The sequence below is a fragment of the Glycine soja genome, chromosome 18 (genome assembly GCF_004193775.1).
Source record: "Glycine soja cultivar W05 chromosome 18, ASM419377v2, whole genome shotgun sequence".
Taxonomy (NCBI): Eukaryota; Viridiplantae; Streptophyta; class Magnoliopsida; order Fabales; family Fabaceae; genus Glycine; species Glycine soja.
This window is the reverse complement of record NC_041019.1, coordinates 274,158-343,314: the sequence shown is the minus strand read 5'-3', so window position 1 is coordinate 343,314 and position 69,157 is coordinate 274,158. Positions and strand designations below refer to the sequence as shown.

The following is a 69,157-nucleotide window of genomic DNA, read 5'->3' as shown; positions in this document are numbered from 1 at the left end:
TTATTTCTTTGTTTTTATCACATTATAAATCCCAGAATACTTATATCACATTATAAATCCCAGAATACTTATATATATACTTTTTTTTAAAAGTATCTTATAGCTATATGAAACATTTTTCAGTATATGATTAGCCACGTCCGTTGGCACTGAGTTTGTGAAGGGTGCCACGTCTAGTTGCTGAAGCAGGCGTAGAGATGCATGCATGCAATGTTGTCAAAGTAGTAGTACTGTTGCCACCGCTTCCTTCAAAACTCATATTGTTGCCACTCTGATGAGGTCAATGTATCTGTATATATAACTTACCTAGCCTGAAAGATCTCCAACTGATCCAATATATCTCTCTCTCTCAGCACAAAAATGGAGAGCCAACAACCGGAACGTTAACCGTGACACTGCTGCATCTGCTATCCAAAACTTCGCTCCCATCAATAAAATCCAACACTTTTGCGCGCACAAGAATGGCTTATCTACGACAGCCCCTACAAGAAAGCTAGGATTATAGGGCTCTAATACATCATCTCCCAAAACCTTTACTTGACACTCCCCGATCAGGTGGCATTCTCACTTGTACGAGGTCAAGAGTGGCCTCCTCGTCATGCCTAACATAACATCCGTCAAGGCCAGGGATCTTAGTTTTAACATAACATGTTTTCATGTCATATATATTATATACTACATGTAATTCCTGTGGCCGTTTCTCGATCGTCTGTACGTGCAGATATTATATTGTACGTGTTTTCTATATAATCAATAATGTATCTGCATGTATTGATTATTATATTCCCCATTTTGCTAAGAATAATATATATATATATATCCGGTGTAGCACAAATGTGTTGGCAATTCTGAATGAATAACTCGAGTAATGTGCATGATTTTACAACTAAGAACTTTTTTTAATCTTGAACATTTGAGGAATAAGAAGATCGGATATATAATAAATACACTCCATATATATATAATGGCATGCATGTAACTGTACAAAATCGATCGCAGTGATTATCGGAAGAAAGGTCTGAGTGAATGAAATTCAGGGGACACGCTCCAATACTCGTTGTAATGCCCTCCTGATACCTTCCTGATCAAGGGATGTAGTGAGATGTATCTCCTGCACCTGCACCACGGGACAAAACATTTGAGACATTTTTTAAATGTGTATATTTAGGTTAAAGTGGCCCATTCCATTGGGTTAATTATTTAAGGAAATTTGTCACCTGTCTTCCAGCCCGGGCAAGTAGAGTAAACCTTTGGTTCGTGGGAGGTGCCTGCGTTGCCAAGTTGAAAGATTCAGAAATTCGGAGAAATCAAAACTGAGACCAAAAAGAAAAATTGTGAAAGCTAGCTGCCTCACATTAGAAAGCCAAAGCTGCAAGTCTTGCGAGACCACTCTTTTTTCAAACCCTTGACGGCTGATTCTTACGTCATATATTCTGTCACAGAATGAATGTATTCATACCTTAGAATTAGAAAAGTCATCATCTATACACTTAACACACACTGTAACTCGTTCAAAAGTCATCTAATTGGTGTTCGCATTCAAAAGCATTAACAAACTGCAGGGTGCGAAACACAAGAATTGAATCATTAATACCATAATTCAGATCATAGTGCTTGTGGGACAAGACGTGCCCATGATTGTTTCTAGATGAATTTCAATTGCTGAGACTCTTAAGAGTTTGCCTTCGTTTGTCCGTATAGAAGGATTTATTATTCTCAGACTCAGCCATATTTTCTTCTTTTGTTAAATGAAATATTAAACCGTGTGGGGCAGGGTATGGATGTACCTCTGAATGCCAATATTTCTTATAGTTAAAATTTTCAAATAGTGATGGAAACATACCCATCTTCCTGTAGTAGCTCTTCAAGGATTGTTTCAAGCCCTGGAAGAGGCTCAATGCTACCGCTATCACCACCACTCATAGAATCAGGATCAGCTGAACCATCCTGAAATATCATAAATCAAAATAATTTCCTCACGCACATGTTTCTGTACCACCATATCATAAATCATAAATATATACATATGTATGTATATTTTATGTCAATACAAACCTGAGGTATTACTTTGTCCAGAGTTTCTAAGAGTGGATCTTCTTCTAGCTGTCTAATTGATAGGTTAATCCTTGATTTTCCCCTGCACTAACTTAGATAAGTCAAAAAAATGATTTCCGTAAACACACGACAAAATGTAGCAAAATAAAAAGAAAGTTTAAAGCATTTTAGATCTAAGAGTTAATTCATGACACGGTATAAAAGGCTCTATAGCCACATGTTCCATTGTTCAATCCTTGTTGCCCTTATTTTTCTAAAGAAAAGTTAAATTTTTACACATTCTTTGCATTTTCCATGCTTCAAGTCCAAAGAGCTCATGCACGAAAAATCATTTGTGCATTCATTCAATAGCTTAGAGCATGTTTAGATGTTAGTTGCAGGAGTTCAAAAGTACTTTTACTCCCAAAGCAACAAATTCTTCCTTCTCCATTTTATGTTTTGGAATTCAGGAATGTGCATTGGAATTTCCAAAAAGTACGTTTCCAACTTCTATCCAAATATAGCCTCGATCTTTTGAAATAGTTGGTTCACAACAAAGCAACACATGCAGCTTCACTACACTTAAACCCAATGATATCAAGGCATGGATTTAGTCAACCAGAAAGAATACAACAGAAAATTTGTTTAAAAATCATAACTATTGTGAATCTCACCAATCAATACCAACAACTTTGGCCCTCACTTCATCACCTACTTTTAAGATATCTCTGACATCCTGAATTAGATCCCATGACACTTCTGAGACGTGTATTAGTCCAGTAAGGTGATAAAGACCTGCATTCATTCTGTGATGTCACTTGTAACTTTTCCATGATAAAGTGAAAAAAAGAAACTGTAGACATATTATGAACTATGCACAGTAGTTACCGTCAGGGAAGCGCAAATGAACAAAAGCACCATAGTCCTCAACATAACCAACTCTTACTTCAAAAATGTCCCCTACATTGACCTGTTTTGAATATTTGGACCAGGCAGCTTCCTTTTCAGAGAAGATCAATTTCTTGTTATCCTCATCTGCTAGAATTACCTAAAATTAGAAGAAACTGCAATTTATTTATAAATTTTAAACAGCCATTCATATAAACATAGGAAGCATATTGAAATTATTATTGCCCAATTCAGAGTAGAGCAAAGGATTATGATACCATACTGATGCAGGAAGCACTAAATAAATACTTCGATATGCAAAACATTTAGGAATTAAGATTGTGTTATTTTTCAAGGTCCAGATAGTGCTTGAAATAGCTCAAATCATATGACTGCTGTGCAGACAAAATTTACATTTGTTTTCTAGATTCTGGGAACGATGGTTCTTTTAACATAGCAGCTTCAGGACTAAACATTGTGTTCGATTCACCAAAAAAATGATAACATATAATATTCATCATTTAAAAAATAGTTACCTTCACCGACATGATTGAACCAATTAAGCCTTGTGCAATTTCTTGGATAGATTTCTCTGGTTCTACACAAGAATCAGTCACAATAAGTGAGCAATTGAAACTCCACATGCTACCATTACTAACGTAGCAACTAAAATATATCCAAACAGGTGATTAAATGGCATGCTTGAGATAAGCAATAAGATTTTTATTTTGTGGGAGGGGGGCTCTTCAACATAGACACAGAGAATGTCCAAGACAAGTTTGAAATCTCCCTTCTCAACCACCAAGTCAACCTTATAACCCCATTCGGATACATTTAGGAAAAAGTAAAACAAGAAGAATATAGGAAACATTGAGGATGAACATATAGATGGATACCTTTAGAAGCATGCACTGGACTCAATTGTGGGAATGGGAGAAAGCCCATAACAGAATAAAACCGAACCAGCAGGCCTCCAGAATTAAAACCTTCAACCCTACCATTATAAATGACTTTACTATCTTGATATGTCTTTGCAGCCTTCCAATCTGACGATCTCTACTTCATTGCAGAAATCAAGTATTAGAACACCACATAAGTGATAGAAACTGGCATTAAAGCAAAACTAATGACTAGATTTCATTTAAGTACTAGTATTGACTGAATCACAACCTGACCATTTAAATAATGCCACAGAAATAATTGATTGGAGTGTGTGTGTGTGTGTATATTCCATAATCATCTACCCAACTAACATGTTGTTGGGTAAAACAATACGATCAAATTCCTATGTTATATTACATGTAAAGAATAATATGATTATTACTTTATATCTATATTATGTACGTGATTATAAATTGGTTATATGATATGAGTAACTGTAAGAATGAGCAAGCATTGCATGAATGAATATGATGACAAGAAAAGAAAAGTAGAGTAGTAAGAATAAGAAAGACAGTACCCGAGCCTGACGAGCGTCATCGAGTGGGTCTGGAGGAGTAGGGCGTTGAAGAAGTCCAGAGTCGGGATTTTGGTCAATTTGGGTATTGCCAGAGGCAGAGACCAAGACTTTAGCAGTGTGATAGTGATGCTGCCATTGGCAAGGTGTCTTCACGAAAGGAGAAAGGTGTGACTGTGAGAGGAAGGAGGAGGAGATGGAAGTGAAGGAGCCCAACGTTGCAGAGAAGATGGGCATTCTTGTTTGTTGTTTGTTATCTTTCAACTTCAACTCAACTAAGTTAAGGTCGCTTCCTCCACAGCATTCGTTCGGATTAGATTGGTCATTGGATGGATATGAGCGATACATAGATAGATTGCAATGGAACATAACATGGATATGTTCCAAGTGTCATTTCTTGCACCACCAATCTTTTATGCTCCCCCTCCTACATGGTAACTTGTAATCGTGGCATAAACCCACACACTTGTATTTTTTTTTTCTTATTAATTGGTAAAACCAAAAAAAAACATTAATCTTATTTATTAATTAAAAATATTCAATACTTTTTCTATTTTCAAGACATTAAATATATACTTATTTTAAAAAAAAATGTAACTTTATGTCGATCCAGAAATAAGATAAATAAAACATTTTTTTCATAACACACATTAATATGCCTCATATCCACTGGCCCAATCCTTTTCGTATAAAAAATTTTATGGATTAGTATCCGGTAATGTATGGGATGGGATAGGCCCATTGTTGAAATTATATATGGTCAGTACTTATTTCGACAGAATTTTTTTTCTTCATCTATGGCGATTTTTCTATTTTGAGCTGTGAATACAGGTTAAACAGGGTGTTGAATAAACATAAGCTTTCATTCAGATTTATCTTGGATCTCATGACACGTAAACAAATAATTGATCCAGTAGAGACTAGAGAACAACAATTTCTCAAAGGAAGACATGCTGGTGTCAAGTTGATTCGCTTAGATATATGCCCTTTGGGAATAACTTGCTACTCAACGAAAGGTTGTGACAAATGTAGAGTACATTGTATATTAAAAAAAAAATCCGATATACAAGTTAAAATAATGATACATGCATTTGTTCCAATACAAACATCCAGTAACTTGGAGGACAACAAAACAAAGCCCTCACTTTTCAGGTGTTGGTCGCACTAAAATATTGACGCATTTCATTTGATCACTATAGCTTAGTGCACATAGTTGACGATGAGCTGAACCTTTCTTTCTTCGTATGAACCGATATAGGTGACGATCTTCTGAGTCCTGACCAGAGATAAAGAAAGCCAAGGTAGAAATGATACTCTCTACCAGGATTCATTTTCAATTCTTGATTTTGTTAAATAACACTCACTTTAGCCATTCTTATCTGGATGGTTTTCACAAGGTTCCGTACACTCTCACATGCTACAGAACAAGATTCAACCATACCTTTGTCATACAGCATCATGCATAATTGATAAATATTCACTCCTAAATTTGAGCATTTTAGCAGAAAATAAGCCATACTGATCTCAGGATATCAGGGACAGCAGTACACACAACTAACTTCTAATGCCCTATAGTCCTATGTGAATTTTTAGCATGGGTATTTCATTTTCATACCAAAACTACATCAAAACATATTGGAAAACATCACTCTCCAGGTTCATTAGATTTCCTCAGCTCATTTTTCACATATACATATATCTCTCTCAGTAAACAGAAAACAAATGTAGTTATGGACAACAATCTTGTTTATGGATAAGAAGAAAAGTACATTTAAAACTAAATGCAATATATAACATTTCATGCACGGCGCTTACTCAAACGCCATGAATTTGGCTCATGGTATCTATCGTAAAGTGGTTCTAAACACTCTTGGCGCTTTCGCTTGCTCATCTTCGTAGGATCTGCCACTTTGAAGAATTTTGGAGCCAATTCAACAAGCCATTTGGGGTCTATGACAGTGACCTCACGCATATATTCCTTACTTGTCATCACAAGCTCGTGGTAGATGACCCAGTCTGGCTGTCTCTGGAACAAAGCTGAACTTGGATGGATATATACAGGCTGGTTCTCAACTAGAGTCCTGTAACCTTCCCGAGGGTCCTTTCTAGCAACATGGAAAAAGAATCCTGCAGTGATAGCCTTCCTGACTTTGGTGAGGTTATTTCCAGCACTTACAACCTCCAATTTGTACCTGAATTATGAATATCCACACAGATAATTTAGAATCAAATTTAATATAATTAAATAATAATGCATGAGACTATGGTGAACATAATAATAACTACAAACCACAGAAAAATATTGGTTAGAATCTTGACAACAGGAAGCCCAAAGTCAATACTCAGGGTATCCCTTTACATAAAGAGAACTCCACCTTTCACTATATATTGAATTTTATACTAAAAAGCAAGAGCATTTGTAAAAACATTGGGAACCTCAATAATTTTGTGCATAATAAATATATCAAACATAAAAACACAAACATAGAACACGGCAAAAAGAAAAGACTGAAACCAAAGCAAATAAAATATTTAGAAGAATGTATAGATATCATACTTATCCATGATGGTGAGAAGCTGTTTCCTGACATCCTGTGCTCTTCTTAACGATCGGGATTGAACAAAGTTCTCAAAACACCACGGCCCAGAAAAATTCTTAGCTTTCCAAGCCTCATAAATAGCAAGTAGTGTAAGATGGTCACCTTCAGGCTGGAAAAACTTTGCCCTCTTCTGATCTGCTTGGGCTTGTTTTTCCCTAGGCCTGTGAAAAATATTGCCAGTTTGGATCATGGAAATTATGGTTAAAATCTCATCACTGCAGCCAAGTTCCACACTGGCAAGCAGCATCTTGGACAATGGCGGATCCAAAGGAAATTCTGCCATTTTCCTCCCCAATTTGGTTAAAAGGCCCTCTTCATCCAATGCTCCAAGACTGTAAAGCTGCCCCATGGCAGAAATAAGTGCTTGGGTTGATGGTGAATCCATAAAATCAAAGGACAGTAGATCGTTTATGCCCATAGCTTTCATATTGAGAGTAGTTGTTGCCATATTTACCCTTTGAATCTCTGGAATTGTAGTGGGAGACATCTCATTCCTATATGCACTCTCAGTATAGAGGCGATAACACTTCCCAGGTCCAGTACGCCCTGCACGTCCCGCTCTTTGTTTGGCTGATGCTTGTGAAATTGGAGTTATCACCAAAGAATCAAGACCTTGCTTTGGGTTATAAACATTTTGCTTAGCAAATCCAGGATCAATTACATAAAATATACCATCGATAGTCAAAGAAGCCTCAGCAATGTTAGTAGCCACAACCACTTTCCTTTTCCCAGGAGGAGCAGGTTCAAATATCCTAGACTGCATTTCACTTGGAAGGGCACTATAAACCGGTAAAATGATCAGCTCCGGAACATTCTTACCTAATCCCTTCATTCTCTCATGGAGTGATTGGCAAGCAAAATCAATCTCTTCTTGACCAGTCAAGAAGAGGAGAATGTCTCCTTCAGGTTCTGTCAAATGTATCTGTAGAACAGTGATTAAGGCTGCATCCAAGTAATCACTTTCAGGCTGTTTAGCATAAAGTATCTCCACAGGAAACATTCTACCAGGAATGGTGAAGATGTTACAGTCAAAGAAATATTCTGAAAATTTTTCAGCATTTAGAGTAGCAGACGTGACAATCAATCTCAGCTCAGGTCTACGCTTCACAAGCTGCTTCAGCAGTCCAAAAAGAAGATCAGTATAAATAGTTCTCTCGTGGGCTTCATCAAGCATTATAACAGAATACTGTGACAGATTCTCATCAACCAATATTTCCCTAAGGAGCATACCATCTGTCATGTACTTGATGACGGTATCCGGTCCAGTGCAATTCTCAAACTGAATGGAATAACCAACTTCCTCTCCCAATCGACAACCAAACTCTTCTGCAACCCTCTTTGCAACCGACGTCGCAGCCACCCTGCGGGGTTGAGTACATCCAATTTTGCCCTTTGTGGTGTACCCCGCTTCAGCGAGATATTGGGTAACCTGAGTAGTCTTCCCAGAACCGGTTTCTCCAATCACTACCAACACCTGATTATCATGCACAGCCTGAATCAATTCCTTCTTTAACTTGTAAATCGGCAAACTCTGCCTCTGCTCCTGAATAGAAAGCTTTGACTTCCGCCCAAAGGTAATGGTTTTCCCATAGGCCTCTTTCTTCCATTCCGGCATATCATAGGCGGATAAGCCAACACCCCGAAGCTCATGAGCAAGGTATCTTTCGCCTGTCTCCGGCATAGGGTCTTCCCAAGGGCGATTGAGATCCTTTGGAATTGAATCAAACACTGTACGGTGTTGTTGTTCTCGCACTTCCCTGCGCTCCTTTGTAAGTGCAGACTGGAGTGCAGCGGCACGACTCAGAGAACCTTCTGGATTCTTGAAAATCCTAACAGGAGACATATCCACTGAGTATTTAGTCTGGCCTTGCAAGAATGCAGGTTCATCCTGATTCAACTCGATCTCAAGATCCTCTTCAGCATCTTCTTCTTCTTGATATATGAATTCATCTCTCTCCTCTACATTCAAGAAACCGGAAGCAATCAACTGTTTTGCCTCCCATATTTCCGGAGAGTTCATTGTCTTCTTCAGCGAAGAAGAAACGTCATCTTTTTCAACAATACTGATGCCCGAAAGAGCCGTTGCATCCTGCGGAATGATCCTCAACTGGGAGCTCTCGCCATCGTGGACGAAGTTGGCGCAGTGTTTGAGGTGGTTGCTTGTAGGGTTGGGGAAAAGAACGGAGCGAATAATGGTGAAGAGAGTTCGGACAAGGTAATCAGGCATGTCGGCACCGTTGTCGTTGAGCTTGGCGTTGAATTCCTGAAGGTTCTCCGATGAGCTGGCCAAATCGGTGATGAATTCGGCGAGGACCTTGTCGGCGGTGCCGGTGTGGGACTCCAACTCGGTGCAAACCTTAGAAAGGAGCGACAAGTATTGGAGATCCTCCAAAGCCATCATCTTCTTCAGATTGAAACGCGCATAGCAAGTAGCAAGTATTAATGCTTAGGGTTTACTTGAGGCACAAGAAACAAACTGACCAATGACCATGCACAGACTTAGAGAGCGTGTTACGCGTTTCCTTCGTCTCCCAATTCCCAGGATTTGTGACATGGGCCCACCATAGATATTTCAACCTTCATTCCTCACCATAATTAATCTCAAAATATACATTACTCCAAAAATGTGAAACCACATGAAACTCCATCCTTTGGTGAGTCAAGGATAGGATAAGATATAAAAGTTACTTAAGTTTTAAATATGATAAACTCTCGTACTATTTAAAATTTAGGTTATTTTATTTACTTCAAATTTAGATAATTTGTTATTCTGTTTAAATTTTTTTATTTTATTATCTTTAGTATTATTCTTACAAATATCTTAAAAAATTGGTATCTATTTATTTAATTTTTTAATTTTAATTTATAATTATTTTAATTTTATATGTCAAAAAAATTATAAATTTATATATAAGATAATACGTTAAATACAATTTTTCTTATCGATAATATATACAGTTATAACATTATGCAACTATATAAGTTAATATATATTATTATATACATTGCATTTATTTTGTTTCCGAAAGTATCCTTCTTGAGAAACAATTCAAGACACAATTGAACACTATACGTGAGAAGTATCTTTACCAACTAAATTTCAAATTTTAGCTTGTCATGTTAATAAAACTAACCATTTTGTCGGTGATATTTATTATATGTTATTTTGTATAAATATATATATGATTGTGTGTAATATACAATGCATATATATATATGTAATGTGCCTTTCTGGGAATAATTTGCTACTCAACGAAAGGTTGTGACAAATGTTGATAAATAAAAAAAGTGGATATAAACAAGTTTGAATAATGACATATTTCTTTCCAATACAAACATTGATCCAGAAAATTGGAGGATAACAAAACAATGGGCTGACTTTAAGTTGACACATGTCGTTTGTTCCGTATAGCTTATTGCACACAGTTGACGACGGTGAGCTAAATTTCAGAAGCTGAGCCTTTCTTTATTCGTATGAACTAATAAAGTTGAAGGTCTCCTGAGTCCTGACCACAGACAAAGAATGCCAAAGTTGAAATGATGCTCCTGTACTCTACCATGACTCTTTCAATTCTTGTTTTTGTTACACAACACTTGCTTTAGCCATTCTTTTCTGGCCCCGAGTAGCTAGTAGCTCAGAATCCTGCATAATTTTTAAAAAGCCTCAATGACACCAATGATTAGAAAAACATTCAAATCAACCTATGCAGAAGATCAATCCTCATTAAGCTAATTCTTTCATATTAATTTCAAATAATGTTCATAACCGAAGGTCTTTTGCATGAGGGGGGCATTGGAGATACATACAAGAATCATTCAGAGACAGCATAAGTTTTGAGGATGATTGGAACTTAATAAAAATGTTTCAATCAAAAAATTAAAGTGGAAAGATTCATTAAATCAACGAATAAAAGCTGAGAACTTCAGTGTATGATTTCCACAACACAATGTAGCGTTATTCATCCTGCTGAATTCACAATCAAGTTTCTCTCACAAAATTACCAAGAAAGCATGTATATATAGATTATCACATTTCTTGCTAATGTATTGCTGCGAGTTACATAGATATTTTTGTGTCAGATTTTACCTGTACAATAGCCTGTGCACAAAGCTTCCCAGAAAGAACAGCGCCTTCCATTGAAGCTAAATATTTTTGTTTTGTGTAATCTCCAGCTAAATAGAAACCTTCTATAGGAGATCTTTGAATGGGTCGACAAGGTTCACAATTTGGAACAGTTTTGTAAACCGACCTGAAACAATGTAGTCAGTTCCATTAGGATTCAGAACACAAATGTCACTATTAGTTAAGTAACAACAAAGACATTCCAAATCCATCTTTATAAAAGAAGCTAAAAGAAATAATCCACCCTCTGTGGGTATTCAATCAAACCTTGGTGTTTTAACAACATGGTACTTGAGAATCTTAGCTTTGCTTTGGTCTGCAGAAATTTCATCAGGAAAGAGTTTGGCAAGCTCAGTCATCGTGGCTTGAATAATATCATCGTCACTACGTGAAATCCATTCTTCGGCTGGTGCAAAAACCAACTCTAACATTGACTGGTTTGGGCTATAATATTCCTGCATTACAGTGAAACAGTTACTCAAACAACATTCCAACATTTGATGATATCACCATATGCAGAAGAAATTCAGCCTCAAACAACAAGAGTATTATATAAATGTCTGAAAACTGAATTAATTTGTAGAGAGGGTTTACTGTTTATCCAGAAAGCGCTATCTCCAACTCATTTAGGTGACCCTAGTTATATATAAATATATAAAGGAATATGCTAACCTAGACATGCAGTCCACAACTTTTGCATGGGTTGAGGAAATAAATCAGTGCAAAACATGTATGAAGTGGTTTCTACCTTGCAAGTTACTGACATGTCAGCATATACACTCAGAAGGGGACTTCTGCATGAAGAAAAATATAAAATATACAAGATGTGAGGTAATGAAAATACTTTATTTATAATCCACAAATACCATCAAGAAAGCAAAGAAGAAAAAAAGTTCATTTCACACAGCAAAACTTAAGTGATGTTCATCCCTAAAATCCCCAGACACTTGGAGATACACAACACAATTAAAAATCCTCTAGCAAATAACCAGATTGTATCAATTGCAATCGGAGTAAAAATATTCCTTTTATCCTTAGCAATTGGAAATTGTAGATGAAACACTACCAAATACACAATCACAATAAACCACCTCATGCTAAACCCCATCAACACCCTGAATAAATTCTTGAACAAACTCTCAACCAAGTTAAGCAAACAATGGGAGAAAGGATCTCCTTGGCCACAAATTTTTAATTCCCTTTATCACTTTCTTTCTTTATTAAGTAATAGCAGAATGAGACCAATACTTCATTCCAAGATTAGGGCATGTCACAAGCCTCAATAGATATCCTCTCTCCTGTTATCACATGTTAGTAATAGATAGGTCAGTATCAATTTCCCAACCAAATAAATGACACAATATTAGAGTGTCTAGGGAGAGGATATCTTCTACACTATTTGCGTATAACAATATTCAGTTTGGCTTCTGATTGTTATTTTGCAATATTATAATGAAAAATGTTCTTATCCCTTAGTAAACATTTATGTGTTATACTTGTCAAATTTTATCAACTTATGAAGCACAAAAGTTGACTCAATATACATCTATGTATCAGAAAAACAAAACAGGCATTAAATGAACAGAATTTCTATCCCTTCCAGACATTACAGGTGTTTCAAAGTTTGAGGAAGACCTGCTAAAGAGAAGGTGATCATATGTGTTCTTCAGTTTTCTGTCAAACCTGCAAATGCGATGCATATATAGTATGTCATCACACCAGTGGAGATAATAATATAATCATTATCCACAAACATTACAAATTAACTTTGTTGGCGTTATCCAAAATTTTGAAAAAAGATCAATAAAGTGAGAGGAATTTCTTTTAAAAAAAAAATAACAAAGAATATTACTACATCAATTAGTGATAGTGACATTATTTTACCACAAAAAAAGTTAACAAATAAAGTTTCCATTTACCAAAACTATTACAACCATTCAATTAGAAGAAGAAAATTAATTATAAATTGCCAATTGTCATTAATACAATTTAAGACGAATTGCATAGATTTCTATTCCAAACTCTTCAGTGAATATTTGAGTTTTTATACATTAGACAGCAAAATGAAATAATGATGACTGTAATAATTTAATTTAAAATAGGAGTTTAACATATGCATGCATATGGTTTTCAACATCAAAAGCCATCACTTACCATATGTGAACATTTATGACTGGGACGCCAACTAATTTATCCAATCTCTGGAAATATGGAATCCCTTTCCAGTTATCTGGTAGAAGAAGCTTCAGAATATCCACTGTTTTCAAGAAAAAGAACCTAAAAAATGTTAAGGAGTGAAGATTAAGAATGTCATGAAAACAATTAATTATTACATTCGTAAAATAAGAAGAAGAAAAAACACCTGGAGTTGCAAACACATAAGCATCCCCTTCCATCACTTTCCCATTATTTAGTAAGAAGCTCTTCACCGTTCCATCATCATTTAGCTCAATTTTTTGAATGCGCGAATTTAGATGAACTTCACCACCCAAGGACTGAATATGATCAACTATCGGCATACAAAGTCTTTCGGGTGGATTGCCATCCAAAAAGGCCATCTTAGAACCATGTTTCTCCTATAGAATAATTTGATAATATAACAATTAGTTAAAGAAAAAGAGGGAAAAAACTTGATCGTAAGTTCCACAAAACATGTTTGCGAAATAAAAGGCCATCTTAAAGTTTATTACTAATCTGATTCCATTCAACTATTCTAATGGAAATAAAATGACCCTGTCAATCACACAATAATGCTAGTGAAATAGTGTTTAAGAAAAGGAAATGATCACACCTGAAGAAATCGGTTTAAAGCAATCAATATACATTGCATTGAAAGTTCATCAGGATTGATGAAGTTTAGTGCCTTAGACATTGCTATGAACACCTCATCAGTTACCCGTTCAGGTACGCCCTATAATAAGGAGAAAACATTTTGTTATTTTCAATTATTTGCAACAGACCATGAGAAGGTTCCATTCTGTCCCAGTGAAATCAACCTGAGGTAGATGAAATATATTTTAAAGCATCAAGTAAATATCAAGTAATGAAATCTTACAATAACAACTATAGATATCCTTTCTCTAATGATAACAAACAAACAAGACTTTTCTCTGCAATTTTTAAGTCGCAGTAGGCCATGACTGGTGATATAGCCAAGTTACTTAAATCTATTAATGGACTGCTAAGGTTACACAATCAAGACAAGTGCTATACCTGCTTTTTCATCCATTCTTGAACAGAAAGACCATCTTGAGCCTCAACATATGGCTGTCCGCCAAGCATAGCTGGGAGAAGCCCAATTGCAAATTTTACTTTCTCTGGCCATGTAAGCATCTCATTGTTCCTCAATATTGCCCATATTCCTGTATTCACATTCATGGCATGCAACTTGTAAATACTGGTTAACATTTAAAACGTAAAGCATAATAAAACAGAATCTTAAAAGGGGAATGATGCAGATGTAAAAATAAAATTGGAGAATTTAAGCATCAGTTGGTTCTTTTCAGAAGAGAATATGTTCCTGACCTGCAAACCAGATTAGTGAAGAAAGAAATAGAAAAGAATATAGAAACCAAGCTAAACTCCAAAATGCTTCTTCTATGTTTGGGTTTGTAATTTTTAATTTATATAAAATGGAAACAATTTAACACACCTTGATTCAATGATTATCAAATGCATTGAGATATATTCAAAATCAAAATTTGACTAGCAAATCGTGTTAAAATTTTCAAGGAAACTAAAATTTTCTTCATCTGAATTCTGGTTTTCGAGCACTACTCATAAAATAGGCAGGATAATAACTAGATAGTATTACACATTTTATGGCAGACAACTACAAATTCTGCATTGTAGGATTTCCAAAGATAAAGGCATTCAATGTACTTTTTATAGAGACATCCAACTTCAGTTAGGTATATAAATATACACACATACAATAGGTCTTACATCTTACCATTCAATGGGGAGGGAAGAACTTCAGGAAAATCAAATCGACTAAACTCTCCAGGCTTATTTGGCATAGCAAAAATCATAGAATGCTCTTTCCATTGTAACCGATCATTAATGCCAAGTTCTCCAAAAAGGTTCTGCACATTAGGGTAAGCCCCAACTGTGGGGAGGGGGAAAAAGTTGTAAAGCAAAGATAACTGCAACATAAGGATTCCGATAATTGAAAGATCTGTATTGATTAAATAATATGATTTCCAATAAATGATTCATTTAGAAAGAAAAACTAAAAAAACATATCAAAGTAGTTTAATAAGTGTGGCATGGACTAACTCATCCAAAAGCTCTGTTAGGAGGCCATATTAGACTAAGAAAGTTGCAGATGAAAAACTGTGTTCTCCGAGAATTCTGCATTAAATAGTGTTCATACAATTTGATTTCTACATCTATGCATTAAATAGTCAATCTACAATAAATGCTATCCTATAGCTGGGATAACTAATTAACGAGATAATTACAGCTGTATAATCATGTAAGATCTGCTGTTTTGAATTGCCAACATATTTGTGCCAATAACAAATATTCTGCAATTTGTATCAATTAATAACTAATATTCTGCTAATCAATCCCATTGACACCCCCCCTCAAATTGATACTAGTAAGTCTAAAAGCATCAATTTGCTGACTAGGAAATTATGACACTGACGTATCAAGGATTTTGTGAGAATGTTAGCGAGTTGAACATATGTAGAAACATGAGGCAAGATGATAACTCAATGGTCATACGCCTCCCGAATTGAGTGACAATCAACCTCTATGTGCTTCGTTCTTTCATGGTAAACAGGATTTGTGGAATTTGAATGACACTTGTATTGTCAGCATGCAGTGGAGCAGGTTTTGCTTGTGAAAAATCAAGCTCTGAAAGGAGACCGCGAAGCCAAATAATCTCAAAGCATGCAGTAGACATGGCACGGTATTCTGCTTCAGTGGACGATTTGGAGATTGAGTCTTGTTTCTTGCATTTCCAAGAGATTGGAGCTTCCCCTAAGAACATACACCAACCAGTAGTGGATTTCTGTGTGTTTGGACATCCATCCCAATCAAAATCACTGTATGCTTGAAGTTGTATTGATGCACCAGTAAGGAAGAAAAAACCACAGCTGGAAGTACCAAGTAGATACTTAATAATACAGTGTACTGCTGAAAGATGCAAATGCCGAGGAAATTGCATGAATTTGCTAACTGTGTGGACAGCAAATGAGATGCCTGGTCTAGTGATGGTTAGGTAAATAATACTTACAGCCAGCTTACGATAGAAAGTTAGGTCTAGTAGAAGGTCACCTTCATCTCGTCGCAATTTCAGATTAATTTCCATTGAAGTTTCAACAGGAGCATAATTAGTGAGACCAACTAATTGAATTAGATCTTGAATATATTTGTGTTGATTGACAAAAATTCCTTTTTGTTGAAAGTGTACTTCTAACCTCAAGAGATGAGTGAGTTGACCAAGGTCTTTCATGTGGAAAGTTGAATGCAACAAATATGTGCCAATAATAACAAATATTTTGCAATTTATGTCAATTCGTAACTAATAATATTCTGCTAATCAATCCCATTGACAGGCCAAATTGCCCACTCAAGCTATAGCCTTTTGAACTTGGACAAAACACAATATAACCCAAACCTTTTAACTGAAATTTAATTCTTAATCAGAAGAGTGGGGTAGCAAGGATCAAAATCCTAACTATTTGGTCATGAAGGCAAAGGCTTTGATAGTGTCAAGGATCAACTCTACCAATTATGACCTTTGTTTTATCTTTTTTTTTTATCGAAAAATATTAGTTTGTTAGTTTTGTTAGAAATGTTAGTGGAAAATTTAGACCTGCGACCTCTCACCCCCCCTTTTGTTATCTCTTTAATTTTATTCTCTAGTGGTTTCTTTAGTAGCTCTAGAAATATTCCTGATCCTCCAGCATTTTACTCTTTTTTCAATCCGCTTTTATCAAAGGAAAAAAAAGGCTCAACAAAGGCATGATATTATTAAAATGAAAGCGGAATTTTTTTAAGAAAAAAAAACAAGTTAAGGAAATGGATGCATAGCAGAAAAAAAAAAGAGTTAAACCCAAGATTTTAATGAACTTACAAAAGATGTGTAGGCCTGTCTCGTACCAGTCTCCATCCTTGTCTTTCCATGCAGCAACCTTAGAAAATGAAACAATAGTATAAAAACACAATACATTAAAATTGATTTATTATAAATATGTTGTATATACTGTGGTAACCTTCAACAAACCTGATGATGAAGTTATAAAGCCAACGCATCAAATAGATTATGATGGAACAACACAAACAAATTTCTTATTTCATTAAACAGCTTGTTAAAATAATGAAAAGAAGGCGCACTAAGTGACAACTTATTGCCGAAAGGGATTAAATTAGCAGGAAAACCTTTCCACCTAGAACGTCTCTTGCTTCCAGCAATATAGGTTTATGCCCAGCATCAGCCAAATATTTTGCAGTTGATAAACCAGCCAATCCTGCGATAATTTGAAACATGCATCAATCCAATAGACAGAGAGGCCAAAACTAATGTGCAAAGATTAGTTTGTCTTTAAATATCCAACATGATATCAGGGTACCTAAAATTCCATAACTTTTTTCCTTACCGACACAGGACTGTCACAACACAATGTAATCAAGCATTGAGATGCGTACATCTATTTAATCACAAAGAAGGAAATTCCTAATGCGTAGCCCAAGCTGGCTTCGAAGTTTTTTCTAACACACACCAACATTAGAAGACCATGCACGAAATGAAAAGGGTATAACGAGTCCTAATCTGAAAACACCCAGAACAACTAAAGCAAGAAAAAACACAAAATTGGAAGCAAAGATACAATTTTTTATGCATAATACGAAATGGGTATGAGCATAGGCATAGGTTGGTTATTACCTGCACCGGCAATAACGATGTTCAAGGGTTTTAGAGGACGCGGAGAAGCACGAAAGGTGGAAGACAAGTAAGCAGCTTCAACGAAATTAACGGTGTTTTCGAGCTCCGGGCGTGGATAATCGACGCAAACGACACGCAAGGGAGAGAAATGGTTCCTCTTAGGAGCACGAATCGGAGCGGGTCGCAAAGTAAGACCCATTGAGTCGCTCCCGCCAAATGAAAACGAAATTGTGGCGTCTGAAGAAGCGAATTTGGATATGTTTCTGGCGCCAACGAGATAATTGAAGTTGGCAGCAGATATATAGCCACAAGCGGCCATTGGGGAAATAAAGCCTGAACAAAAGAGAGGAGTGTTAATATTACTGTTGCAGAATTCAGGCACTTTGAAAGTAGATTTGGGAAAAAACAAGAGCTGAAGAAGTGAAAAGAATAAGGTGGAGAATTGAGTTGAGAGTACCAAGCTTGCAGCGGCAGAGAGAGAGAGGAAGGTTAGTGGTAAGCAGTGGTGAAAGCACCACGGCAGTACGTAGAAGAGAAGAGAAGAGAAGAGAGTAGTGTCGTGTGGTGTGTTTTAACGTTTAAGAAATGAATGAATATTCCTGAGTGGATTGTGAGGAAGATTACGACAAAGTGTCAAGCCCCGTCCAATGAAACGACAATAATACCTACCTGTCTTAGTATTACTAACGTTTACCTCTCTGGCCAGTACAGTGACTAGTACCCACTATATTAATTATATAAGATAAAAAAGAAAAGATGATTGAAAATAAAACTCTAATTAAATATGAAGAGTATTTTGGAAGCATTATCTTTGAATAACAAAGAGTTTATATATATATATATATATATATATATATATATATATATATATATTTCAGTCAGGAGAGAGAGTATTATTACGTGACTACGTCTAACTTCTTCCGATGTCCAATACAACCAACTTTCTCTCATTCAGACCCATCCCTACCTACATTTTATTTCTCATTATCACATACCGTGTTTATTTTTTAAAAAAACCTTCAAAATTTGATATTTGTTCATAAATCGAGTGAACAAGATAATTACGCCAAGAACAAATTTAATGTAACTGAAGAACCAAAAATCAACCAAAGGATAACTCAAGGTATATGTAGTATATATTCATTTTTTTAGAAACATATACAAGTTACAGCTACAGACTTGGTGAACAACTGAGCATTACTCAAAAAAGTTTCCTGCAGTATTAAAAATGAGGAGAACCCAAAAATGCATGAAAAAGTACAAAACAAGTTCCAGAACATTTCCTCTACATGAATTCCTGATAATATTCAGAAAACATTAAAAAAAATCATCACCAATCTTTAGGAAATGTATATAAACAGATAGATCACTTACAAAAATTTGCTATTATTGTCTGGTCTTCTTACTAACTATGAGCATATAAAGCATCACAAAATTAAATTCAGTTTCAGTTAGGAAAACAAAGACAAAAAGCAATATCTTGCCCCAATAACTCAAAATAGTGCATAAATGATTATATGAAAAGACATAGATCGAGGAGCTAATGCAACAACAACAACTAAGCATTTTCCCACGAGTTGGGAAGGATCAAACGACGCCATAGTGTTCTATTGTGAATCATGTCCACAGACAATCCATGGATCTCATAGAAAAGCAGGATCTAATACTGAAAGGAAATATTTGTAAAGAAATACCTTTGGGTTTGATTCATTCTTTATAACCTGAGCCTGAAAAAGATCTAACGGATCTGTGGCTGCCCAATCTTCATATTTACTAGGAAAATCTACACTAGATTATCAACAAAAGATAGAAAAACCGCAGTGAATACTCAAAACACTCAGGATTAGACATGTGTAACAAGTAACATGCAGCGAGACCAAATAGCATGGTTTGCACCATAAAATAACTATTCCAACCTCAAAAAAATTAGTAGAAAACAAGATAGAATTTCTTGCTTTGCATGCCACTCATTGTGAGTTTCTACAGTATTCATTAACATTTATCTAATAGACTAATACAAGTTCCACTTGAAGGAGAGACAGGACAAAAGGAGTGCAAATGCATCATATAATAATATTTCAAAAGATAAACAAAAAAAAAAAAGTTAAAAGGGAAATCTTAACAAGTGATATTCTCCTCGAAAAAAGAAAAGACAAAGACTTGAATACATGCCCAATAACTGATGTCACATTAAAATGCGCAGGCGATCCAAGAAACTTGTCATCAAATTCATGAACTTCCGTGCTTCCCCTTCTCGTAAACATCTGCTTCAAGAAGTTGTATTGCCAAAAATAATATGCAAAAAATGTAACATTCTAAATGATTTAAATGATTTTTTTATCGACAAATATTAGTTATCGGTGTAATAAGAAGAAGAATCTACGGTATAATTTGTATACATTGTTTTTTAATTTTTACAGTATCAAACAATCAGAAATGATGTCAGTTATGAGTCTTAAAGTAATTACTAAAAAAGTGAACAAAGTTATGTTTTCAGACATGAAATGCGAAAGGAAAGGAGTACCTGAGCGTGAGAGAGAACAGAACCTGAAAAAAAAGAAAAGGCACGAACAAAAACGTAGTAGTAAGTAAATAAGTAAAAGCTCACAACAACAACAACATATCCATCGATGAGTGAGTTTATCTGACCATAAGAACTTTGGGGATAGGAAGCGCCATCTTTCTATCTCTCTCTGCTTCTGCTGTTCCTTCACCCCTTATACGCTAAAATTAAACTCAAAATAATTTAAATTAAAAAATATTTTAATTTTTTTTTTTTAAAAAACTAATACGGTATAACAACAAAAGGATAAATTTTTATTTATATAATTAAATTCTATAATATCTTAATTTATTATAATTAAAATTCGTAATAAATAAACATTTTTAACATATAAATTATATTTTGGATTGATGATAAACAATTTATATTATAATGTAAAACTATTTTTAATTATTTATATTTTTTAAAATATTGAAGTTAAATTTAGAACCAAGACGCGAAAGATAAAATTGAAAATATAAAGGTTAAAAAATTTCTAAAAAAATATTAAAGGAAGAACTTCTAAAAACATTATTTTTTTGTTAGAAAACGCGCTTGAACACTTGGTGACTCAATTTTCAAGTGGCTAATTTTCACTTTTACACGATCTCGAGCTCGTCCTCGTCGCACACTCGCAATAATAAATTTGTGCTACGTCTTCAAGAATCGCTAATTTCAAGGAGGCAACAAAAATCCGATGTACTTAGAATCACCGTCGACAATGGCTGACCGAAGCAAACAACAAAACCTTTCGAGATTCAAACACATCTACTTGTTACAGTGATTGTATTGGTGGTGATGTTCGTTTTGATGCAATTCAATTAGTAGATCTAACAACGGAGGCAGCGGTGGGATGGATATGAATTGGATTCTTTTCTGAATTGAATCTTAAAAATTATTTTACATTTTTTTCTTATAGTAACCACCAACATTTTTTGAAATACTTCAAAATTATTAGTGTTACTTTTTTTTCTTTTTACTTTTTTTATTATTTTTTTCATACATCATTCATTTTATTTTTATTATCTTTTGACCCAAGATCCTTCTTCAAGATATAATTTTTTCTGCAATTTTAGTCTGTTTATGCAAATCTGTATAACCTAAATTTTTTTATAAAAATTAAAATATATATTTTAAATGTTTTTTTAATAAATTTAGTTATAATTTTTATAATATTTGTGTAAATATTTTTACATTAAGTAGATTTTTATTTTTGATCTTATTATAATTAATTTTAATCTAATAATATATTTTTTTACGTATATAAAAAAATTAATTATTGAATCAAAATTAATTATCACAATTTATTATATTACATTAAATATACATTAAAAATTTTAATGTTATAGGTCTACATGATATGTGGATTCGTATAGGTTATATTTACATTCAAGATCCAATCCATTTTAGTCAATATAAATTTAGTCATATCCAATCTATATTCACTTAAATGTTATAAGAATTTTTTTACTCCAAGCACCTTTTAATGAGCTTAATGTATGTCATTTAATTATAATCAAAATATATTTTTTATTGTTATTTTATAATATAATAATATTTGTAGGTATTGATTTTGCACTCTCTATTGGTTGTTAGTAGAAAACCAGGACCTGGGTTTAAATTTTCCCCTTTCCCATATTTCCAACCAAAAATTCAAATTCAACTATTGAGACAAAAAAAAGGGGAGAAATATGATCATAATGAAGAGCTGCATCGACTTTGCAACTGACAATCTCTATCAGGTAAATCTGCCTACTCAAAATAGATTTTAGAGTAAGGGAAGACTATTGAGATAAACTCGTTTATGTAAGAACGAAAGAATACAATCATTTCTTCTTCAAATCATATGAACAAATTAATACAAAATTACACAATGTGATGATATTTATATATTACATCTGTCGTAACCAGAGAACCACGATGGTTCTGCTAGTTTGGCAAGCTCACCATACTCTGCATTATTAGTAAAGGGCTCAAACTGATCATTAACACTGTTTGGCTCCTTTGAGTTGTCATAACTGGGCATGACACCATCGTCATCATAAGTCGGTAGTACAGATTCCTTTGGCAAACGTGCTTCTGCAAGAAGCTCATTAAGTGTGATAATCTCCTTTTCGTGTTTATTCTTCAACTTATCAATTTGTTTGTAGGCCTTGGCAGCTTCCTGTTCTGCATCCATAGCCTGTTTCTGCAAAATTACATGTTAAAAGTCAGGCTAAGATAGTGAATCAAAATTCATCATTCATCAACTGCAGCAAATAAATTGAGCTGCTGCTTATGGGACGAGCTTGTGAGGGATGATCATTGGAATTTGGAAGACTTCAACGTCAAAAAAAAAGTCATAGGCAAAACATGGGTGAATTTTGATGCTCCAAATCTCATCATATAAAATGGACAACCATCTTACGACTATCATTTTCTAAATTTTGTAATAGCTTGAGCATGAATAAACAGATATGTTCATAAAAATGCTAATATGCACAATTAGGTCCCGAAGTAATAACTAGTGTTGCTTGGTCCCTCAGTTTTTATCTATACAAGTTAGTCCTTTAAAAGTTGTCACTAGTAGGAACTAAATTATAATAACAAAAACTACAGTGCTGCAAATGATGTTAACAAAAAAAAAATGGGGCAGGGGGCAGGCAATGCTGGAGAAAGGATCAAATACTAGCGAAATTATAATAACAGAAACTAAACATAAAGTATTTAAGTCATTCAGTTGATAAAATCATATGTGGAAGTAAAATTGATTTGTTGCTAACCTGTGCAGTAGTGACAGCTTCTTCAGCCTCTTTAAGCCGCAAAAGCAGTTCACCAGCAGCTTGCACTGCTTCTGCAGTGTCCTTCAACTGAGACTGAAGCCCTTTATTTTCATCTCTTAAGATTCGCTGTTCTTTTTCTCTTTCTGCTTTTAAAGCTGAAATTTCAGCAGCAAGGGCATTTATGAACTTAGACTCCGCACCTCGTACTCCTGCTCTGGAAGCCGCTTTCTTGACATCCTCAATTCCATCCTGGATCTGTCTATGCCTTGCAAGCAAATGGATGTGCTTCTCTTCCAAATCTGCATATTGCTCTAAAAGTCTTGCATGGCCTTCTATAGCCATGTGCATGGCTTCCTGAAGCTCCTGAGTACACTGTCTCTCAGCATCTAATTCCTGCTTTCTCTTTTCAGCTAGCAACCTGCTACTTTCAAGCTCAGCTCTCAGTTCTTCAGAAAGAGAAATCCACCTGCTTTCTGCCTCTGTCCATTTAATTCTTTCTTGTTCAAATTGTACTTCAATATCATTCCTGGATGATGCAAGAGTTTCATTTGTCTCTACTCTCTCCTCTGTCGACACTGGAATGGCGGTGAGGGTTGCTGCCATACTGGGCTCAGACAAGTAAGTCAATTGCAATAATGGATACTGCTTCCTTGCTGATGTGGATGAAGAGTCAACATAAAATTGAAGCTGACTTCTTAAACTTTGTATCTCTTCCATCAACACTTCTCTCTCCCCCAATTTGTAGAAATTTTGATACTTCTCTAGTTCCTCTTGCACTTTTTTCAACTCTATCTCCATCTTCAAAACTTCTGGATGATTCTCATACTTTTCCTTTAAAATCTGTTGGCAGCAATTAAGTATAAGTGTCTAATATGTTAGAATATTGTTTATAAATCCAAAACAGTAAAATAAAAGAACATATTTCTACCTTATGCTCATGGGTAAGAACCACTAGCTCTTCCTCCATGAACTCTTCAGTGGGTAAAACACCATCCATAAGGCTCTCAAGGCGAAGAATTTTATCTTCCCTTGTCTGTGCAATTATGGCATTGCATTCCCTCTCATGCTTGTACTGTTGCACCTACAAATAGCATGAGAGAAACAGTCATTAACAGCAGCATACAAAAAAAACAGTGAGATGGTTGTTGATAAACAGAGAGAAATTTACCAGGCGATTAAGCTGCATTATCTCAGAGGTCTGCTTGGCACAGAACTCTTCAAGGGCCATTTCTCTCCTTATAGATCCTGCCAAAACCTTCTCTACTGCCTAAATAACAGAAGAAAAAGGAGTTATAATTGATATAATGAATTCAAGTTCTAGTGTTCAACTGAAAAAATGCAACTGAATTATTGCACCTACTTTGATAACTTGCTTCTTTGTCTTATCAGCAGACTCATGGCAATCAACAGGTACCAACTGTAGGTTTGAATCATTGTCAGTCTCATTGACATGAAGTTGCGTTCTGCTGTTACAATTACTACAGGTGAATAAAACAGAATCTTCTCCAACAATATCATCAAGAGAAGTCTGTAGGCCCACATCAACTTTGCTAGCTGGAAAAGTTAATTTAGATTTTCTTGGTTGTAATGAAAACCTATATGGTGACTGCCTCAAAGCTGAATTACGTTGGTAACTATCGATAATTTCAAGACCATGCTGTATGCTTGCTGCTAAATTTTCTGTTTTATTAAGGAAATTTGGAGCTGTCTGACTAGAAAAGGCAGAAGTTGAGCTTTTCTTATTGCTGGTTTTCATGTCCAAATCTTTTTCAACATGAAGATCATTCTCAGAAGGAGACAGCCCTGTTGATGTCCTCAGACTTTTCCTGCTGGTGCTGATTCTAGGTGAAACACTAGGAGTTGGGGAAAGGATTGGGGATAAATCGCAGTGAACTATGCTGAGGCCGGCAGGCGAGACACAATTCATTGCTGCACTAGGAGAATCAGATTCACCCACAGGACAAGAGAAACTGCTTCGGACCATTGCACAGGATGGTTCTTCATTCAAACCTTTACTAACAGAACAACTAGCTATATTTTCCTCCTCGCTAGGTTGAGCCAAATCCTGATCATTAGTGTTCATTTCATTGTCATTATCGGCTATAATATTACAATTACTCGGCATATTGGCATTGTAGGAAACTCCATCATGGTCCTCAAGACCTTCCTCATCAATCTCCATCTCCTCATCACCATCTTCATCAAGACGGGATAATGGTGGTGGCCGGTTGAGGCTGGATTGTAATAAAGTCAAGCTTCGTCGGATCCAAGCTGCTGAATGACCTCCACTTGACTCCATTGGGTTGTAACCATTTGCTTTAATTCGATGAAGTTCATCCTGTTGATGTCATATACTTCTAAGTTATTCAAATTTCAAAATGATTGAGAATTGTAGGTAAGAATATACCCTTAGTTGCCGAATCACTTGTCGCAAGTGCTTCACATTATCTTCCATAACTTCATTAACAACTGCCTTGTTCTTGATAGCTTTGGCACGTTGTGCAAATCTCAGTGTACTGAATGTTTCACTCCTACAACTGTAGGACCAAGTCATTTAAAAAATTCTGTAATACAGAAAGATCAGAAGATAAAACATATCAAATGAGCAGTGCATTACATACTACCTTTGTGCTGGTGAAATAGCACAAATCATTGCTAATTTTGCATTTCCTCCAAGAGACTCCTGCAACAAAAATGTCAACCTAGAATCTCTATACGGTATATGCCGCTGCTTTCCTGTTTGAGAGACTTCCGCAAGAATATTAATCAGATTCCTGCAGTGTACAGTTTAACCTCAGTAAGTGCTAGCTCTTATAGAAATCCTTGATTCCCCCCATAACACTTGCATTTCTGCCATCATCTAGTTTCCTAAGTTTCAATCAGTATAGAACTGTCCTTGTTAATATTTATCCTAGCTCATTCCTTACTTACAGATACCATGTTATTTGGCTTATCTCTGGGGCTCCTTGTATTTTAGAAATTTCCATTAAAGCCTCAACAAATCACGTACAAGATTCTTCTTTTATGTTTTTGGCTTGGTATTCAAAGCTTTAATTAATTCACCATTTATAATTAAGTATCTTTTTAACACTGATATTTGCTTTCGATGTAATACACACACATGTTAAACCATACCCAAGCTGTGAGAGTGATCTATTAATATTGCCAGCTTCCTTCAATCGCTCTCCTGCGGCACCTGTTGATTTTTGCCGTTCTGACCCAGCTAGGTCAACAAGATTGATCCTACTTGTTTTAAATCTGCTCATGCCATCTGATGCACTCTGCAAAAATGAATTTACTTCAAAACATCTTCCAGATGTATGTTCCAAGAATAATAATGAAACGATATCTATTTACAGCTCCAATGTTAGCTGAGTAATGTATCCTAAACAGAAAGTTCTTTTAGTAAACAATTGCTGAGAGACAGTGTATCACCTTGCATCGAGATTCAACAACACAAATAAAAACAGTATGGGAGCGGGAACTCTCAGAATTTATACTGGTTGCACCAGTTCTCCTGTTCGATAGTCCCTGCATAATGAAAGGTAGATGATAGTGAAACACATTGTGAACGGAAGATTTGTTGCAACCTTAACTGCTATTAGATCTACATTGTATTAAATCTATCTAATATATCTAATTGAAACAAAACAAGAATAAGCATTTCAAGCAAGTTCCTACACAAATGAGCTTTTGAGATTCTTGACTCTTCCAAAAAACTTTACAAATGTGAAACTAGAATTTTAAAATTTAAACGAAATCATATGAATTCATAACATGAAATCACTTGACTTTCTGGCAAAAAAATAAGCAACTTGAGTGCTTTCCATTGAGTAACTCATGTTTCAAAGCATAAAAACTGACCTGCTATAGAACAGCAGTAAAACTAGCTCCACTAACGCTAATCATATTGTTAGATATTGAATGGTAAGACAATGCTCAAAGTAGGTAATAAAAAGAAACAGAAAATATGTTATGGTACAATAGAAATATGTCATAATACAATGCCCGTGGTAGAGTAAGTTTGACAAATACCTTTATTAAAAGCTGAGTTACATCCTTCATTGAAGACACATCCTCCTCTGTAAGATTTTCAACATAGACACCAGACTTGACATCTTCTCTAATCTGGATAAAAAACACAATATCAGTTCCAGGTCCAGCATAAAGCAGTGAAACACAAGAAAAATAAAGAACATCACTACTGTTTCAGAATTTACCTGTAGGTTTTTCTGACTTGGATCCAACAGATCCATGATTTGCTCATTGTATATCTGCAAAAACAAACTTTGTGTCAAAAGGACTAAACTGACATTGTTAAGCAGGTCAGGAACACAAAAAGAAACGATTAAGAGACAATCAACCTCAAGAAAAGAGCAGTGGCACTGATAGCTGAGTTGGTTTTCAGAATGCTTAGTTTGCTCCTGTGCAGGAAATACAACAGTAAACATCGCGAAACAGTGCAAGCAATCTTCAAACAAGGAATGGAAATGGAATGCTTACTTCACTTATGCGTTCAAAGAGTTGCTGAAAAACACGGGGGGCAAGTCCTTGCTGATCATTTTCATCCGACAAACAATTGGCAGGACCCCACATTGTATAAGTCTTCCCACTCCCCGTCTAGTAAGTTTGAAAGCATAGACATCATGAAATTCAACAGCATTAGAGCAACAACAGGACAAAACTAAAAGCAAAAAGTCAACTCAAAGGGAAGGAAAAAAAACCTGTCCATAAGCAAAAACCGAACTATTGAACCCGGCCAAACAATGCTCCACCAGAGGCACCCCAACGTGTTCGAAAATATCCAGCTGAAAAACGGAATCAGAAACAGAAAGTGAATCAAAATGTTTCAAACTAGATAAAATAAAAGAACAACAGTATTCAGTATTGAGCAGAAGTGCAGAAACAAAAATAGAAAGCATGCCTGAGTAGCCGCCATGTCAGCAACGGAGTCGAAGGTGAAATTGTATCCATTAATGGACAAGGAATCATTGGAAACCTTCTGAACTGTGGGATCTCCTTCGTCCTTGTCCGAAGACAGCGGCCTCATCCTGACAATAACCTACAAAAAAAAAAAGGAGTCAAAATCGGGACACAGATCAACGACATTTGGAGAAATGAAGAGTTGAAACCCTAACTGGCGATGAGAGCATTACCTTGACGCCGGAATCGGAGGGTGCGGGGAGGGAATTGTCGGTTAGGGCATCGGCGGCGGTGAGCTTGCGCTTGAGAGGGTTGGAAGAAGGGGGTCTCGGGGGCAAGGGGCTCTTCAATTTGGCAGGGGAGGGAGTAACGAGATTGGGATCGGAGGGAGGGTCGTTCTCTTTGGAGGGTTTGTGTTTGCGAGAAGAGGGACGGGGTTTGGCGGAGCTGGTAGTTGGGGTTGGGCTTGGCGAAGAAGGAAGCTCTGCTGCGTCCCTGAGAGGGTTTCTTGGGAGCATGAAGCGCTTCATTTTTTGGGGGGGCAGAGGAAGAAGGACAGAGAGAGGCGATGGAAATGGGGAGAGGTAAGAAGAAAGAAGAAAGAGCCGTTGGGGGGATTGAGATTTGAAAATTATCGGAGAGAGTTGAGTTGACAGAGAAAGGAACAAGGAAAGAAAGAGAGAGAGAAGAGAGCGAAATGAAACTTTTTGAATTTGTGTTGGATTGGATCTGGAGCGTCTCTTTGGATTCGGACACCCGCAAAATACCAGGATCCGATTATGAATGGACTCGGATCTGGAGCGTCTCTATTCACTGAATGCCTAGGGGCCCGGGGAGAGAGAACCCAGTGTTGGGAACTTCATCTGCTCAACATTTCATTGATTTGTATGAAAATATGCTTGAGTTATTTAATTTAGAACTGTGAATGTCCTAATTTGAGTTCATATGTGGAAGATGAAGATTTTTGTCATAAGTTCAGATATGTATATCTACTTCCAATCACTTTCAATCGAAGAATATTGATCCATACTGCGTCTAGGGACTTAATTGTTAAGATGTTATACCTAGATAAACATTAACTTCCTCCAAAAGTCTAGTCATTATATGATTGATGATAGTCGTTCTATCACCAACATACATATCAAATCCTTACTCTTCGATCTATCTTTTCTTTCTATGTATGCAAGTATTCCCGAGATGATCATGTACAATGATCGAGCTATGCCGTTATTGCAAATATCTCAAGTATATTATGATTACTAAAGATCAAATATAGGACTCGAAGATAGACTAGCTATCTGTGCATTTATTTATAATTGTGTATGAGTTCGGGTAAAATTATGTATTACTCTTAAAAGCTTAATTTGATGCCTTAACAAAAAGGTTAATTTGATGTATGAGTTTGGATAACTATTTGTTTTCTTGTATTTTAAATTCTGTATTTATTTTGTATTACAAACTAAACTTTTAATAAAAAAAATTATGATACTTATGTAATTGTTTAAAAGTATTTCTTTATTTCCAAATCTCGTATTTTATGCATCCCAAATCAACGAATATATTTATAAATAAATTTATATATATATATATATATATATATATATATATATATATATTGATATGTATATCTAAATATATTTCACATTAAATATACTTTGTGAAAATTAATATATTTCTTTTATGAAAAAATAGAAAAATTACACTTTAATTAATATGGATGAACTTTTTTAATTACTGAAAATTCTGGTCCAATTAAAATTAAGATCTCTGTTTCCTATATATAATAAAAATTAAGAATTCATGTAACTGTTATTATCTCTACTGTGCAAAACTAATGTGTAAAACCTATTTGTAAACAAAACTTGTTTATTATTTTCTTATTTAAATAAATTATTTCAGTTTTTCTTTTAATTTTCTTATATATATATATATATATATATATATATATATATATAAATTATGGGAATCAATAAACATCAAACTGTCTCCCAGCTACATTCACCAAAGAAACCATACTAAGAACTCAGGAGACGTGTAGAACAAAACTTTACATATGGTTGGTAAGTAGATTTCTACTCGTAGTTGATTTTTCTTGTTCTCCCCCCCAGATATAACATACAAAAAGTAGAGGAAATTAAAATTTATTAGAAGAAAATTAAAAAGCTCACTTGCAATTACAAATACCGCCATGCATGTATCCAGTCAAGAAATTAACCTTAATATGGTTATTATTATCATATAATTAGCTCCAAATTAAAGCAAGCCACGTACGCATGCAACTCAATTATCTTTACGTACTACTGGATGCATGGTGGTGGTGGTGGTGGTGGTGGATGATGATGCAGGCGCAAAATGGAGGAGCTGCTTGGAATGAAGCCATGGCTTGACCACCACCACAGAGTTGAACATTTCGTGAACACCATTATGAGTAGCAGAGATCTTCAAGTAGTACTTCATCCCTGACACCACTTGTTGCTGCGCCTCCACCACCGCTGAAAAGTTCAACTGTTCTCTCCCATTGTCGACGTTGTTGTTCTTCAACAGCTTTAAACCAAGGTTATACTCCTCCACCGCGAACCTTCCAAGCTCTTGCACTTGCCTGTTTTTTCTCACTTCAGGGATCTCCGTCTTCCCCCCAACCATTCGTGCACACGATGCAGAAGAGAGAACCGAGAGAAGGGTCACCAGAATCGTCAAAGCCACAGCCATTATATATATATAAAGTACTGAAGCGAAAGTTTACTTAACTTTGTTAGCTAGAAGTAGAAAGTAGAAATTAAGCACTAAGCAGGGACGAGGATATGAAAGTTTGAAGGTGTGGCGTGAGATATATATAGTGCGGTTGGTGAGGGGAAAGGTGCATGTGTTTGGTTTCGACACGTAAAGGCAGAGATGAGAAGACAAGGCAAACGTTGTGCCGCGTTTGTTTTTTGTTTTCTTTCTATGCGGCCGGGATGATGAGGTTTTGGAGTTATCCTTGTACGTGAATGGATGATTGAGTGTTATCTATATCCCATTGGGTTCTGGTGAGGCATGGGGGCATGGCAGAGACAAAAGAAAAATATATTTTGGCATCCAATGTTAATTCATATTTTAAGAGAGAAAAAAATATAAATATAATAGGTGATATAATTTGATAAAAAAATAAAATAAAATTGTTAATTAATTAGGTATTTGAAATTTATGGGTATAAAAAAATCTTTAGACAAAATATACATGCATGTTGCTGTTGTTTTGGTGCCGTGGTTCTTGCATTGCATATTGCGTAAATAAAAGCGAGGGGTTGACAGATAAGCAACCATCGTTTTTGAGAGACTGCCACGTTTGGACTATGCGTGCATGCAATGTGATGATGGCATAAAATGAAATCAATGACAGCTAGCTAAGTGGTTATATTCATCGAGTGTGCCAATAGTTGCTTTGTTGTTTTTCTCGTGCTCTAAATTAAAAATGTGCTATGGTTCATAAACAACTCTTTTTATCATTAAAGATATAATATTATTGGTAGATAATTAAGTTTGCTAATAAGAATTATGCATAAAGAAAATTTTGTTAAAAGAAAAATTCACTTTGAGTACTTTTTACGCTTCGATAGTTTTAAAATACCTTATTTTCAATAAAAAAAAATATTCTTTCTTTTTTATTAACAAAATCTACATGAGTTGAATTTTCGAACTAATTACTTGAAGAAGCCCTACGATTCAAAGGTTACATTACATGTTGAGGTATTGTTAAATTACTCATTAATGGATCATTACATATATATGCAACGAGATTGAATCTCATATCTCCTTTTTCATAAGATTTGAGTTTTATTCTTGTTAATTAATGCCACTACTCTTAATCGAGAAACAAGAAACATATTATAAATTTCCTAAGTCTTATCTATACCTAAAGGGATATAAATAGAAGAGATAATGTATAAATAAATATAATAGGTTACTTGATATAAAAAAAACAACAAAAAATTGAGATCACACTTAGTGTGAGTAATATTAAGGTGTTCCTATAATATAAAAAACAATATTCTTATATTATTATAATCCACAGTCAATATCTAAACACTTCAGATTAATGAATTTTAGGTGACAATATTTTGAAGTATTAAGGCATTTGGTTAGTCTGAATACTTAAGTACTCTTAATTATAAAAGTTAAGACACAATTTTAAGAAAATGACAACTAAAAGATGGACTCCCTACACAGTAAAAGCAGAAATTGGATATTTTATTTGATTAGGTCAAATATTCAAACATCCTGGATATTCGACTTCCAATACTCACAAGAGAGAGGACTAATCGTATAACCAAAAATGGTCATCCCTAATATTTAGCCACACTAGCACCTTAATGGTAATTTGGAATGAATTACCTTAAGTGATAATACAACACAATTACTCATGGATTCAAGATTAATTAAGATGTGTATCAGCAACCGTGAGAATCTTTAGGTAAATGAATAATTTATACTCATTTAGTATTCTTATTTATTACTTTTGATTGAGATTTTACTTAAATGTTAGAGTGCCTTTTGGATGTATCTCATCTCTCAACCCACCAAAAGATTAATCGCAGAGGAAAAAAGCATCATGTATGAGATAACAAGGAGAAAATTACTTGTTTATCCTTGTACAATTACATTTATCATGCACTTGTTTGGTAAAAAAAATGGTTTAATTTTTAAAATTTCCTTAAACAATTAGTCAAAAGAAGTAATTATTATTTTAAATAAGTTAAGTTAAACATTCTTTCGTTAATTTTATTTTTCCAATATCACTTTCTAGTTAGGAAGATAAATAGTGTATAGAAATGAAGAATTTGGAGATGCAAGAGTCTTTGTGAAATATGATGCAAGTCTTTGTTTTCTGTTTTTTTTATTATTATTTCTAAACATTTAAGTAGAAAACGATTTAATAAAAATTTTGCATTTGAAAAACTTTGGAAATGAAAAAAAAAAAAAACGCCTATATGACTATTGAATTCGGCCTAACTTATTGGGCTGACCTTAAATCAGTGTACGAGCAGAAGCCCAATCGCCTCGGGCTCACCACTCTGTTTCTTTTCCCGTTCCTTTTCCGCCCAGTAATTGTTTGACGAAATGCCCCAACCATGCACTTCCTCGTTGCGCATTCCCCTTCGCTGCTGCTCTCTCCCCATTTGACCCCTTCCCTCTTCCCTCCACTCTACTTCTCGTTCAATGAAACTTGATTGGATTCGATGGTTTCTTTTACAAGTTATTTCATTTATAGAAGAGCAGAGAACCCATTGCAAATCCTCAAATTTCGTTGCACCTTCTTTTTCTCACCGGAAACTACAAGTTGGCAAACATATGGTGCCTTGAGATATTGTCATTCTGGGTCAGAATGCGGTAAAAACCCGAAATTGACACCAAACGAGAAGCCAAACAGGGTGGGGCTTTTCTGGGACTTGGACAATAAACCACCCAATTCAATCCCACCTTATGAAGTTGCCAATAAGCTGAGAATAGCTGCATCTTCCTTTGGGGTTGTTCGTTATATGGCTGCTTATGCAAATAGCCACACTTTTAGCCATGTCCCTCAAGGTGTCCGGGAGATTAGGAAAGAGAAGGAACTGTTGTATCGTTTAGAGAATAAGGGTGTCATCAAGCCAAATCAACCTTATCGTTGTAAGGTTTGTGGGAGAAAGTTTCATACTAATGACAAGCTTGTTAACCATTTCAAGCAACTGCATGAGCGTGAGCACGCGAAAAGGATGAACCAGATAGAGTCTTCCAGGGGGAGCAGGAGGGTGAAGTTGGTGGCCAAGTATTCTATGAAAATGGAGAAGTATAAGAAGGCTGCAAGTGATATTCTCACTCCCAAAGTGGGGTATGGTTTGGCGGATGAGCTCAGACGGGCTGGTTTTTGGGTTCAAACTGTGTCAGATAAGCCACAAGCTGCAGATCAAGCATTGCAAAGCCACATCGTGGATATAATGGATCATAGGCGGGTTGAGTGTGTGGTCCTTGTGTCTGATGATTCTGATTTTGTTGACGTGATAAATGAAGCGAAGATGCGATGTCTGAAGACGGTTGTCATTGGGGATATTGATGATGGTTTCTTGAAGAGGACTGCTGATACTGCATTTTCTTGGGAGGAAATTCTGATGGGGAAAGCTAAAAAGCAGGCTGTTTCAGTTGTGAAAAACTGGAAGGATCGAGATATCTTAAAAAGGTTGGAGTGGACATACAACCCTGATGAGGATAAAAATAATTTCAGTCTGGATGATGCCATTACTGAAGCATCTGAAGATGATAATATTGATTGAAGATACCTGTGATGAAGTTGATGATGCCTATAAGGATGACAGAGGTTCTTGGTGGGAATTAGATTCTGATGATGATGCCACAAATGGACAGTCAGGCAAATTATCTGATTTATATGTGAATAGGTGATATTCACTTGACCTTCTACTTGGAAAACATTTTTATGTAGAAATAGTATTCTAGTCTCAAAATTTGTGAGGTAACATTGCTTGTTACAAGTTATGGATGGTTGTGGTAACTTTGAAAATGAAAGTAGTATCTGATTTATAAATTATTATCATCTCTTTTGCTTCCCAATCTTTACTGTGTCACTTTGTTTTGTTTTGCTTAGTCATGTGCTGGGATATTCCATTCAACAATAGTTATTTTACTCTTAAAATCATGAAGCAGGGATTTTTATAGGTAGTAGTAAAATATTGTGGCATGGTGCTCCCATTGTTTATTGTATTCCGTACACTAAGAGAACTAGACATCCCCATTTTGAATATGGAAAAAATTGTTTTCGTTGACATGTCTTCACTAATCGTTGGCTAAGTTGGAATTGATTTCTGTTTAGGTAATTTTGCCACCTTTTTTTTTGTTTTGGACTGGGCAGAGTGGCAAACACCACATACATTGTTTTAGAAAGAACATAAGAGATAAATGGAAGCAGAGGGGGAGTTAGATAGTTAAAGATGCCTCTCGTTTTTTAGTTCAATTTTCTCTAATATGGCCTACTAACATTACTACAGATTCTAGTTGTTTTGCAAATTAACGTATCTATGCAGTGAGAAGGAGACAAGTGACAAAATTAACTTAGATCCCATATATTCATATATTCAGAAAACCTACAAGATGCACAGTGATGGGGGTAACTATATCACACCAATCTGGATACTGCACTAGTGAGCAGAGCCGAACACCCAAATGGTTGCGAACTTTCACGCTTTACTATCAATTGTTATTGGCATGGACTCCTGTCTTGCTCCTGCATTTCAGCATTAAGGACCAAAAAAGAAAATGATTTGGAGCATCAAAGTGATATTATCACAAGCATTGTTCTGATGACAACATTAAATGAAGAATAATTAATGCCAACTTACTACAGTATTTTGATAGTTCTAGACTCTAGTTTGTTCATTTTTTTGCAAATAAGCTGTCTTAAAACACTGCATCCTTCCTGTTGTATTCTCTTACTTTTTCTGTCAACATCCTTACTCCATCTTCACATATTTCATATGCAAATTGAAGATCATACGTGTCACTGAGTAGCACATTACTTGATATGCAATTTGGCTAGGCCAATTTCAAAGGTTATTTTTATTGTCCATCCTATCTAGATCCAAATCAGTTAGTTGTATATACTGTATATGCTCTCCGCTACTGCGCTTTTACATTCAGTTAGTAGTATATTTTGGAGCAACAATTAGATATCACATATATTTCTGGATCATCAATTTAAATATTTTACTCTCAGGACGTCAACACACAAAATTCTGCTATTAACATTCAAAACTTTCGGCATATATAGCTCTTTACTAGTTTCATAATCGCTTGTTTAAATTTATTTGTTGAAATAAATGTTTATTTTAATAAAATAATTATTTTTTTAATGTATTTGTTTAAACTGTTTTTCTTTTAAAAAAAAATAATTTTCTGTTTATTTTAAAAAACAAATCTCATCTTTTTCTTAAAAAAATACAAGTTTGTTTAAACTTTAAAATAAATATTTTTTATATAAGTGATTTTTAAGAAGCATGTATGATTTATTTCTTAATATAAATAGAAAATTATTTTTTTAAAGGAGAATTAGTTTAGACAAATACACTAAAAAAACAAAAAATGACTTATTTTATTAAAATAACTGATTATTTCAATAAATAGTTTTAAATAAATTTATCCTTTTTAAATTTAAATTATGGCTGATTAAATACATCCGTTATGTCAGTGACATACTTACATCAGTTAACTGTTCAATGTACCTACGTCAATTGAATATTTGAATGGCTGGATGACCTTGACCTTTCTTTGTGAAAAGTCAAAACAGTCCCATTGGTTCTAATTTTTGTTTGTTTGTTTTAATTATTGTAAATTTTAAGTTGTGTTTTTCACAATTAAGCATTAACATGTCATGTAAATAGTATTTACTTATTTACATATTATCTTACAAATTATTGGAAATAAAGACTATAGTTAAAAAAGATAAATATACTAATATTAATATAATAAATTTTAAGCTATGTTGATCATATTTACAGTAAGTTGATCTTTCATTAACACGTTTTAAAAAATTGTTGGTAATAAATACCCTACAAGTATTAGTCAATTCATATTTTTTTTATACTCTCAACCAATAAAAATATGAATTGATGTCACTTTTAAAATAATTATGGTAAAAATTAATAAACTCAAAATTTATATGATCAAATTGCAAATTTTTTTACCCGTGCAAAGACTATTTCCTCTTAAAAATAACCTTATATCATAATTATATATTAAAAATACTAATTTATTGCAAAATTTTACTTATATATAAAAATATTTATCATTTGAACTGCAGGATAAAATAATTGAGACACAATTTTTTTTAGTTATAACATGCTTGGAAAAGAATTTATGTTGTACAAAGTCACATATAATATTCATAAACATAATTTTATAAATAATTTTAATAATTTTTCGTCAATTGAATGTTATTTTTAAGAAAAGGAGTTTTTTTTTAAGTCTCCAATTTATTAGGAGAAAAGATATTTTTTTAATATCAAATTTGATCGGAAAAGTAAAATTTAATAAAAAATTATTTTCATTAAATAATTTAGTGTTAAATTTAATATATTAATCATTTATGTTTAATTATTGGTTAATTGTTGTTTTTTTTTTCAGGAAAATAGTTAAGCTGTAAAAAAACTATATATTAATAAAAAAAAGTTAAGAATAAACAAAACAAAATCAATTAAATTAGTTGAATGATGAATGCTAGAAAACCACCCCTAAGAATTGTTTGCGTTATAGTGTAGATTGTTATAATAGAAGTGTGTTTCAGGACTCAGAGAGAGAGAGAGAGAGCATTGCATTGGCGAGACCACCGCGGTGGAGCGAGCGAGCGAGCAAGCGACGACGAAAATTGAATTGCTCGTGCGCGTGCGTGCGTGATCGTTTGATTGTTTGGATCTTGTGGTCGATCGAGGACGATGTCGGAGATGGCGAGCCCAGATCCCGAGGGACTCGACGGAGTCCGGATGACGTGGAACGTGTGGCCGCGGACGAAGGTGGAATCAAGCAAGTGCGTGATCCCTCTGGCGGCGACGGTGGCTCTGATCCGTCCCCACCCTGACATCCCCCGCCTCCCGTACGCCCCTCTCCGTTGTAAGACCTGCTCCTCCGCCCTCAACCCCTTCTCCCGCGTCGACTTCACCGCCAAGATCTGGATCTGCCCCTTCTGCTACCAGCGCAACCACTTCCCCCCTCACTACCACGCCATCTCCGAAACCAACTTACCCGGCGAACTCTACCCCCAATACACCACCGTCGAGTACATCCTCCCTCTCTCCAACTCCCTCAACCCTTCCCCCGTCTTCCTCTTCCTCCTCGACACCTGCCTCATCGACGAGGAGATCCACTTCCTCAAATCCGCGCTTCGTCGCGCCATTGGTCTTTTACCCGATAACGCCCTCGTAGGCTTCGTTTCCTTCGGGACTCAGGTGCAGGTTCACGAATTGGGCTTCTCCGACATGTCCAAGGTTTATGTCTTCCGCGGCTCCAAGGAGATTCCCGCCGAACAGATTCTCGATCAGCTTGGTCTTTCTGCTGCCGGAAGGAGACCTCAAAAGGGTGCTCCCGGTATCGCTGGCGCTGGTGGATTCCCCAATTCCGGCATCACGCGCTTCCTTTTGCCTGCTTCTGAGTGTGAATATACTCTCAATGCGGTATTCATTGTTTAACGTTTTTTTTTTAATTGTCTTTTGTTGTGGTTTCAATGTTGCCGTAGATTTTTTACAATTTGGTAATTTGTGTGTGTTTTTGCAGCTGCTGGATGAATTGCAGACGGATCAATGGCCGGTTCCGCCTGGGCGCCGCCCTGCACGCTGCACCGGAGTTGCTTTGAGTGTTGCCGCAGGGTTGCTGAGTGCTTGCAATCCTGGGACTGGTGCTAGAATCGTAGCTTTGGTTGGTGGGCCATGCACGGAAGGACCTGGCGCGGTAAATTGCTGTTCTGTTCTTTGCTGTGTAATTCGATGACATTTTTGTTAGGAATGTGTGGCCATAGGAAAGGCTAATGGTTTTGTTGTCAAGCTATGTGAATTGGTAGTATGTAAGTTCCGTGGGTGTTTTGGTAGATACTGCTCATAAAATCCGCATCTTGTGTGCAAAATTTGAATATATGTGTTTCTTGTCACTTGCATGGAAGGGGAATTGTGGTGAATTCATAAATTGCACTGGCAGCCCTAGAAGCTGAAGTGTTTGAAAAGATGTTGAACAACTAATAGTTATGGTTGTTTAAAAAATGATAGGCAATTAGGCATCCTGCCGTTACTATTTATTAGGATATTCTTAAGATTTCATTTCTTCTGTGTCATTGGCATTTTGGACAGAGAATAAAATGGGGGCAATTCTTGTCTCTCTGTCGTAATTTAGAGCTGAAAGAACAAAAGATATCATGGTAAACTTTGAATTCGGGGAAGGGAATCGTGGTCAATGATTCTATGCTTACTCTTGTCTATATTGAATGTTTCTGGTGCCAAAGATTTAGATTTCAAATTTCTTTGCAGATTGTGTCAAAAGATTTATCTGACCCAGTGCGTTCTCATAAAGATCTTGATAAAGATGCAGCACCATTCTTCAAGAAAGCAGTCAAATTTTATGAGGGTCTCGCAAAACAGCTGGTTGGCCAGGGTCACGTTTTAGATATTTTTGCATCAGCACTTGATCAGGTTTGTGCTAGCATACGGGTTGTCTCATGCCTTAAGAATTCTTTCACTTGTAAGTGCTGATGTGTCATGGTAAGGGTGACTTTGAAGCGCGTTGTGTGAGTTCTGATAATCAAGTGTAATATTACCATGCAGCTCAATTTTTCCAAACAATGGAAGACATTTAACCTAACATTTCTGCCATGAATCTTGATGTTTGATAGTGACATTTTTTTAAGTTTTAAGTTTTTCAAACAATTTTGTGAATGCTTGGATATAATGCACGGATATGACATGTTTTACAGATGTTTTTCTCGTTAAATATAAATGAGCCCAAAAGCAAGTCTTAACATTGCCAGTGGAGGACTTCAGGGATCATTCTTGTGTGTTTTTTCTTAATTTCATTTCATAAAACACTGTATATTTTACCTTACATTAACAGACTAACTGGAATCATCTACTTATCCACAAGCCACCTTCCCTACAGAGAAGGTTTACAGGCTTCTCTGAGTAGATATTGCGAATTACATTTGTTTCCCTGTAACTGGCAACACTTGGCTACAAGACCTGTAAAGCTATATTTCAATGTGATTAACAAATGTGTGACTTCCATCCATTTGGGTGATTATATGATGGCGTCATGATTGTCAATTATTTTATCTGCTTAAGAGAGAATCTGGTAATATTTAAAATTTGAAACTAGATTTTTTTGTGAGTGACTTTATTATGGGTATGCATGAAAGTTCTTGTGTATATTATTCAGTGAGCATGCATGAAAGTAGAGTTGGATCTAATTATTCTCATTGTCTTGTGCTGATTCATGGATGCTTTAAATATAAAGGTTGGAGTTGCAGAAATGAAAGTTGCGGTTGAAAGAACCGGTGGCCTTGTTGTCCTGTCTGAAAGTTTTGGTCATTCAGTCTTCAAGGACTCTTTTAAGCGAGTTTTTGAGGATGGGGAGCAATCTCTTGGTCTTTGTTTCAAGTGAGAATTCTCTCATTTCAAATGTTCTACTGATATTTTCTTTTTGTGAATGCATTTTCTTTTCTCTCTTCCCTTGTCTCTTATTTTCTCCAGACATTTTCTTCTTATCTGTTATCAGACATGCTCACTGCCAACTTTATTTATGTTTCAGTGGAACCCTAGAGATAAATTGCTCCAAGGAAATCAAAATTCAGGGAATTATTGGACCTTGCACCTCGTTGGAAAAGGTTGGATCTTCTTTTGTTTGAAACTCTTAATTTCGTGTTGCTTATCAACTCTGGAATTGGAGTTGGTGGTGGGTCAGTTTACAGAACTAAGACTGAATCAATATGTGATATTTCCTGTTTTTGATGATTACAATCATACTGCAGAAAGGGCCTTCTGTTGCTGATACTGTTATAGGAGAGGGAAACACAACAGCATGGAAGATGTGTGGCCTTGACAAGAGTACATGCTTGACTGTGATGTTTGATCTTTCATCAAGTGATCGTTCAAATACCCCTGGTGCTGTTAACCCACAATTGTACCTACAGTTCCTTACAAGGTTATTTCACAGAACTTTCACTAATATGATCTCATATATGTACTATGTTGTACCTTGTTGCACTTCTGCACTGGGTGTTGAATATTAATGGTCATGTTCGTATTGCAGTTACCAGGACCCAAGTGGTCAATCAGTGCTTCGTGTCACAACAGTAACTAGAAGATGGGTGGATAGTTCTGTTAGCTCTGAGGTAGTTTCAGCCTTTTTTATATCTATGGCGGTGGATGCCTATTTATTTCTCATTGACTTATTGTCAAAGAAATATTTGGAACTCCTACAATTATCATAATATTAAGAAGCTCGAGTGTTTATCCTTTTTACTCTCTTTTATTGCTGTCAACTGTCAAGTCTGATTCTCAAGTTATGTAGTATACAAATATCTATCTAAATGCATTTACATTTATGTGTGTTCATTGTGTAAATCTATGAAATAAACTGAAATAAAATAATAAATTAGTCTAGTCCTTCTAGTTACATTATTTGCCATGTAGGGCCATTATTTATTGACAAGGAAATTGTTAAATTGATAAATACAGGATTTTTAATTACTTATATAATTTTTCTGTTCAGGAATTGGTTCAAGGATTTGACCAAGAAACTGCTGCAGTTGTAATGGCTAGATTTGCTTCTCTGAAAATGGAGAGTGAGGTATGTCATGAGTTATGTTACTATCTGCTGTTCTCTTTGGAATTCCTAAAATAAATTTTAAGAGCATTGGGATTTATTTGCTCAAGCTATAGTAAATTATATCAACATATCTTCATTCAAATTTGTGATTGTTTTCGGGAAAACAAAAAATTGGGAGAACAGGTTTATATTAATTTTTCAGTGAAAGTTGTACCTGTTTAAATGTTTTGTTCACAACTTGCTGCAAATAGCCATTTTATCAAATATCAAATCCTTGGTTGTTGAGCATGTATTATGATGGTGACCAAGAACCAAGTGGGTTGGTTAGGAAGGATCCATTGGTGAATTGGAGGCAGTTATTAACTTATTACTAGGATTTACGAATGCATGTGATAGAAAATAACTTATCCTGTATTAGTAATTTATGTATTAGTTCTGTGTTGGAAACTGCATGATGGCAGTAATTCATAGAAAATAACTGATGGCAGTTATGTATTAGGATATGTCTTATGTTGTAATTTGCAGTTTGTGGACAAAATATACTTTGTAGGAGACTTGTGTTTCTGGGACAGCAACTGTTTTTCTGTATTGAGTGTGATTTTTATGTTCAGAATTATATTTTATTAGTTTACCAATCGATATTCTATCATATCATCTGTGGAAAAATTTCTTTAGTAAACTTGCTATAAACCAATCCCTAACTGACTATCAATTTTTGTTTGATCAGGAAACATTTGATGCTACACGGTGGTTGGATCGGTTTCTCATTCGCCTCTGTTCTAAATTTGGTGACTACCGCAAGGATGATCCATCGTCTTTTACATTAAACCCATCATTTTCACTTTTCCCTCAGTTTATGTTCAATCTGCGACGCTCACAGTTTGTACAGGTACCTTTTGTTGTAATTTACTTCCTGTCCTGCTTTTCAAACTTCATTTAACTTTGTCAGTGTTGAAATGTGTTGGCAGGTTTTTAACAACAGTCCAGACGAGACTGCATATTTCCGCATGTTGTTAGACAGGGAAAATATTAGTAATGCTGCCGTTATGATTCAGCCGTCATTGATATCGTATTCATTTAATGCACTGCCTGCACCAGCATTGTTAGATGTGGCTTCCATTGCTGCAGACAAGATTTTGTTGCTAGATTCATATTTTAGTGTGGTTATTTTTCATGGGATGACAATAGCTCAATGGCGCAACTTGGGATACCAGAACCAACAAGAACACCAGGTTTGTGCTTTGTCATATCCTGCTATAGAAATCATTGTTACCTGCAAATTATACTCTCAAGTTGGTAGCAATAGTTACTTTTGTTAGTTTATTCAGAACCATTTTTATCATTATTTCTTTTCTTACTGTGTTGATAACCTGTATATGGCACAGGCATTTGCACAACTATTACGAGCTCCGCATGACGATGCCCAAATGATAATTAGAGAACGGTTCCCGGTGCCTAGATTGGTAGTGTGTGACCAACATGGTTCCCAGGTCAGTATAGTCTACCAAGACCAGTTTGAGTATTATTTGTCTTAATTAACTGTCGTGGTTTTCTTTTACTGAAATTCATCATATCATGATGTGGAGAATTTCCTACCCGTGCACAACATAACATATTAACAGTCTTATTTGTTTCCTTTCATCGAGTGACTTGATTCACTAAGCTAAGATTTGTCTTCGTTTGAAACTTACTGTGTTTTCATTGATGTTTGATGTTTAACAGGCTAGATTCTTATTAGCAAAACTGAATCCCTCAGCAACGTATAATAATGCACATGAAATGGCTGCTGGTTCAGATGTAATCTTTACTGATGATGTGAGCCTTCAAGTTTTCTTTGAGCATCTGCAAAGGTTGGCTGTCCAATCATGAGGACAGATAATAGTAGAGATTGACATTTTATGGGTTCTGGACTTTGGTTTGGGGAATTCACCAATGATGTGTGTGTCCTGCGTTGTGCTGTTGCATTCAGTACTTTTCCTTTCTTTCCTTTGTTCTTAACAAAGAGAAGCTCGGAGCCTCATGAATTGAAGAATAAGGAAGACCTAAAACATAATTCTTTAAGGTTCTGGTCGAATTTTCTTTTGTGGAGAAAATAAAGGGTTCAAAAGTATGTTAAGTTTGGGTATTGCGGAAAGAAAGGATAGAAAATCGAGTTAAGAGCCCCCACCTCTGCCACAGCAGCGTAATAGCAAATGAGGGAGATTTTTTTTACTCAGTTTTTCCTATTTGTTTTGGCCCAGATCTGAATTTTTGGGTTCCTCAGCTGGATTAATTTATATAGTTCTTTTACTTTTATATGTTCCCCAGGTAGCAAAGTAACGAAAGCCATTTTGTCACGTTGAGTTTGATATCATTCTCTTGATACTGTTTTGTATTGTATATTGTCAAGTAAGCGTATAGGACTCATCTCGGTGCAATGGATACTTTTGAATGCTCGCTGTTTTTGTCGTTATTTATGTGCTTTATTCAGATTATTCTTTCACAACTAAATTGGAATTTTTCTTTTAATTTTCAAATATTTCTTATCATAATTACAAGTCACAAGTTTTGAAATATATATGTGAAACACAGAATTTTTTTTATGATAAACGTACAAAATAATATTTTATTTTATTTTTTAGCAACGAATTCTCTTCTAACTTCCAATCTGCATGAAGAGGGTCATTCTTAAATGTTTTTCTGAGTTCTTATAAATATGGTTAAATTTGATTTTGGAGCTTTAGTTCTCAATTTTTTTTCTTCCAAATATTGTGATAATATCGAGTTCTGTCGTGCTATTACTTTGTTATGTCATGTTAGCAATTATATTTATATTGTGATGGTTAAGTACATGACATTTACTATTTAAATGTACGTCACCACATTAATAAGTGATAATAAGAAGTATTTTCTAAACTTTTAAAATTTACAAAGATTAAAATTAATAAAAAAAATTGGACGATTGAAATTACTGAAATTAAAAGCATATTTTACATGAAGCAAGAATAAGAGATGCTTGTTAAAGAGAAATTTCATTTTTACAATAAGTTTCTATGATTAATTTTACTATTAGGACAGAGATTGAAAGGAAAATGAAAAAAAAAGAAGTGATTTGTAGTGGTTTTCAAAGTTGAATCACATTTAGTATATTCTATGCTATTAAATAATCGTAATATATGACTTTTTTTCATGAATGAAATTTATTAAAATTAAGAAATTAATTTGTTGGCTTAAATATAGTTCTAGTTCCTATAATATACTTAAAAAATTAACAATTTTTTTAACACTAGAACTTTACTACAATTTTGTTATTCTATTAAGAAATTTATTATTTCATTTAGTAAAATAATTCATCTTTTTATTGAAAAGTTACAAATTTTTTTCCGGATATTATACTAACATGTATTTATTAAGAATTTATATATTTATTTTATTAATAATATTAAGTTATTATTTTCATTAAGACTTGTAAGGAGAAATTTGTGATTAAGAAAAAATAGTATTGAATAGGTATTATTCTCATTATACATGCGGAGCTCAACAGAAGGAGCGTAGGTAAATGTACAATTTAAAAATAGTTTGGCGCGAAAAAGAAAAGCAGTAGAAAGCAAGGTGAGTGGTGAGAAGAAGAAGAGAATGTACACAACCACAGGATGTGGATGTTGACGGCGAAGAAATTAACTGTTTGGATAAATTTCTCTCCGTGGGAAGAAATTAAGATGCTAAAACCAATTTATTCAGTTAGTTTTTACATAAGCTTCAAATGCGTTTTAGCTTATGGGAAATGCTCAATTCATTTTACAAAGTGTTTGTGCTTGGTCTATTCTGAACATTACCTAAAAATCACACTAGATATTATTACCTTTAAAGTAATTATTACAAAAGCTAATAATCTAACCATACATGATAATTTTTTTATTGGTTGATAGTGTACAAAAATGTTTATGTCAACATATTCTAATTAAATTCTAAAATGAATGGGAAATTTTATGAACTGTTTCTATTGTTCTGAATGTACAGATTCACTACCTTGGGGCTCTTCTGAATTGTGAGAAGGATGATGATCTCCATGAACACATCAAAGACATGCATAGTTTAATTTCTGTTATTGTTACGGGCCTTCAATTGCCGAGGTATTGTTCATATGTATTGGATGCTGCGGTCAGTGTCAACTTGCCGTACTGTTGACTTTCAAATTTGTTTCACATGTGGTGAGTCCTTTGCTCGCATGGTGCAGTGAGGAGATTCGTGGGGAGGTTCTCTTTGTCCTTTACAAACTATCTGTTCTTCAGAGTACATCAGCAGAGGGAGATGGAAGTGATATGTTGATTCCCTTCTGTCCACAGATCTTGTACCTGTTGGTCGATGTTCTCATGAAGATTCAAAATGATGATGTTCGCTTGAATTGTGTTGGTCCGTTATCAATTCCTCAATATTTTTGTTCCTTGAAAAGAAAATTTGAAACTTCTTTTTCGGGTGTGTTGTTTGTTTTAACTTCTGCCTTTCCTGAGTGAAGCCTATTTTGGGTGGGTAGATACTGACATTAGGACGCTGTCTCTGAAAGAGATTTGTTATTTGTCTCACAGGTACTCAACTACTCAAAGATACAAACAAAGGTAGTATAGAACATTAGACTCTTACTATTAGGACTTAAGAGGCAAAGGTCCGGTTACATGTTCACCATACGTAGACAAAAGGAAACATTGCCATGTCATGCATCACATCTGATGACAATTTTCTGTCATGAATTTCAATAGGAAGGTCGATTTCCTGCTAGTATCTTTTTCTCCGAGAGTTTGCATCTATAGCTTATATCCTAACCACCAAAGTTTCAGGCTCAATGAACGAGTAATTGATGTCAATCATTCCAAGGCTGGTTAGAAGTCAGTATGACCATAGTTTACAGAATAGATTTCACTTTCAGTGATAGTAAGATGCCATAGTTTACAGCATAACTTTCATTCTTGTCTCTTTTTTGAACTGACAATTTCCATTTTTGACTATGCTGGCTCAAAGACATTTGTTCAGGTAAGAATGTGCATACGATACTAGTAGCATGCCTTCCAATGGAGGAGTTAACTCAACCGAGGATGGAACCAAGGGCACATCTCTGGTAAATCTGTTTGCTGAAGCCATCAAAGGCCCATTACTCTCGTCAGACAGTCAAGTTCAAATCGGCACTCTAGATTTACTCTTTCACTATTTGTCTTCAGTCAGAACTTCAGACTATCAGATTCGAGTTTTGGTGGAAGAAAATATTGCAGAATATTTATTTAAAATATTAAGATCGTCAGGAGAGAACTTTGTATAGAAATTGCCAAACAACTGAAACAAGGCCGTTTTCTCGCCTAGACGAATTCTAAATCTAATTTAGCTTAGCTCAACTTTTTCCTTTATATGCTTGTGAATGCAGAACTTTGTTTTGACCTTACTGTTATACCTAGGTGGCTTACTAATTATTCTATTATGAACAGAGTATAAGGACCCAGCAGTCAAGATGTGCCTTCAGGTACTAGGTATTTTATCAACTGCTGAGGAAACCTTTAAACTAAGACTCGTTGTTGGAATTTCTACTCTGATCCCAACATTACGGTATGTGGCTGAAGTTCCTTTTCACCCTGTCCAATGTGAGACACTGAAGCTCATTTATGAATGCATTTCTGAGTGCCCTGGATCTGTATCAACTTTTCAACTAGAGGAACTGGTTCTTGTTTTGATAAGAATGCTTTCTGATGGGGAGATGGGTATTATTCCAGAGACGTTTATAATGGTCTGTTCAGTCTTTGTTGCTCTTATAAGATCTCCATCTTGTAATGGAGCTTTAGATCTGTTAAAATCAATTGAGGAAGCAACGAACCATGCCATTTTAGCTTGTCTCTCTGTCTCTGAAAGGAATATAAACCAAATTTTGCAATGCTTGTACCTACTTAAAGAGGCATTTGCATATAGTCATGATGGAAACTCCATTAACTCTAGTAAGCTGGAGCTTAGAAGCAGCATTCTAGATATATGCAGAACCCATTTACTGCCAAGGCTTGTAGTGGGCATCAATGAAATGGAAGAGGACATTGCCCTTGGATTACTTGAAACTTTTCATTTGATACTGCTTCTGCACTCTAGTATTAATGCCGTGGAATTTGCAGAGAGTCTGATTTCAATCGGTTGGTTCAGTTTTTCATATGAATGTCTGGGTTTGTTTACAGGAGATAGGATGAAAAATAGAATATATTTGTTGCTCAGTTCACTCATGGATTCTCTCCTGGGAAATGATTCTGGACAACCAATTAGAGAGACTGCTTTGCACCTGCCTTGCGATCCTATTGATTTACTCTTTTTGCTTGGGCAAAGGAGTACTAAGAGTTTGGATTTGCCTTCTTGTCAATCTGCTGTTTTGCTGATTATGTACACTAGTTCGCTATATGATGAAAGGTACTTGAACTGCCAAAACTTCATACTACTATTCCCCAGATTGGCAATTAATTCCTTGACGTCTATTTTCCCTAACAGTTTTCTGACTTCCATTGCCAGACTTGCAGATGAGAAGTTGGTTTTAGCTTCTCTTGAACAATATATTCTTCTTAATAGTGGTAATTTTCATAATCGGACCACTGATAATTTGACCGTGACACAACTGGTGAATCTTTACAGTTTACTAAGGGGTCTTTGCAATATGAACTACCAATTTCACTATAGTCGAGATGCGGAGGAGATAATATTCCAGCTCATAAACAATGATGAATAGGATTACTTTCAGCAAGAATTCACACGGTATCATTGAAGTGGTTGTTTCAACAAGAGAACATAATCAACTCATTATGCCATCAGATTTTGAAATTTTGCAGAAGCTATAACTTAGAAGAGGCTGACATAATTATAGGAAACAATAATCAAACTATAAATGTACAGACACTTGCGGAGTTGGTATCAACTGAAGATAACTATGGAGCTAGACTTGTCGTGTGCCTATTAGCACAGCTCTTGGAGGAAGAAGGCCAGGAACATGACATAATATGTGTTCTGAATGTCATGGCAACTATGGTTCTCATCTGTCCAGCTGTTTGTGAACAATTATCTTTGCATGGAATTGCGACAAAAATCAGGACTTGGTGTTATTTGAATAACAGCTTGTCGACAAGAACTTACATGTCCATCTTGATTTTGGTTTTTAACACTTTGAGTTCAGTGCATCCTGAAACACTATCTACTGATCAAAGTTGGGTAGCGGTAACCATGAAGGTGTGAGTAGCTGAACTTCTATTTATGCACATTGCATCCCGTATAAATCCAATCATTATCATGATTAGAAACTCTCGTTTTTATATCTCATTTTCCTCTTAGAGTGGCCTACTGGCCTCAATTTTTATTAGTCTAGAGTACAATTTTCGTCCTTCCAATTTACTCTTGCTTTTTAAAAATAGCTCCTGGATTTTCTAATTATTCCACTTTACTCCTGGGTATAATCAGATCTAATGCAATCAGTAACCCCTCTATGCGTAATCTAAATCCATGATGATGATGATATGGCACATTATCGAGTTCTGTTAATATGGTTGTCATTTCTCCCAATTTACAAATTTGAATATCCTGAAGGATGTTAGCATCAAGATTTTAGGCAAAGCAGAGCCGTAGTCTATATGGCTAAAAGTAACTGATGTGAGGATTTAGGAATGCACAGCTCATGATGAATAGTACATTTTAATGGATAAAAAGCCACAAACAACACTTTAGAGAAGTGTTATATTAATGATTATAAAATACTAGAAATAAATTGACATGATCTAAAATACAAAACCAAATAGAAGTAGATTACAGCAGAACAATAGTTAGAGATGAGGTGGAATGCAACTTATGCAAGTACTGTTTTCTGATATTACAAAAATTCTATAACTAACCAACTACCCCTAAACTTACTAGAAAACATAATGATTTAGGTTAATGATTGTTCTAACACAACGCTACCACTTCTGCAGATGATGGAGTATTCAATTCTATCCAAAGAGGTTGATATCTTAAGTGACGAAAGTCTCTTCGTTATTGGCATTCTTTCCTTAATTTTGTATCTTTCCACCAATAAAGCACTTGAAGAGACTTCCAAGGCCATTCTTTTTAATACTTGTATAATCTCTATGGTCAGCACACCGTAGTCTGTGCTGCTTCTTCGAAGGGACCTGCTTTGGTTGACCATGACGAGGGAACATGCACAGGAGAAACTTTAATATTTGTTCTTTTGATTCATTACTTCGCCGTTAAAAGGTAAGCCGGTTCGAATCAGTAATAAGAAACCTTTTATATTCTAGCTTGCATGCTATCCTACCAGGGTTCGTGGATTGGCAAAACTTCTTTGCTTCAACGAATCCATCGGAGCCGCTAGCCTTCATTGGCATCCGTTGCCATGACTTGTGCAGACTTCTGCATTTTGGTTCTCCTGTAATCAAGATTGCTGCTTCTTATAGCCTGTTAGAGTTATTTAACAGAATATCAGATCAAATAAACAGTGATCATGAAGAGTTGAGATGTACTATTGGGTACTTAATGCCCATAAGGATTGGAAGGAATGGTTTTCTATAATGATCTGAGAGTGGCTAAAAATTGTTCCCTCTGTCTGTCAATGATTCTGGGATGGGAAAAGCTGACAAAGGAAACAAAAGTCTTAGAAGAGAGTAGCTGGTGTAGATTGATTATAGAGGAGATGACAGTATCTTTGGCCGCTCCTGCTTTAGCATCACAATCATTCACGAACAATCAAAGGCCTGCAGTACTTAAAGGTATTGCGTTAATGAAACTGCATAAAATCCCTCAGTGGATGAGATCTGTGTTTGATAATTCAAGCATATCTGGCATATTGGAGAACCTTGCAGCTAGTAACCTGAGCTCAGAGATTTTGGCTTTATTTCGAGAACTACTGAAATTTAACTTCTTAAGTACAGAGCAAATTGCAACTATAAATCAAATGCTCCAGGTAACTCCTTCCTAGTCTTATATTAGGTTTCCTTAATTGGTTTATATTTGTAAAGAACATATACAAAGATTCTTCCATGCGTATCTAATCTATAAGGTCAATTGATATTTGATACCGACAAATGGTGATTGGTTACGGGATACAAAAGCAAGGGAGGGAAGTGTAAAATGGGTATAGAAGTTAGAATGTGAAAAAATTAGGGTTGTTTAAATAATATTCACAGTTATGCCATTTCTGATATTTACAGGAATGCAGAAAGCGTAGGTACAGTAACAATGCCCAAGAGGCACAACGTATAATATGGGAGACATTTGTGAGTATCTCATTGATTTAATGACATCAGATGCGTACTTAGGAAATTGCGCTGTTTTTCAGTACCTTGTCTGTAGATGATGGTAGTTCTAGTGTCCATCTAATCCCTTCACACGTGGGCCAAATAGAAGTCTTTTTTCGTCAGGTCTGTTTAGTCTATTGGGCCAATTGAGTCTGGCCCGGCTGGCCCCATAATTAAAATTGAAAAATCAAATATATAACTTATTGCACAACATATTATATTATATTAATAATAATAATAATAATTCAATAACAGTTAATTAAGTTAGCATAATTGATAAGTGCGTACTGTGATAAAAGTGAAACGTGAACGTGAGAACGCTGCGAGTACGAATGTACGTAAGTCTACCAACAATTCATCTTAGCATGCTTTTCTTGTGCCTTTTTTTTTTCTCTACCTTGAATTGCATATATACACGTTAGAACGTTTTATATAATTGTATATATAATGTTAGAATGCTTTAATTGTATACATCAATGCAGTTTCACTTCACACGTATATAATTAATGAGAAACTGCAAAAAAATATAACTAAAATATGTAGATATTTTATTAAAACCGGGCTATTTTTTAATTCTAAAAATTGGGCTAATTTGGTCCAGTGGCCTTACATAGGACTTGGAGGCAATTGCTTTCCGCACAAGTCAAATTGATGATACACCCAATACAAGATGAGCAATTCTAATATTACCCTTCCGTAAAGCTGATACGAATTCGTAATCCATAAGAATAAGCTTACGGATTCACAATCCATAAATTTACATAATAAATTTTGTAACAATTAATTTTAATCTAATAACTAATTTGTTCACATATATAATTTTTTATGAAATCTATGATTTTTATTTAAAATTTATATATGTAAAAAAATACATTATTAGATCAAAATTAATTGTGTAAGTTTACAAATTACGTAAACTTACGGATTGTGAATCCGAAGCTTACTCTTACAAATTATGAATCTGTATCAGCTTAATGAAAGGATAATATTGAAATTGTTCATCTTGTGCTGAATGTACCAACAATTTGACTGGCGCGCAAAACAATTGCCGGACTGGGATGAACCTAAAAATTGCAGCCCACAAGAAAATGGATCAGGCTTAGACTGGCCCATTGGACTGGACTGGGCCACCTGTGTTGCTACCTCTAATATGCATTAGCCATGAATTGCCAACCTAATTTTATAACTATTTTAGAGAGTTCAATTTATAAACACTGTCAGTACAAAATATTTTTAAATAAACTAAATTCATTTCAAAATTGAAAGTGTCTTCACCCTGCCAAATAGCATTAATATTTTTTACATCATCCCAACTTAACTGGAAACAAGAAAGTAAGATATCACAATCTTTTTACATTTTTTTTTTAACTTTCATAAAAGCAAAGATGGGTTAACTATCTAGGTTTTATACAGTCGATGGTACCAGTATGTTTTGACAATAAAGCAATGAGATCATGGTAAGTCCATGTTTTCCTTTTTCTGTCCTCAGGGTGAAGGGAAGAGTACACTTCTTCACAGCTTTTAAGAAAATGACCTTTCCCAAATGCCGTAAGGACCAGAGAATCTGTTTTTATTTCTACTACTCTGTATAGATAGCCCATTCTTCTCCATGTTTCTAAAGCTCCACTACCATCAAAACCAATTCTAGTGGCATCAAATAGAATTCCAATAGTGATTATATCAGGCTGCACCCGGTAGATTGGCAACTGAGATAGCAAAATTTTCAAATGCCTGAAATCTTTCATCTTCACATAAGCCAACATGATAATATTTGCAACAGTGACATTCCAATTAACCTTTGCATCTCGCATTTCTCGAACAACTATATCCATACCTTTTTTACTCAAAGGACATGCATAAGAAAGAAGACGGAGACACCATACAAGGTTGCTCTCACCAAATGCTGGACATAAATCTAGTGCCAGGTCCTCTAATCTAGAAAACATGTAGTTCTTGATATAAACTTCAGCCACTTTTCTAATCAAATCATCCTCTAGACATGTTTTTGAGCTCAAGATTTTTCTATAAAAATTTTCCATCTTTTCAACCATCCCAAATGTGGTATAAGCCTCCAGCATTGCGACAAGAGTAGAAGACTGTACATGCATTCTTTTTGAAACCATTCTTTGATAAAGCTTTTCCATTCTCTGGAGTAGCCCAGCACGAGCATACTCTTGGATAAGTATATTATAAGTGATATGATCAGGAGAACATCCTTCCAACTCCATCTTCTTCACACACTCACCCATCTCATCATACATTTGAAATTTCCCATAGGCTCCAAGCAAACCATCATAGGTTTCAGAATCCAGCTCTAAGCCAGATTCTTTCATCTCATCAATAAAACGTAAAGCATCACTGAACTTACCTTCTCTGGATAATCCATGAATTATTGGATTGTAAGTGTCCAAAGAAGGCTTGATACCTTGAACTTTCATATCTCGCAATGCAGATAATGCATCTTCCATCTTTCCTCCTTCACATAACAAGCCTATGATCTTGTTATAGTTGAACTCACTAATTCGTGATTTCTCAATGTTCTTCCACATATCAAACACCTATTAATGCAAGGTGCTAAGAAAATAAGAACTCAAAAACCACAAAGGATAAACAAAACTAATAAATTTCACCCAATAACCAAGAGTATTGCCATAACACAATAAAAAGAAACAATAAATTCCACCCCCAACGCAATTAAGACCCATTTAGGCAAAGTAATCAAATTTGTTACTAAAATTAAAGACCGGAATAAAGGTCCCAACCTGAAGGATTTGGGTGAACCTTGAGGCACTTTTAAGGAACCTGACAACGGCCCAAAAATGGTCTTTGGACCAATCACCATCTTCTGCGAGTACGTGGAGAGGGTTGCAATCTTCCTTCTGAAGCTTTGCAAGTAAAGCTCTGAGGCTGTCATGGAGATGGTAAGTCTCAACCAGAAGGGTTGTGTGCTTTGTGTCAGCGAATCGGTGGTAAGAGGAGTGGCAAATTTGAGTGGTGAGGGTTCGGAATTTCACAAAGGGTTTTCGGAAGACGGTGTTGTTACCACTCTTGCTCCCTCTGCAATTGGAATTGGAGTTCAACAGCACCACCAGAAAGTGACTCTGATTATGACTGAGTGCATTCACCATTTTTCTTCCTTCATTTCAATTTTCAAGCCAATCCCTACTCTTATAGTCTTATTTATTCATGCACCTTTTTTTTTTCCTTCCTCTAAATTAAACCCTTTCCTCACATCTCTAAATTAAAATCTTAATATAAAAATTGATAATTTAGAAAATATATGATAATTTAAAATTTTAAATAGTAAAGCGTGTATGGCATAAATATAATATAATAAAAGTATGCTTAAATAATTTTTTAGTGCTTATAATTTGTTTATTTTTAATTTTTAATCACGATAAATTATAAATTATATTTGTTTTATTTTTTATTTTTACAATATTTTTGACAATTTCCTTTTTTATTATTTAAACTACTATCTAATGTATTTTAAGAATTAAAAACAAAGAAACCATAATTTCTCAAGATAAAAAAGTAATTTGATAAGAATGAAATTCAAAAAATTGTTAAATTACAAATATATATATATATATATATATATATATATATATATATATATGAAAGTTAAAGAAAAAGGAGTTAAATATATAATATGAAAATCAAACTTTATCCCGCACTAATATTATCTCCATAAATTTAATATTTTCTTAACCTATTTTTTTTTCTTTGCATCACTAAAGAACTAGATTTTGTGTTGAAATAAAAAAAGTGGTAAATTCTATTAACTAAGTTTAATTAGATACAAGTTTATTAATCATAATTAAAATTAATTTATAATTTTCGTTTATACTTTAACTCAAACTTGAAGAGAGTTTAATAACATTAAAAAATAGAGATAATTTTAAAAAATATATAAAATTGAGGAGATAAAATGTAATTTATCTTTTTTTTTTATCAAAATTTAACTCATCAATTTTCCACCAAAAACCAAACTGATGTAATGTTTAAATCAATGGAAATATTGATATATTAATAAAGTAAATTGCAAATGAAAAAAAAAAGAAAAAGAAATTAGAGATTAAAACAGGATTTTTGTTATTTATGCATCAAATGTATTTGAAGTAATAATCCAATTACTTTTCCCTGATATGTAACAAAATAATCAGTAACATCAAATTTATAATTTCACTTCCCCAGTAGCCTTCAACTAGAACCTTATTACGAAATTTATACAACAGAATGAAATGAGATGTCACATGTAAAAGAACAACCGAAGATCCTCAAAATATACAACTAAAGAACAGATAGTAAGCGCAAACAGTGTGTCAAAGTCAAAAACCAGAGTGAGAGTGGAGAGAAACAGGATATTCTATCTTGGTGGAGAATCTACAGATGAGCAGCACATACATGGCGTGCAATAGAGTTTGCTCTTGACTTTCTTATTTTTTCGCCTGATGTCAGCAGAGGAGTTCGAACCTTTTTCACCCTCTCCTTTCACAGCTTTAGCTGCAGCAGCTGATTCACCATTTTTTCCAAATATTGAACTTTCTTCCAGTTTTGGAGACTCAAGCTTGTTGCTGTTGGCAGCTTCACTCAATGGACTCTGTGGAGGTGTTTTCTGTTCACTGTTTCGGTTTGTTATCTCAGCTACTATTTCTTCATTCTTCTTTCTCCCTTGAGACTCATTAATAGCTTGAGTTAGAGTGGGAAACCAACCAGCCTGTGAAGAGGTGGAACTGGGATGTTGTTGGCCTTCAGATGCAGCCTTTGGGTCATTCAAGTTGGATGGTAAACCTGATCAAATTGCATGGAGATAATTCTTAGATAGAGCATCAAAATGTAAATCAAATGAATGTTTCCCCCCCAAACCAAAAAAATGTGTTTCAAGTTATTTTAGCTTTAATGATTTATATATATTGACCAGCCTAGCATATAGAGAAAGCCCCAGGAGATACCACTTTCTATAGTAAAGGGTGCATTCTACTATAAAACTGTCACACTGGATACCATAATCAATATAAGTGTGAATTGCAGATGAAGGTAGTTGAGCATTGCTATTATTATTACCACTTTGATCTTGAACAGGCACATCAGTAATTCCATACACTTCCCTGCCATGCTCTCCTTGAGTTTCTCCAACAACAGAAACACATTGAGCAGAAGGCTCAACATCTAAAGAATAAAGCGAAGAATTCCTACCAGGCTCTTCTGCAGCCTTCACTAGAAGTTCTGCATTTTGTGTTTGACGTGAATCAGTAGAAGTACTAATGAATCTATTACATTCTTTGTTTACTCTGCAACTGCTTTTGATTTCATTGTCTTCATTGTCTTCTTGAGCACCTGATAGTGAACTTTTATTTGCACACTCAATATCTTTCGGTGTCCTTGCATAGAAATCCATTGCAGCTTCTGAAAGAATGGAACGTTCAAAATTACTGCCAGCAGGTTTAGGCAATGAAGAATCTTTCACAATGAGCCTTTCGGTGTACTGAGCATCAGTTATATCGCATTTTTCAAATTTATCCATTTCAACCACGTCATCACTTTTATATACACCACTTGATGGCTTGTCAGAAAAGTGAGTAGCACCCATATAATTTTCATACATCTCTAATTTCATACGATTCATAGAGATTCCAATTTCATCTGATGCTTTATCATTTTCTGTCATGAAATTCACAGAAGAAACTCCAATGCTCTCTTCAGCATGCATTTCTTCAGCCACAATCTCCCAGCTTTCCTGCTCCTTCATGCTGCTATCCAGAACACGTCCATCTGGAGGAAGGACCTGTCTTTTTCCACTCAAATGATTTTGGTTTATATGAAAATAATTTTCCTCATCATCAGAATCCTTCAAGTCATCTTGCTTTGGCTTCCCTGCTTCAGATGAGGGTGGGCTTAAGGGATTCTGTGGTAACACTCCTTTATGATCTTTAAAATCAGCACACTCATTTTGGGGATGTGCCACATCAGCACTATCATCACACACAGGACTTGTAAACATGTTAACATTTTCTTCTCCCATTTCCTGCAACGTCTTGGCATCGCCAGAAGTAGCAAACTGTATCGTATGTGCAGAATTTACTTGAACACTGTTTGTGGAAGTGTTTGTGCTTGAAATGGTAGAATTTACTTCAAGAGAAAGTTCCTCTTGGAGCATCAAAGAAAGGAGATCAGCATTGTTCTTTTCTTCCAGATTAAAAGCTCCTCTAGCCACTTGAGAATCCGAGTTAACCACATCACTAAGTGCTATTCTGTCACTAACAGCATTGTCAGAAAAGATCGAAATGTCAAACATGTCCGAGTCTGATTTAGTCTCGTCATTTTCTTTCAAATTAGTCTCCTTTGCAACAGATGCCAAACTGCATGGCCTCACATTTTCACCAGTATGGATCTTATTTTCTAGCATCATATCTGGTGTGGCTTCAGCTTTGCTGGGATTTGAGTCACTTGACAAACCAAAACAATCATCAATACGCTCAATGGTCCTCAAATCTGTGATGGAACTTGATGATGGTGGATGAACATGAGAACCTGACAGTTGACCTTGCATCTCCAGCATGTTTCCTTCCTTGACCCTTTCCCTTTGCAAAATACTATGTTCCTGCATTTGGCCTTTGACATTGAACTGATTTATATCTGTAGTTGTGAAACATATTATCAGAACAAGATACACCAACAGAGAAAAACAAAAGTTTAGCAGCAAAATATAAAACATAAACACAAAAAAACAAAATATGCATTCAATTACCAGTGGATTAAAAAAAAATTGAAGTATAAATCTTTTTTTTTAATTTTTCTAGCGCATATGGATACTTGTTTGATTCTCAATATGAGCAAACTTCACAATTACATATGAAGTTCTTAAGTGTACCAGATGAAGCAGTTCAGTATCTAAAAAGAAGTGCTTTAATCTAATAATATACTTTGCAGCTTACCATTAAAATCAGAAGACCCTGAAGAAAATTCTTGATATTTTATATTGCCTATTTCCACATCACGAGCCCACTCATGGCTATCTCGCAAAGGTTCCTTACTTCCTGGACTTGGTGCACCATCTGAAAAGTTTGCAATTGCATCTAGAAACAACTCATCACCTGAACTAGATAAAAATTTTCTGGTTCCAACATTGAGTTTCTCATTGTTGCCAGGGTCTAAGGAGTTTGGACCTGACACAACCAAACCCGTAAAAAGTCATCAGATTAGCAAACCCATGTTTTTGTAATGCACTAATAACTTAACACCCCCATACAGACAAAAAAAATGGAAAAATATTCTCATTCTTGGAAATAATAATTAATATCACAATCTTTAAAAAGTAGGGGACTTAGATTACCTTGTGAGTGGGGATCATCATCAGAAAGGTGTTCATCATCATCCGACTCTGAAGCATTGGAATGGGTTTGGCGCTCTGAAGTTGACAGTTCGTAACCTTCAATGGTTCCACATTTGTTCTTGTGAGAAAGACTTTTTTTGGGACATGGATTTGGATTAGGGGAAGGCCATCGACATTCGCTACATCTACATGCACGACCCTCGTGTCCTGAAATTCAAGAAAGCACCATAAAAATCTTCTCCTCAAAAAGCTTAATAGAACAATGTTAAAGCAAGAAAGAGAGAGACTTTTCTACCAGAGAAACAAGAAAGTGACTAAACCAACAAAACCCAGAAAGAGAATGACAAAAAAAATGCACCGGAATAAAGAAAAAAACACCTTGATCTTGGTGGTTATCCATATAGCTCCTTTCTCCTCCAATAGTGATAGTAATAGTAATACTAAGACAGTGAAACAAACAAAGAAGAAAGACTACGAGAAACGCCACATCGCTGATTGCATTGCACCAGTGTACACGACTCATAAATCGGTCACACAACTCCCTTAACGACTTTTAAATTTCTAGTACATTTCCTTTTTGGTTGTTAAGCTAAGCTACTTCTCCCTTTGCAATTAAAGCCTTATGACTGAGACTCACTTTATAAAATACTCCGGTAATATTACTATATAGGGTAAATACCACCTTCGTCGTCAAAGTATAATTGGCTCACATATAAGTCTGATGAATTTTTTTTTTCAAATGTGTAAAAATGGCAACATGTTAGTTAGTTATTTTTTTCCTTGAACTCTAACCTCGCGTCACAACTGATATAACAAATGAGGACTAAAATGTTGTAAAAAAAATTATATCCCACTTATCAAATTTCATTGTGTCTTTCACAATGAAATCTACCAAATTTGTCATAATATATCTTACTCATGTATAATATCATGAAAAATAGATATAATTTTTTTTACTTAATATTGGCAATAGGACTTAAAAAGTATCTAAAAATATAAAATTGAAATATTTGTACCGTGTTTAGGTACCCAACTATATATGAAATAGATTTCATTTTGAGAGACTTAAACATTATCTTGTTAAAAGGTTACATATATTTACCCTTTCTCAAGACATTTTTTAGATAAGGACTATATTTTTTTTTCTTTTTTTCGTATTTGGTAGATATTTCTTGGAACATGGAGTGTGAAACAAACCAATGTTGGAATTAAAATTGAGATACTGACACAAGTTTTTTCCTTCTATGAATCAAGTATATTCACTCTTTTTTCTTCAGTGGTGTTCTTTCTTCCCTTCTCCTTCTCTTGTACCACCGTCTGCCACTCTGCAAAAATATATCTGACCACCCTTCCCTTTCTTTCTCTCCTAATTTTTTCTTTTTCTTTCTACATCAAAGTTCAAAAGACCTTTAGCTAACACCCAGAGTATAAATCCAACATAGAGAAATATAAATAAAAAAAAACTTTAACTACCAAGTATATTTCTCTGCCCACTTCCTGCTGCAGCATAGTTTCAATCTTAAACCTGCATTCGAAGCAACCAAGGGACCAAAAGCGCATCACCTATTCTGATCATAACAAGATAAACTTTATTCTTTTCCTGCGACACATCTAAAAGCATTCCATTTTATTGGTTTAAATGCATGCATCTGTTTAAAATTGGACCATTTACATCTAAATTATGTACGTAGCAAATTCATAACCAAGTGCCCACCATGTGTTTGATCTTTCTTCAACCCCGGAGCAGCTTCAAATCTTTTTTTTAGGAAAAGCCAAATATGAATATATATGAAAGAAAATAACAATGAGAATTGACTAATTACAAGCCGTAATTAGACCAACCCCATAAAAGTACATGAATAAAAACAAGACTTTAGAACCAGAATAGTTATCCCTGTGAGCGTGCAACAACCAAAACAAAGGAAAAAGCAATAGGTTTTCGTCCTCCGCTTCGGCTACTTCCCCCATATCAAGCCATGGACCGTTGCATCGTCGCACCCCTCGGCTCCTCCCCAGTCGAGGTCCTTAAATTCTTCCGCTTCGTCACATGCTGCCTCCGCTGGCTGTTCGACACCGACGCGGTTGCTGCGTTGTGCTCCAACATGACAGCGATCAACGCGTCGCTAAGTGGGTATGGTCCAAGAGAAGAAGAAAGGAAGAAAGAAAACCCCCTAGGATTAATATGTTATTATTTTTACACATTTGGAACAAAAAATATTTTTTCATATTAGAGACTTATTTTAACAAATTACACTTTTAAAGAAGAAATTATCCTACTATATATGTTTCTTTGAATTGTTGAACAATAATATAGCAATTATATATATTTCGTTGCATTTTCATGTCCTAAACATTGTTATTTCAAATTATGTTCTCTTTTAATTAGGAGCAACAGTGTTTAGCTCCTATATTAATCTAATAATTTATCTTGCCTGAAGTTAACATTAGCAAGTTTAGATTTTCGAAATTAGATCCAACCGTATTCTTACGGTGAATTTAATTTTAAAAAGTTTAGATTTTAGAAATTAGATTCTAATATATTCTTACAATGAATTTATCTTTGCTTATACATTTAATTTAAATTAATTTCATGAGGCAATGACCGGTGAAAATTTAAAATTCCTGAAATTCTTTTAATTGGTGAAAAATGATAAACAAGTATTTATATCCCTTTCTAATATCCATTTACCTGTATTCCTGGATTCCTTGTTATTTTGGACGTTGTTGTTAATTTGGTGAAGCAAATATCGCTTAAGTGGAATAATGAAATCCAGAAGAGCTTCAAGCCTACAGGGGGTCTTGGTCACGGGATCCTCTCTCTCCTTATTTGTTTGTTTCGTGCATGGAAAAGCCTACTTATATGATCCAACACAAGGTATCTGTTACAATCTCCCGCCAGGGCCCAGCTATCTCTCATCTATTTTTTGTCCATGATTGTCTTCTGTTCACGTTTGCTAAGTCCTCTCAAGTTAGATTAGTGCATAGTGTTCTTCATGACTTTTCTCTAGCTTCCTTAGTGTTGAACTCCATCTCCCCAGTGACACATGTGACGAGATTCACTAGATAACTCGAGGCTTCATTTGGGGTTCTCCGCACAGACATTGGGTCAATTGGAACACTCTTACTCGCCCCAAGAGTCGGGGTGGTCTGGGAATTCGCACAGCTAGAGAAATGAATGTGACTCTTCTAGGTAAGAATGCTTGGTCGCTTATGCATGATCAACACAAACTATGGGTGCAATTGCTTTCTCATAAATATTCTAAGGATATGTTTGTCCTTAATGGCGCCTCTTATACGTGGGCCTCCATTGTCAAAGCTGTCAGCATCCTTCAACCTGGATTCCACTTTCGATTGGGTCGTGGTTCCCTCTCAGTTTGGTTTGATAAATGTTCAGTGCAAATATCGCGCGACGCTCTGATTGGTCAACAAGGAGGCATAGTCCCTATATAAGAAAGAAACTTCAGAAGCCGGAAGAAGTCTTCGCAACAAAGAATACTTAGAGGAGAAGCAAGTCGTCCACTATTGGTGCAATGATATCCATTTTTGAAGCTCTAGCCAATTCATTTCATTCCATTTTTCTTTCATTAAAACCCCTATATTTTACTCCCCTATCTGTAAGCCTCTCGTGATAAAGAGAGGCTAAAACTCCACCATGTTAGGTGCTTTGTAATCCAAAACTCTCTATGATATAATGATTTTGTACTATCTTTTAATACAATGTTATTATTATTATTCATCTATGTGCTTATTCACTTATTTATGGTTTGATCATCCATCTTTATGTACTCTTTTAGGATATAAATATTGAAAAATGTTTGTATGCTAAAAACTTGGAAAGAATATCTAAAGTGAGTCATATATGGAGATAGAGTGGTTTTCTTTAACATGTTCATGCATATTTGCTCTTGATGCAAATCATTTAATAATCAATCGCTAAAGGATTGAGAGTGATATTAAGTAATTGAGGTTATTTCACTCAAGGGCTCTTAGTTAAAATACATTAGTAAAAACGAGTGATAATCATATTAATGATAAAAGAGAAAACTCAATAAAATATTACATCAAGAAAAGTTTTAGAAGTAAAGTCCCTAACACGTTCCACCCTTATCATCAACCTCATTTAAGTGTTTGTCTTCTCACCTTTTATGCTTTGTTGTTAATTCTCATATTTTATTTCTTTCAATATTGATTCTTATGCACAAACCTTTTTTCCATTCATTTATTGCTTAATCATTAGATATATATAGCTCTGAGTACAAGCATAGTCCTAGTGAAATTCGATACTTGATCTTAGAGTTTTATATTACTTGTGCAATTGGATATGCTTATAAAAAAGATAACATGATGCGATGATAAATTAATCTCTTAAGGATAAAAAAAAATATAAATTTAATTTTTGATTAAGTAAAAAGTGAGACAAATTAGTCTTACAATTAAATTTTCAAACATTTTGTTATTAAGTTTTAATATTTAATTATCAATTTAACAATAAATTTTGAAAACTACAAATTTTAGATCAATTTTTTATTAAATTGGCTGAAAACTATTGACTAATGTCGTTTAAACGTAGAATTATTAAATATTGTAAGATCACTATTAACTAATGTCGTTTAAACTTTCATTATTTGTTTTGTTCAAAGCAAAAATATAAAGGAAAATAAACTATCTTCTCTATTTAAATTCTATTTGCCTATTTTTTTCATTATTTTTATTTTTGATTTATTTTCGTAAAAGAATAACTTTATAATATTATTTTATGAAAGAAAAATAATTTTTAATATGATTTTTGGTTTTCTCTTTAATCAAATATTAAAAAAAAGTTCAAATAATTTTCTTAAGTTGAAGAGTTCGATAATCTTGTGGCGGACCCACTTGAACTTATGGCCAATGCACCGCCGCGCTTACTTGCGCCGTGGGTTTTCATTAGGTTTTTCGGTGCACCCTGGACCCTGCTACCCATTCCTAGCAATCCAATACTTTTCAACCCCAATCATTCTAAATTATTCATTCAGCTGTATCCTTGCTGACTAAAATTCTTTTTTCTATTTTAAATAAAAAATAAATATGTTAATGTCTTGAAAATCTGAAACATATTAATATTCTATCTGTCCCATCTTATTTGGCATTTTAACAAAAAGAAAAAAAACATACTTCATTTTTGTTGTCATTTTGCAAAACCAATGAAGATAATGTAGAAAACTTTTAAATTATTCTTATTTTCATTTTTTTTTTATTTTTCACATGTATTATCTTTTGGAAGTAATCTTGTTTAAGGTATAAATATTAAATATTAACATCGTTTGCAGTAAACAGATTGAACTATAATTCACCACATTATCATAGGTAACCCATTATGCATAATCTAAATTACAATTTTAAATCATTATTAACATTGCTGAATTCTAAGTCTAATTGTTATCCGAGCCCCTCCTATAACTTCCACAAAAACATTAAACTGAAAAAGATTTTAAAAAAGTAAATATTTTAATAACTTAAATTCTAAAACAATGATAGTTATATGGTTTTTTTTTTTTTTTTATGTATGGCCCGTCTGTTTTACTTTCCAAATTCCATCATCACGTAGACACGTACGTTTTCTAATGTTAAAAGATACATTTTAATGCAGTTTGTTTTCAAAGAAATTTAGTTTTAATTAAGTACCAAACAGAGTTTGCCTTACTGCTCCCAAAAATAGAGTTTGCCTTCCTATACTAACAGAGCCCGAGAGCCGTGGTCATATTTGAATAGTGCTTTTTATCCTCGATAGTCTTATTTAAACTCTGTTTAACTGTGATAGTTAAATGTAACAATATTATATGCAGAGATAGTGTTGAAATAAACTTTGCCAAACAAAGAGGTCCAGAGTAGTATTGTAGATCGGTTTTGGTTTTCTATTGTAAGCCATGAAGAAAAAAAAATGAATTGGAAAAACTTAAACTATTTTTCTTGTATTAATTATCAGTTAAATATTGTTTAAATATGTACCCAAAAAATATTGTTTAAATGAAAAATTAGATTGCTTAGTGACGTTACTTGAGTAACATAATTTCCCATCGGAGAGATTGTGAGCTCGAAATTTCAAAAGCAACAACGGTTATTGCTAGAGTGTTTTTTTTTTTTAATTTGCTAACATGCATGGTTATTGCTAAAGTTATGACAGTGGTTTTTACTTTTCTGAAAGTAATAGAATGAAAACATACCTCTAATGTTATCAGCTAGTTTAAAACGCGTCATTCTTTCTTTAATAATAACACGCTGCTTAATTACAAATTAAAAATTCTTATCAATTATGGTGCATATATATGGTTTAATTCCCCAATACTAATTTCATGCATTGCTATTATTATTAATCAATAGCACTTATCTACCTTTTCTGTTAAAAAAGAAAACACTTATCTACTTTCTGTAAAAAAAAAAAAAAAAAGAAAAAAGAGCACTTATCCACTTTGATCTCCATCATAGGCATATGCCATAATTAAGTGATTTTGAGAGAGTCTCATCATTGAGCTCAGGCGAAACCTCATGTTTTTTTTATGATCTTCTCGTTTCAATTTACCAAAAATCAGTCTTTTGGTGAGAGATAAAATAGTTTTGATTACTTAATGGATCTATATTTAATTTGTGGTAATCTCAACTAATAATACTATCAGTACCTTCATCGTTACCAACAAATTTAATTGCATCCAGCAATTTCACTATCAATTAGTTATATAGGATCATCCCATTGTATAATCTATTGTTTCATGAACACTTTCAAGCAACCCAAAAGGCCAATGCTTCCAGTTCCATATGATAGGCATTATCCAATTTATAGAGACTGATCTTCATTCCTCGACCCCCCAAAGTTTCTTTATTAAAAAGAAAAGCAAAACATTATTGCCGAAAGCATCAATCATATGCAAGAGCTTTGTACTGACATTCTTGTTTTCTTAGTAAAAGAAAAACAAGAGAGAAATTAAGAAACACGCATGCTTCACGTTTTTGAGGATATAAAGAAATTAAAAAGGAAAAAAAGAAGAGGTAATTTAAAATCCTAACAACCATATGATATTTATTGGAATCTGATCCATTGTGTTCAAACACGTTATACTATATAGTAAGGTAGCATAGAGGTTCTTTCGCAGGAAAGGTTGAAGATTTTACCTATGTTCATAAGATATTTAAGTTAATTTTTAGTTAAAAAAATTATTTGACCGTTGAATAAATAATTTTTTTAATAATTTTTAAATATTATTTGAAGTAATATTTCTTAAAATATTAGTTTTTAATTTTTTATATTTTTTCATTTTATATTTAATATATTTATTTAATTTCAAGTTATTATTTTAAAATAAATCATAATTTTATTATTTTATATTTTTTAACTATTTCAATAATTAATTTTATTAAATACTTGTAATTTAATAAATTAACTTTTTAACCTTTAGCCACCAACTACACTTAATTTTATTGAATATAACCTTGGTGTATTGCTAGATAGTTGCCATAGGTTAGCACCAAGCCATTAATCAAATTTCAATACCGATAAATTCAGATTTAGATTAACTTATCTTATATTTTAAATATATGATTTATAACTATTTTTAAGATAAATAAACTTTTTAAAAATTATCTAAGCCGATGTTAAATATGTACATACTTTTATTTTGCAACTTGATCGTTCAATTAACAGTGGTACAAGAAACTACACCCAATTAAGGGTTTGGTTCAAACAAAAGTTGCATTGTTTTCATAATAGCAATAATATATTCTTTTGAATGTTGTACTTTTTTTTTACAAATCTTTCTCCTATCTTATAAAAAATTGTTAAACAAAAGATAATTATATCTAAAATTTTAAAAACATGAAATGAATTCAATATTTATCATAAAGAAATAAAATAATTAGTAAAGAAAAGAATATAGGAGAGTTTATAATTATTAATTATTCCTCTTTTATTTTCCTGAATAATACAGTTTCTTTATTTTGATTACAAATACAATTTCTTTTCGTAGCAATAATAATTTGTTTTGTGATCATTACTACAGTCTCTGACACTGTACGGCGATGGATGATCCTCGTTCCAATCCAATGCAATGCTTTTAGAGAGCTACCTTATGACCTTATCCAATGTTTGGTCAAGTAATCAGAAAAATATCCCATACTACTGTAGCATTGGGCAGGTGCAGCTGGAGATAGTTCACATATTCATGAATCATGGACTAAAAAAATTTCCCACTAATTAATAATCCTCTTGAAACTTGAAAGTATATTTATATATATGAAATGAGATAAATATGTTTATACGTTTATATTTTTCTTTTCTGTGTTGTTTATTTTGCATACAAAGTTGTTGTCAGCATTGCAAGAGACAAAATAATTAAAACTCCTGCCTATAGCAAGCAGAAGAGTTATCAGTATCACCGATGGGATAACCATGTCATACCATACCATTGGGGGTCTCGTGAAGTTCTGACTAATGTAAGAACCTTGAAGTTCATTAAAAAAACTCCCAACATTTGGCAACGGAAAAAATTTAGGGTAAGTGACTCAAATATTTCCCATGCCGCATGGCATCATCTTAGTGGATTCGTGATGAATGATTGGTAGACCCATGTACAAGTAAAATACCTAGTTGGTCTTATTCTCTCCTTTGATTCCTTCCGTCATATCACAATCCAGTTGGCATCCACCGCCTATTTTTCCCTATTTCCCCCCAATTAAATGTCATCTTATTTTTTCCAAATCATACTAAAATGGGACCTACGCACACAAATCATGATTTGCCTCTGCATTAAACTCATAACATAACCCTAAACAAAATAGCGTTAGCGTATTTATTAATCTAACGTTCAAACAAAAGCTTCCAGCTTTCAAAACTTGCAAAGCTGGCACCAGTGATTGATTCTCACGCGTCCCACCACCATACAGTACACAATCCATATTCCCAGTCATATTTCCCTAAACCTGTCTCTTCTTTACCACATATATATATATATATAGACACCTCTTTCCCTTGACATCACTACACACAACATTTACATTTCTCTCTCCAGTATGGCTTCTACTCACAATGAGTTTTATGCACTTATGCTAGTGGTGGTGGTTGGCTCCATGGTGGCTTCCTGTGGTGCTAACTTCAACCAAGACTTTGATCTAACATGGGGTGATCACCGTGCTAAGATATTCAATGGTGGTCAGCTTCTATCTCTTTCTCTGGACAAAGTCTCTGGCTCCGGCTTCCAATCCAAGAAAGAGTACCTATTTGGGAGGATCGATATGCAACTCAAGCTCGTTGCTGGCAACTCTGCCGGCACTGTCACTGCTTACTACGTATGTTTTATTACTATTATAACAGAATTATATTAATTAAACTCCTCTATGATTCCTTTCTTCTCTTCCAACTCACACTATTATTCTCTTCTTTCTTTTACAAAAGCTACTTTAGTATGACTTCTTCATGAAATATAACTTACTTTTCCCACTCATGAAATACAACCATTATTACCAAGCTTGCACGCTTTTGGCATCAACCTTTCAAACGCAACAGTACATGCATTCATTGTAACAAACCCCTACAACAAGTTTTGCTAGCTAGACCACTTTACTTTCACTAGCCACAACTCTTTATTTATTTTTCACTCTATGATGCTTTCTGTTTCAACCATGGACTAATTAATGAGTTGGACCTAAAAATGAACAAAACCTCATTAGTCATTTTCTTATGTTATGTATTTATCAAAACATTCTTTGTATTGTGTTTGTGTCAATAACGGTAGTATTTATTTCCGTATGCAGTTGTCGTCTCAAGGGCCAACTCATGATGAGATTGATTTTGAATTCTTGGGAAACGTGAGCGGTGACCCTTACATTCTCCACACAAACGTGTTTACCAAAGGCCAAGGGAACAGAGAGCAACAGTTCTATCTCTGGTTCGACCCCACCAGAAACTTCCACACTTACTCCATCATCTGGAAGCCTCAACACATCATGTGAGTGAAAAAAAAAAAAAAAATCTTTCTTTATCTCTCGTTTTTCCCTCATTAATTGATATCGATAATTAACAAAACAAATCGATTTATCTGTTGTGCAGATTCTTGGTCGATAACATTCCCATAAGGGTGTTCAAGAATGCTGAGACTATTGGCGTTCCTTTCCCGAAGAACCAACCCATGAGAATCTATTCTAGCTTGTGGAACGCTGATGACTGGGCCACCAGAGGTGGTTTGGTGAAAACTGATTGGTCAAAAGCACCCTTTACAGCATACTACCGCAATTTCAAAGCCACAGAGTTCTCCACCTCTTCTTCCAATTCCTTCTCTGATGCTGCATGGCAGAGCAACGAGCTTGATGCCTATGGCAGAAGAAGACTGAGATGGGCTCAGAAGTACTTCATGATCTATAACTACTGCAACGATCTTAAGCGATTCCCACAAGGCATTCCCGCTGAGTGCAGGCGCTGAGAAATACTATGTTATATTATTATGTGTCAGTCGGTCTTATGATTCTTTAATTTTATGTCTTCCTCGGAGCTATTTTTCGTTTCTCTAAGTTTCTCCTTTATTCATCATCAAAATAAATCAATTAAATTCGTTGTACCACTTTCTTATCAGTTTTATGGTGAGTTTTCACGTCGTGGAGTCAATGATCATTTTAAAAATATGTTTTCTGGCCGTATAATAAAAAGTTGTAGTTGCACTGTAATCAACCTGCAAACTCAACAGTCTCGAACTCTGTTTTGTCTAAATGTCTCTCAATTTCCAACGTCATGGGCAATTTCACAGTCACAAGATAAATTTCTCTCCTAAGCAATGTGCAACTTGGTTCCCTTGAAAAAACTGAAGCACTTTTTACATACGCATCAATGTACTACTCAACAAGGCATTATTAATATTATCGATCGGTATGATTCCAAGAAATAAGAACAGAAGTTAGACGTATAGTATCTTGTTAGTTGTTACTCTATGAGACGATGCTTATATGCTGGGGTGGCTGCCTCTCAAAAATAATTCCAGATGC

The 69,157-nt window shown here is 34.7% G+C and overlaps 10 protein-coding genes across 12 annotated transcripts; 3 read left to right on the top strand and 7 right to left on the bottom strand.

The window, feature by feature from the left end:
- Positions 1-826: 826 nt before the first annotated feature.
- On the bottom strand, positions 827-4,706 carry LOC114394426 (30S ribosomal protein S1-like). Of its 2 annotated transcripts, none has more exons than XM_028355998.1 (10): positions 4,382-4,706; positions 3,819-3,978; positions 3,459-3,520; positions 2,923-3,082; positions 2,709-2,829; positions 2,056-2,137; positions 1,844-1,947; positions 1,355-1,433; positions 1,218-1,268; positions 827-1,117 (listed from the first exon to the last, which is right to left on the bottom strand). In XM_028355998.1, exons 1-10 carry the CDS (start codon positions 4,613-4,615, stop codon positions 1,034-1,036), a joined length of 1,137 nt encoding a protein of 378 aa, XP_028211799.1. In that variant the 5' UTR covers positions 4,616-4,706; the 3' UTR covers positions 827-1,033. The 2 variants fall into 2 exon arrangements, with proteins under 2 accessions (XP_028211799.1, XP_028211800.1); XM_028355999.1 differs by having other exon boundaries at positions 3,819-3,981; positions 4,382-4,704.
- A 692-nt stretch (positions 4,707-5,398) lies between these two features.
- Positions 5,399-9,495, bottom strand: LOC114396725 (probable pre-mRNA-splicing factor ATP-dependent RNA helicase DEAH5). The gene is made up of 2 exons (XM_028358855.1): positions 6,936-9,495; positions 5,399-6,570 (listed from the first exon to the last, which is right to left on the bottom strand). Exons 1-2 carry the CDS (start codon positions 9,377-9,379, stop codon positions 6,177-6,179), a joined length of 2,838 nt encoding a protein of 945 aa, XP_028214656.1. The 5' UTR covers positions 9,380-9,495; the 3' UTR covers positions 5,399-6,176.
- A 676-nt stretch (positions 9,496-10,171) lies between these two features.
- LOC114394421 (15-cis-phytoene desaturase, chloroplastic/chromoplastic) lies at positions 10,172-18,595 on the bottom strand. The gene is made up of 14 exons (XM_028355994.1): positions 18,457-18,595; positions 18,000-18,332; positions 17,495-17,583; positions 17,190-17,247; positions 15,054-15,209; positions 14,315-14,463; positions 13,893-14,012; positions 13,464-13,677; positions 13,256-13,358; positions 12,737-12,784; positions 11,850-11,895; positions 11,369-11,556; positions 11,066-11,228; positions 10,172-10,621 (listed from the first exon to the last, which is right to left on the bottom strand). Exons 2-14 carry the CDS (start codon positions 18,316-18,318, stop codon positions 10,562-10,564), a joined length of 1,713 nt encoding a protein of 570 aa, XP_028211795.1. The 5' UTR covers positions 18,319-18,332; positions 18,457-18,595; the 3' UTR covers positions 10,172-10,561.
- Positions 18,596-22,277: 3,682 nt separating this feature from the next.
- On the bottom strand, positions 22,278-29,143 carry LOC114394420 (kinesin-like protein KIN-12B). Its single transcript, XM_028355993.1, has 16 exons — positions 28,460-29,143; positions 28,228-28,365; positions 28,028-28,111; positions 27,807-27,923; positions 27,668-27,727; positions 27,524-27,577; positions 27,339-27,431; positions 26,739-26,834; positions 26,439-26,584; positions 25,928-26,077; positions 25,711-25,840; positions 24,664-25,641; positions 24,472-24,570; positions 24,232-24,384; positions 23,304-24,143; positions 22,278-22,729 (listed from the first exon to the last, which is right to left on the bottom strand). Exons 1-16 carry the CDS (start codon positions 28,754-28,756, stop codon positions 22,427-22,429), a joined length of 3,738 nt encoding a protein of 1,245 aa, XP_028211794.1. The 5' UTR covers positions 28,757-29,143; the 3' UTR covers positions 22,278-22,426.
- A 1,208-nt stretch (positions 29,144-30,351) lies between these two features.
- On the bottom strand, positions 30,352-31,036 carry LOC114394422 (cysteine proteinase inhibitor 4-like). The gene has a single exon (XM_028355995.1). It carries the CDS (start codon positions 30,933-30,935, stop codon positions 30,507-30,509), a length of 429 nt encoding a protein of 142 aa, XP_028211796.1. The 5' UTR covers positions 30,936-31,036; the 3' UTR covers positions 30,352-30,506.
- Positions 31,037-33,215: 2,179 nt separating this feature from the next.
- LOC114395572 lies at positions 33,216-35,823 on the top strand. Of its 2 annotated transcripts, XR_003663069.1 has the most exons (2): positions 33,216-34,635; positions 35,333-35,823. XR_003663069.1 is itself a non-coding variant. In XM_028357388.1 (1 exon), the coding sequence occupies exon 1, from the start codon at positions 33,442-33,444 to the stop codon at positions 34,510-34,512; it is 1,071 nt and encodes a 356-aa protein (XP_028213189.1). In that variant the 5' UTR covers positions 33,216-33,441; the 3' UTR covers positions 34,513-34,784. The 2 variants fall into 2 exon arrangements, 1 of the variants encoding a protein (XP_028213189.1); XM_028357388.1 differs by lacking the exon at positions 35,333-35,823 and having other exon boundaries at positions 33,216-34,784.
- A 1,672-nt stretch (positions 35,824-37,495) lies between these two features.
- Positions 37,496-44,003, top strand: LOC114395127 (protein transport protein SEC23-like). Its single transcript, XM_028356835.1, has 12 exons — positions 37,496-38,415; positions 38,516-38,689; positions 39,259-39,420; positions 40,238-40,380; positions 40,532-40,607; positions 40,752-40,924; positions 41,033-41,114; positions 41,495-41,572; positions 42,279-42,440; positions 42,520-42,783; positions 42,937-43,041; positions 43,274-44,003. Exons 1-12 carry the CDS (start codon positions 37,681-37,683, stop codon positions 43,418-43,420), a joined length of 2,301 nt encoding a protein of 766 aa, XP_028212636.1. The 5' UTR covers positions 37,496-37,680; the 3' UTR covers positions 43,421-44,003.
- An 8,050-nt stretch (positions 44,004-52,053) lies between these two features.
- On the bottom strand, positions 52,054-53,982 carry LOC114395378 (pentatricopeptide repeat-containing protein At4g14190, chloroplastic-like). Its single transcript, XM_028357139.1, has 2 exons — positions 53,586-53,982; positions 52,054-53,381 (listed from the first exon to the last, which is right to left on the bottom strand). The coding sequence occupies exons 1-2, from the start codon at positions 53,949-53,951 to the stop codon at positions 52,218-52,220; spliced, it is 1,530 nt and encodes a 509-aa protein (XP_028212940.1). The 5' UTR covers positions 53,952-53,982; the 3' UTR covers positions 52,054-52,217.
- A 1,017-nt stretch (positions 53,983-54,999) lies between these two features.
- On the bottom strand, positions 55,000-59,088 carry LOC114395748. Its single transcript, XM_028357593.1, has 5 exons — positions 58,538-59,088; positions 58,160-58,366; positions 57,762-57,992; positions 55,891-57,462; positions 55,000-55,617 (listed from the first exon to the last, which is right to left on the bottom strand). The coding sequence occupies exons 1-5, from the start codon at positions 58,680-58,682 to the stop codon at positions 55,193-55,195; spliced, it is 2,580 nt and encodes an 859-aa protein (XP_028213394.1). The 5' UTR covers positions 58,683-59,088; the 3' UTR covers positions 55,000-55,192.
- An 8,080-nt stretch (positions 59,089-67,168) lies between these two features.
- On the top strand, positions 67,169-68,842 carry LOC114394729 (xyloglucan endotransglucosylase/hydrolase 2-like). Its single transcript, XM_028356406.1, has 3 exons — positions 67,169-67,471; positions 67,937-68,130; positions 68,232-68,842. The coding sequence occupies exons 1-3, from the start codon at positions 67,196-67,198 to the stop codon at positions 68,599-68,601; spliced, it is 840 nt and encodes a 279-aa protein (XP_028212207.1). The 5' UTR covers positions 67,169-67,195; the 3' UTR covers positions 68,602-68,842.
- The last annotated feature ends 315 nt before the right edge of the window (positions 68,843-69,157 follow it).

Coding starts and splice junctions, on each gene's coding strand:
- LOC114394426 (XM_028355998.1), bottom strand. CDS start 4,615: ATGCCCATCTTCTCTGCAACGTTGGGCTCCTTCACTTCCATCTCCTCC. Junction 2,138..2,708: donor AAAGTTGTTGGTATTGATTG/GTGAGATTCACA, acceptor AAGTTAGTGCAG/GGGAAAATCAAGGATTAACC. Junction 1,434..1,843: donor GAGCTACTACAGGAAGATGG/GTATGTTTCCAT, acceptor ATTCTGTGACAG/AATATATGACGTAAGAATCA.
- LOC114396725 (XM_028358855.1), bottom strand. CDS start 9,379: ATGATGGCTTTGGAGGATCTCCAATACTTGTCGCTCCTTTCTAAGGTT. Junction 6,571..6,935: donor CTTCTCACCATCATGGATAA/GTATGATATCTA, acceptor TTCATAATTCAG/GTACAAATTGGAGGTTGTAA.
- LOC114394421 (XM_028355994.1), bottom strand. CDS start 18,318: ATGGCCGCTTGTGGCTATATATCTGCTGCCAACTTCAATTATCTCGTT. Junction 17,584..17,999: donor CATCGTTATTGCCGGTGCAG/GTAATAACCAAC, acceptor AAATTATCGCAG/GATTGGCTGGTTTATCAACT. Junction 11,557..11,849: donor ACATGTCAGTAACTTGCAAG/GTAGAAACCACT, acceptor ACTGTAATGCAG/GAATATTATAGCCCAAACCA.
- LOC114394420 (XM_028355993.1), bottom strand. CDS start 28,756: ATGAAGCGCTTCATGCTCCCAAGAAACCCTCTCAGGGACGCAGCAGAG. Junction 27,578..27,667: donor GCCACTGCTCTTTTCTTGAG/GTTGATTGTCTC, acceptor TTGTTTTTGCAG/ATATACAATGAGCAAATCAT. Junction 24,571..24,663: donor CAAAGAAGCAAGTTATCAAA/GTAGGTGCAATA, acceptor TCTGTTATTTAG/GCAGTAGAGAAGGTTTTGGC.
- LOC114394422 (XM_028355995.1), bottom strand. CDS start 30,935: ATGGCTGTGGCTTTGACGATTCTGGTGACCCTTCTCTCGGTTCTCTCT.
- LOC114395572 (XM_028357388.1), top strand. CDS start 33,442: ATGGTTTCTTTTACAAGTTATTTCATTTATAGAAGAGCAGAGAACCCA.
- LOC114395127 (XM_028356835.1), top strand. CDS start 37,681: ATGTCGGAGATGGCGAGCCCAGATCCCGAGGGACTCGACGGAGTCCGG. Junction 41,573..42,278: donor CTCTGAAAATGGAGAGTGAG/GTATGTCATGAG, acceptor TTGTTTGATCAG/GAAACATTTGATGCTACACG. Junction 42,784..42,936: donor AGAACCAACAAGAACACCAG/GTTTGTGCTTTG, acceptor TATATGGCACAG/GCATTTGCACAACTATTACG.
- LOC114395378 (XM_028357139.1), bottom strand. CDS start 53,951: ATGGTGAATGCACTCAGTCATAATCAGAGTCACTTTCTGGTGGTGCTG. Junction 53,382..53,585: donor GGTTCACCCAAATCCTTCAG/GTTGGGACCTTT, acceptor TTGCATTAATAG/GTGTTTGATATGTGGAAGAA.
- LOC114395748 (XM_028357593.1), bottom strand. CDS start 58,682: ATGAGTCGTGTACACTGGTGCAATGCAATCAGCGATGTGGCGTTTCTC. Junction 57,463..57,761: donor AGGGTCTTCTGATTTTAATG/GTAAGCTGCAAA, acceptor TCACAACTACAG/ATATAAATCAGTTCAATGTC. Junction 55,618..55,890: donor GCCTGTTCAAGATCAAAGTG/GTAATAATAATA, acceptor CAATTTGATCAG/GTTTACCATCCAACTTGAAT.
- LOC114394729 (XM_028356406.1), top strand. CDS start 67,196: ATGGCTTCTACTCACAATGAGTTTTATGCACTTATGCTAGTGGTGGTG. Junction 67,472..67,936: donor GCACTGTCACTGCTTACTAC/GTATGTTTTATT, acceptor TTCCGTATGCAG/TTGTCGTCTCAAGGGCCAAC. Junction 68,131..68,231: donor TGGAAGCCTCAACACATCAT/GTGAGTGAAAAA, acceptor TCTGTTGTGCAG/ATTCTTGGTCGATAACATTC.